We start from the raw sequence: 72,089 nt of genomic DNA on the forward strand, positions 1-72,089 counted from the left end.
GTACCTCTCCTAACCCAAACATTGACCCATCAGTTTGTAATAGGAACTCCTTGTTAAAGTCCAGCATCTTGAGAACGGGTTTGCTACAAAGGATGTTATTCAAGCCATTGAAACTTTCCTGATCTTCCTTACTATAAGTTTAGTTTTTGCTCTGCGCATTTTTTCCACTTGTCTGTCAGGTTGGTGGCAATACTTGAATAGTTAGGGATAAATCTCCTATAGTATCCTGTCAAATTCAGGAAGGTGCAAAGTTCTCTTCTTTTTGAGTTTAGGTGTTCTTTAGACTGCCTTTACCTTTTCAGTTTGTGGCTGAATTAAGCCATTCCCAACAAGAAAACCGGGGTCCTAATAAAATGAATAAAATTAGCAATTCTCCCCAGTTGCTCCAAGCACACTCTGAAACATTATTCTAGTACATCTTTAATATTAACCCATTGGGAGGGTGACCATCCCGGGATGATTAGCGTATTTTCCTGAGGGGAATATGTAATTAGGGCTGCCATAGTAAGGGTGGTATTTTCACTATGGTCCACTTTGCACTCTTTAAGCAGAATTGTATGATAGACCCGGGTTTTCTGCCATCTATCCAGTTGTGATATTAATTTTATTTTCAGAGGTAGGTTGGAGTACCAACACTGACTGTGCAAATGAAAAGGTTCAGGTGATGGTCCGTCTATTATAGACAGCCTGTTGTTGTTCCTGGGACGGTCCAAGATGTTTTTTTACAATTTCTCACACTGCCTTCATGCGCAGTTTAAATTTGTGTTCAGTTTGAGAAATTGTCAACAAGGTTTTTTCCCGTTCCTCCCATGTCTCCTTTAACATATCTAGGACATTGCAGGGTTCCCTTACATACATAAGGTCAAAGGGTGAATATCCTAGAGAAGCTTGAGGGGTTTTCCTGGTGGCAAAGAAGGCCTAGTGTATCATCACATCCCAGTTTGTTCCATCAATCTCCACTAGCATTCGCAATATCCTCTTCAAGGTTTAGCTGAAGTGTTCTACTAGACAGTTGGTCTGGGGATGATATACTGAGGTCCTGAGGTTTTAATATTTAGGATCTCTTTAACCTCCTGCATTAAATGGGACATAAACATTGTACGTAAGGATTTCTTTTGGGAACCCTACTCTGGAAAGGAATGGTAGAAGATGTTTCAAAATTTGTTGCATAGTATTACGCAGGGGAAAGGCCTCTGGATAGCGAGTGGCATAGTCAAAGATTACCAGGATAAAGCGATTTCCCAATTTGGAGGTTTGTAAGGAACCCACTATATCCATTGCAATTAGTGAAAATGGAACGTCGATTATGGATGAGGGCTACAAAGTAGCAGGTGGTACAGAAGTACTGGCCATCTTCTGACAAATGTCAGAAGTGGATATAAAATTCTTTACATCGTCGAAGACGCCTAGCTAATAGACCCTAGGTATTATTTGGTTCTGTGTTTTTCCTATTCTTTGGTGGGCGGCAGTTAGATGGGAGTGGGCTAGTTCTAATACAGTCTGCCTATGACTTTGTGGTACCACAAATTGCATTCGACGTACCCCTTCAGATGTTACTTCTCCACAATAAAGTAAGCCCTTCTTTAAAAAAAAAAAATGTTGGTGATTCGGTTTTTCGAAAGCGTTATACATAATATATTAAACAACCATACAATACTAGTAATCATTACATATATACATTTTTCAATCAGTGTATTAATCCAATATTTGCATAACACAACACTGTCTAACAATTAAAATCTCATCCATTCACAATTGCACATTATTCCACGTACTGCACCATAAAGATATGCTCCATTAAATCCCATATATAAAAAGGTTCCCCCAACATCACATAAATTGCTTTGATCAAATTAAATAATGCAATTATCATCGATTTACATGTACTCGTAAACAGCAGTTCCCACAATCGATCAGTGCGGTCCGTAATTTGATTCACAACAAATTGCATTAACCATCGTTATCTAGGCAGTTAAGCAAATAAACACTGCAAACTTAGATGTTTCCATGTTTCCATTGATTGTTGACATAATCGGCATACACTTTCTTTTTTCATAATCCCTCCCTATGTGAACCCATAATGTACAATGTGCATAACATATTGAACCTAAACCTGAGAAAGGCCATCTTATTTTTTCTATCCGAAACAGGCTCATATATGAAGGCAGAGTGTTAATTTTACGAGTTTGCCGGTCCGGATACAACAGTACTAGTAAGCTTGCTGGTACTCTTGTATCCGGACCGGCAGACTCCGAGTTGTGCTCGCGGGTGCCTTTCATTCTGGCAGGTCTGACATGGCGGAATGAAAGGCATCCGCGATCACAGCATGCCTGTTATGAACCGTTATGAACCGTGCCGGTACTACAGACATCCCCATTCCCATTGAGCCCTGTGGGGCTCAATGGGAATGGGGATCACCCAATACCAGCACCCGCGAAAGTGCAATGGTGGGTTTGGAATACCCTGGTAATTGCCCATTCGCGGGTGCCAGATTTTCTTGCAAGTTTGGAGGTAGCCTTGCCGGTTTTACCGGCAAGGCTACCTCCAACCTTGTAATGAGGCCCATTGTGTATTTATAGGGCCTCATTATGACCCTGGCGGTACGGGGTAAACGGCGCCGTAAAAGGTGCCGGCGCCGTTTACCCCGTACCGCCTCATTACGAGGTCCCCTCGCGGGACCCAGGAAGCAGCGCCTGGTCAAACCAGGCGTGCTTACTGGGTCCCGCGAGGGGAAGAGAGAGCAAACAACGAGCCAACTCGTAATGGCCCGTTGTTTGCTCCCTCTCCCATTCCCATTCAGCCATATGCGGGCTGAAATGGGAATGGGGAAGGACCGAGTCTGGGTCCTTGGAGGGAGGAATTACCGAGCCTTCCGAACTCAGAATTGCCCGGTAATTCCTCATTCTGAGGACCCAGACGCGATTTCGGCAGCAGCCATGCCGCCAATATCGGCATGGCTACCACCGAGGTTGTAATGAGTGATACTTTTGTATTTTTGTCATTCTTTTGGGACCAGTGCCATAATTTCACTTTTTCTTTCACCTTCTTTGGATTGAAAGTTAAATCTTCAAAATGTTAGCCAATGTTGTTTATCATCTTTGAGCTTTCCTTAAACATTTTGTTTAAATAGCTGCAACTCTATGGATTGTGTTATGGGACTTTTTTTTATAGATTGGGACAACATAGCCTTGTCTCCAAGTTATCGCAAACAACCACTTTCCCACTATCGCACCAAATCAGTCACTGAGGACCATCATTTAGGATTCCCCTTTAATGTTACCATGCTAAGTCCATCTAGTGCCATTGTTTTGGATAGTTTTGCTCTGTGAATAATGCGTTTGATTGCATTCAGTATAAAATTTTTGACACATCTTCCGAATTTAGGAGTCTGTGGATTGATAATTATATTTGACACTCTATTAACTTTATGCTGGTAAAACACACACCAAGTTTCTTCCGGGATTAGATTTAATTGGATTTCTTTTTGTGTGTGCCCTAACTCATTCACCAGTAACCACAAGTGTTTAGTATTGTTAATTCTCATAGTGTGCACCATTTCAGAGCCATCCCATAGATTATTTTGCATCCAATAAAATGGCATTCAGTTTTTAAGATTTATTTTTCATTTCTGTTTACCCTCAATACACATAGCATAAGACCTGCCCCCACACCCACTCCAGGCACTGCATTTCTTTGTCTAAACTTTAGCCTTTTTAGAAAGAATAACAGGCTCACCTGCCCCTATTCGGCTTCCTCAGAGATTACCTTATTAAAGGCTTCTGTGAAGATGGGGTCATTCCACTGAGCGGAGGCTGGGTAAGGGAGCAAACTCTACAAAATCTTTGGAGGGTTTTTTCTCACTAGTTATGTCTGCTTCCCCCAAAAAGCTGGTACCTCTCTCTGTCTCTTCTTGTTCAACTACTTATTGGGGAACTGGGAATATTGCATTTTCTAAATGCCTCGAGCAACCTTCTTGCCCCCTTTCACTGTATACCGGTTCTTCCTGTAATTATGTAAGGGGATTTTAACATTCCCTCAGAAATCCACATCGATAACCCCAGCATTGATATCTAGTTCATATCATCAGGCCAGAGCTGACTTGGAGGCTAGCCTAATATAAATTCCTTTCAGAGGAGTTAACATCAACTTTATGGGAATCGGGCATTTCTAACCTGGGGTATTTCAATCTCTTCAATACTTTGTAGGTCGAACCCTATGGACTCAGCTGTGGCAACTGTGGGGTATTTGACCTTGGCTCTTAGTTTCATAAATGTTATGGTTCACCAACTTCTATTAGCTGTTGATAATCCCACTAATAACACCATTTGTGGCAAATCAGAAGAAAGATGCAGACTCTTAGATGGCATTTTCAGGATGGTTTATTATAGTAAGAATCGTAAGGCCTAACCTTCCCTATCACTATGGGTATTCCCTACCTATCTTACTAACTTATGTGCTCATCAGTCTGTTGTGGAGGTCCAAATAAAGAAATCCCCTGTCCAAAAATACCCTAACTGACCCTACCACTATATAAACAAACCAAAGCTCAGAGAGTGACTCCCTTCACCATAGGATACTTCTAGTATCAGTATGTGAATTAGTATAGGATACTTAAAGAATGTCCATGTTATATCTCTTAAATGTAGATCTCAATACATTCTTGATTATATGTGTGGCTTGCCAATATTATCCCCCTTCGTATGTTACAGTTCAGTTCACTTTGGTCTTTCTGACCTTGTGTCTGTTGTACAACTGGGGACTATTCCCAGGGTATTATTATCACTGGCTTTTCTCTCTCATCATTCAACCTTTCATTAGTTTGTGCTTTTGGGTTTTCATACTTTGAATTGACTTTAGACTCATTTCTCTTTTCCGAGGGTATAGCACTCAGGGGTTCTTTTCTCTCATTATTCCGCTTTGCAATATCTTCCTCTTTCATGTTCTCACTCTTTAGATTATCTTGTTTCTAGATTAAATTTGTTTCATAATTAGTACAGAGACTAGTTGGCTCGACTAGATAATGATTCTCTCTTAGAGGCCACCCACGACTCCCATACTCCCGGTTACCTTCTTCTTCGAGGAACAAAGTAATCCGGAGTCAGGTTTGCTTAGAGTCTGACTAGATTTAACTCGACCGCCGGTATCTTTCTCTCATTGATGTTGGTTTTCTCTAGGTTTCTCGTCTCCTCTTAGTTTCTTGGTTCATATTGGTGCTCCGGTGTTTGAGTGGGGAACCATACACCTTCTGGCTTCTCCCATAAAATGGTATTGGCAAAGTTGCTTGGACTACCGGTTGTGAGACACCTAGGGGTATTCTCCCATTAAGACACTGAGAGCCGTTATTCAGGTTGCCAGGGGAGGGCCATCGTTCTTGGATCCCAATTTTGGGGGTGGCCGAGTGCGGGAGGATCACCTGGGTATCCGGGGTCGCCTTTATGGGAATACCCCAGGCGAGACACAGTATTCTGACTGGCCGACAAAAGAGGAGGAGGAAGTCCCAGACGCATTCATGGGATACGCTGATTCCCATCACTCTAATCCAGGTTTCATTTTCCCTAATTCCAATCCCGTCATCAATGACCCAAGGGGAGGAAGGAAAGAGTCAATTGTCCAAGGTGGGGAAGGAAGAAAAACCAACTAAAACAAAGCCAGGAGTCTAATGTTAATATCCATTCATCCTCTATCAATTTAAATCACTGGGAATACCATAAAAACTCCTGTTTGTATAATCAACCATCAGGAATATGGAGGGGGGCATCAATCCCCTTGAGGAAAAACTAGGCTACAGGATTTCCCTATGTCCATTGTGAATTCCCTGATAGTGTGGGAAATAGATCTATCCTCCAAAAACCTTCCATCACGCCCTCCCCATTTCTAACAAATACTGAGATGAGGAAGAGGCAACTGGGAGCAGTTAAGATTATCCATAGAAACAACATGGGGAAAGTAAGGAAAACCGACTATAGAAAGAACTTAAACTGTCCCACTGATAGAGTCAGGCATTTACTAATTATCAGTCACAGCTGACTCTACTTGACTGTTTTCACAACTATAAAACGTGTGGTCTTTTTCAAAAGAGTGAGCGAGCTGGGGATGCTGTCTGGACCAGAGGAGCGAAGAAGCAGAGACTGACAGGATGTGAGGGCTGGAGGAGAACGGTGTGCCAATACGCTGGCCCAGTGTCTGTGAGGGGCTGCAGTGTAGCAAGGGAGCCGTGTCTACAAGCAGCCGGAGTGAGGCTGCCTGCATCCTGCTGGTGGTATCCAGAAAAGTGCTTGTTCCCATGGGACCTGTGCCAGACCCAAGGGTGTCTGAGGAGCAGGTGATGAGACCCTGACCTCAACCCTGTGTATCCTGAAGGGGCCGCCAGTCAATGCGATGCTGCCCAGTGAGTTTCGTGTAAACAATGAGAAAGAAACTCAGGAGCGTGCGTTTGACTGTAGCGGAACGGGAGAAAGGCACTGAATATAAAGCGTCACAGAGTGAAAAGCAAGGGATAGAAGGTAAAAAAGTTTTAAAGCTGAAAGCGATTGGAAAAGAGTGTGAGAGAAACAAAAGTGAAAGGGAAAAGCGAAAAGTCTAGAAAAGTGCTGAGAGAGCAGAAAGAAACGGAAATGTGGAAAAGAGCATCAGGAGGACAGAAAGGTGTGGAAAAAAGGTGCAGTAACCTGCAACGAAAAGGAGGGTACAAGTGAGCACTGAAAAGGACAAGACAAGCAAGCAGGAGGCACGGGAAGGAAAAGGAAAGTGCCAGGGGCATGGAAAAGGTGAAAGCAAGTGAGAAGCAGCGCAAGTGTGCACGAGAAAGCAAGAAGGGTACAAGTGTGTACAAGAAAGTAAAGAAGGTGCAAGTGTGCACAAGAGAGAAAGAAAAAGACACAAAGGAGAACAAGAAGATGTACAGGAAGCACCTGAAGGTGAAAGGTTTAAGAAAGAGGAGCAAGGAATAAAGATTGGTGTTACAGATCGGAGTGGTCACGCCTAGGGGGAATAAAGAACCAGGAGGTTCCGAAAAAGTCTCTGATTGTGTCCCACAAGTGAAGAGTGTATGAAAGAACTGGGCCTCATTACGAGGCTGGAGGCAGCCTGGCTAGTAAAACCGGCAAGGCTATCTCCAAACTTGCGAAAAAATATGGCACCTGGCAATGAGTAATTACCGGGCTATTCCGACTTTGCCGGCCCCGGTAATTCCTCCATTGCCGGGTGCCAGTGCCTGTCAGTCCCCATTCCCATTTGAGCCCCATAGGACTCAATGGGAATGTCAGATGCACCGGCGCCATCTAACTTGCTGTGCTCTCGGGTGCCGCTCTGCCCACCAGTTCAGACCTGGCGGGCTGACAGGCACCCGCGAGCACAGCTCGTAGTATGGCGGTACGGTAGCAACGGTGCCGGTAGCGCTACCAGCACATTAGTTACCGTACTTCAATGAGGCCCGCTGTGTTTAAAAGGAAAGGTACATCATAACAAGTTGAACTTGTATTTGAAACCGAAAAAGGGGCCTAAGCTTGGGGAAGGGAACCCTGAGAGGTCTAACGAAGAAAGCAAAGTGCATCCTGACAAAACTGAGTTTGTGTTGGAAACTAAAGGGGCCTGAGCTTGGGGAAGGGAACCCTGAGAGCCCTAACCAAGTTGGAGATGTATTGTTTTGTAGCATTGAAAGGATTGGAACTTAGGGAAGGGAGCCCTGAGGAGCTTCTTAAGGAACTGTTATATTTCTGTTGTGGTGTTTGGAACTTGAACACGTTGAAACTTGAAGAAGGGAACCTCAAGGAACCCAAAGACATTGAATGTATTTCAGAGTATTTCTAGGGCTTTGTGGAGAAGGTTTAATGAACAGCCCTGTTTTGATTTAACTCAATTTTTGTGATAATTGCCAACCTACACCTAGTAAGAAGACCTCCTGAAACCAACCTTGGTTTCCTATTTTCTGTTGAACCACTATCTTTTTCTTTTAAGAGACTTCCTAACACATGTTGGGCCTCATTACACGGAAGGCGGTAAGGGTTAACGGTCACCGGTAAGGTACCGGTGACCGTTAACCCTTACCGCCTTAGTTCGAGGTCCCTTTGCGGGACCCAACCTTAACGGCTGGTGTAGACCAGCCGTTAAATATGGGATCCGCAAAGGGACCTTGGTGCTAATTACGGTACCGCAATTTGCGGTACCGTAATTAGCTCCTTCTCCATTCCCATTATGCCCTATGGGGCAAAAATGGAAATGGGCAAGTGCCATGGAGAAAGGGGGAATTACTGCCCCGCCAACCTTGGAATGGGGTGGTAATTCCCCTTTCCTCCATGGTGGTACCGGTATGGTACCGGCGGCAACCATGGTGCTAATAGCACCATGGTTTACTGCCTACCGTGTAATGAGGCCCGTTGTCAGAGAGGGCGGGTAAGCATAGGTTTAGACACAGATAGATTTTTCCTTCGGACCTTAAGACTTCAGTGGCCCTTAGAAACATCAGTTAAGGGAACCATCCTTTTAGTGTCAGGCCAAGTTAATCATTACACCAACCTAGGAACTTTAGTAAATAATGGTTTTGAAACTAACATCCTTGAGTCTGTATCTCTCTTGATACCATGCCTGTCTCACACGGTCCACCACAGATACTTCCCTGTGATCCCGCCACCATCCATTCTCTGGCATTTGCACTGCTAGATTCTTGCATTGCAGCTAAACCACAGCTCTCTCCTTCTGCTATGTGCAGTGAAGTGAGTTTGAAACTTGGGAGCTCTCTGATTCTTGCTTCCTGCAGGTGTCACGCAGCTCGGCTCAGAGTGTTCCCAGGCCAACGTATGCATTCCTCAATCCCTTCCTCTCACTCCTCGTTCCTTGAAGTGATGTTAATCAACATACTCATCTCAGTCAATTGGTTACTTTCATGTAATGAGACATACGGTCCGTGGTCCCTGAATGGGGAAATACCGGGCCGTTCCGACTTTGGAGGGCCCGGTATTTCCCCATTCAGGGAACCCGGACCATCCCCATTCCCATTTGAGCCCCCATAGTGCTCAATGGGAATGGGGAGCATGCTAACAACGGGCCCGTTAATGACAGGCCCGTTGTTAGCATGCTGGTCCCCTCGCGGGACCGGCAAAGGACGTCTGGTCTGACCAGACGTCCAGATCGGGTCACGCGAGGGAACCTCGTAATGAGGCGGTACGGGGATAACGGCACCAGCACCTTTACCAGTGCCGTTAACCCCTTACCGCCTCACCCGTAATGAGGCCCATAGTTCTTTTCCATAATATAACACCATCTCTGCAATGTTTCTTCATCACAGTTTTGATGTAAAGAGGTTTCTAGTATTTGAGAGCATCCCATGTAGGCCATTACACAAACAGCTTTAAGGAGTTCCTCACATAAACGGGGTTTCCTTGTGCCCAAGGCAGAGTTTCTCCAGGGGAGGCCCCACTTGCGTCTAACCTTCTAACCCTGGGTATGGTGTCGCAGAGCAGGCTCACATCCATACCATTACAGAAAGGGGCTCCCCCTTAGGGAGAAGGTACACATTCCCTCGATTTGTCAGTGTGTAAACAATTGCTGTCCTCGGGTCAATAAAGGCAAGGAATGCTGCATCCTGTAAGAAGAGACTCCTGCCTCTAATTACTATTAAGGCCTACGTGGATGATTTGAATTAAATGATCAGGAAGGGCTTTACCGATTGCTTTAGAGCTGTGGGTAACTCTCAGTTGGTAGAGGTATTTGTCTTTACACTTTCATAGGTCCATGAACACAATGGCTCAATATTTGTCTGCAGGTTTCATTATAAGGTCTTTGTTACTGGATACAGCATTCAGTACTACCTGCCCCTTTTCATAAGGCTTTAGTAGGGTTGATTGCCTTTCTGTTCTAGGAAATAGCAAATAGCTCCTAAGAGATATATGCAAGGTCTGAGTTAAGGTGCTGCAGAACTTGTATTACTAGCAAAGCTTTCTTCTATATTCTGGGCATTCTTTAGAAGTCCAGATACCTTGTTTTGGCTAAAGTGGCAAGTCCCTGCATACTTATGCAGGTGTTGGAAGGGGGTGACGCCCCACACCACTTCCAGGTCCTGAATCATAAAGTTGGGGCAGACCCAGCCCAAGTGGTCACCTTTGCCTACATATCTGCCTTTAGAAAGGGGTTATCACTTATATTCTGCACTTCATTTGGGAATTAAATGCTCTACAATGGCTGGTAGATGGGCCTCATGGTGTACCATGGTAAAGGTGAATGGCTGTAAGGTTAGGAATCATCCCATGGCCCTTGGGTTGGTGTTCATATTATGTGTGTGCCAAACCAGAGAGGCATGATCTGTGGTAAGTATGAATTTACATCCTGTGAGGTGATACTTGAGGTGCACGGAGAGCTGAGTCGGAGCCAGAGTGGCCTGTTGTGGTCATTGGAGATGGAGTCTTTTCACTCTGCTAACTACTGGAGACGGTGTATACATTTACTGCAGTCCCAGCGCGAATCGCTGTGCGGAGAGCTGAGTGGGAGCCAGAGTGGTCTGTTGTGGTCTTTTGGGGCCAGCAGGCCCGGTGGGTAATTACCATGCTCTAAGGTAAGTCACCCCATCTGCTCCCTTTCAAGTTGTTAAGAGAATCTCTTTATTGGGTTTCCTGCCTTAAAAGAGGCTGACATGTCAGTGGAGCCATGCTGGACAACGCCCCCATTAAACCTAGAAATTATAATCTGTGGAAACCAAAACCCTACGGAATAGCTTACGGATAAAAAGGTTGCTCACACTCAGAAACGGAGCAGCCTACGGCGCAAGGTGGAGATGTACAAAACGCCTCAAAAACATTGAATGGTTCCCTCCCTGGCAGAGACAATGGGAATGGGAAAATTACAACTTATTTTAAAGCAGGAACAAATGCTGACGTGAGGATGGTGGAAGAAGGGTCAATCATGCTGTAGAGACTGTTCCGCAAGTAGGCTAATGTGTATTACATCAGGATTTGCATACATCATTGGGTGACATAGATAACAACTCTCTTTTAGAGTTATGGTATTCTTTGCGTAAATGTGGGCTGCTCTGTTCCAACTAACCCCAGTTTGAACAATGAGAACACTGAGGGGTCACAGCCAGTGGTTGATCCGAATTGCTCTAAATGCAGTCGCGACACGTTACATCAGCGCCTTTCTGTTACTCCAGTCCTGTGCCCTGCTTCCCCCAGCCACTCCATTGTTGACCACACCACTTCTGAAATTGAAGCACATTCAATTAACAGCAGCTCCAACATTACGACTGGAACAGGGGTAGCGGTAAATAACCAAGTGCTTCACTTTGCTATTAAAATCTTGCTTAAACTTTGTAGCCGTATCCGTGAGGATCTGCTCAAACAAGGCGCAGTCATTGGTTCTTTGGGCTGTATTGAAAGAAATTAACCAAATGAACCCCGCCCAAGAAATGTTACCTGAACAGAGGCTTCTGCCGGACATAAATGACTTCATTACTGTGGTGGCCCACCTCCGGTCACCGGAGTGGGCTAAACCAGGTGTCGGGACCACCCGACACGGGTCCTTTGGGAACTGCGGTCACGCATCTCACCTACTGCAGGGGTGACCCTGCCCAGTCCGGATCGGCAGACAGATGCCTCAGCTGGGGGCTCCCAGCACCAACGGCCACAGCCTTGGGGGCACCCAGACCAGCACACACAGGCCACAATCACATGGCAGGCCCAGTCCCACAAATGACACAGCCATGAGTTGCCGCTTCCTGGGGCTCTGCTGCACTGCCTTGTGCATGCCAGCAGAGCCCCTTTTATGAGAGAGGCGTCATGACGATGTCATGACGCTCTCTCGCATCCAAACACTAGACCCACACACAACATCCCTCCTTTATTATAACAAAAGAAAAATCAACCCCCACTGCAAAACAGCGACCCTATACTGAGTCTAACTTGGTGCATTCTAGTCCACGCACCCATTGTAATCCTACATCATCACTGCAAACAGAGGGTGCATTCCAGTCCGAGCACCACCTAATAAATACTCAAAACCTTGAACTTTTAACACAGCAACCACACAGGTGTGTTCCAGTCCGCACACCACGGGGCCTGACGGTGGGCTGTTCCAACTCAGAAAATTCCAGGATCGAACTGGCCATTGGCGCTGCTGCAGGACAAAAAGAAGATATTTTCTTCATCTTCCTCCTCCCCCACATCATACCGCACTCTCCTTTGGTCTTCCGCCACTTGTACCGTAACCACTCTGAGGGTCTTTCTCTCCTTTGACTCACTCCCCCCGATGTCCCCACCATGCTGGCTGGTGTCGGGGCGAGGCACACCCATGCAAAGTGATCCACCTTCCTGCACCTCCCACAGATGTGTCCTTTAGCAGGGCAGTCCTGCGGGTGTGGAAGATCCCACCCGCACTGATGGCATATCATGGCACCAGGGTCTCTCATTGGCCAATCTCCCCTCCTCATCGGCTTTCCTCCTTGCCACTTGCCAACAGCTGACACCTCCTCCATCTTGATCCACTGCATGTGGGCCTCCATCTTGAGGTGTTGTCTGGATGTTCCTGGGCACGGCCAAGGTCTAGTATCTGGTTGAGGGTCAACGCTGGGTCCCTCAGGACTTGCTTGCGCAGTTTCGAAGAACTGCAGCCGTATATGATCTGCGCCCTGATTTCGTCCTCCTCGAAATTTCCCAGGGCAGAGAACTGTGCAATGCCGCGCAGCTTCTCGTGAAATGCATCGAGGCTCTTCCCTTCCTCCTGCCTCACACACCTCATCCTGCATCGTTTATAGTCCCTGTTGACCATGGGTCTGAAATATTAATTCAGGGCTGCGATGGCTGCATCATAGGACTGATTTGCAGGCCTTAGTGTCTTGAACAGCCTCTGGACGGCCAGTCTGGCGGTGTACAGGAGGGTTGGGCGTTTGGCCTTGTCCTTTATTTCCACTGCCTCAAAATATAGCTCCAGGTTCTCTACCTAGGCTGTCCAACGGGGTCCCAGACTGGCAGCTGCACACATCACGTCGAAGTGAGGTAGTGGTGCGAGCTGTCCTCCACATGCCCCCCTGTCGTCCGACATGATAGATCCTGGGCGGGATGCTGGAGGTAACCCCTGCCAGTGGTTCTTAAGGTGTGTTCACAGTCAGCGGGCCTCTGGTGGCCTGACCACTCGTATACGTCTTTGAGGGCACACAAGCACTCCTAGGGAGCCGCTACCCTGTTGGTGGCTGACTGACGAAGATGATTCGGGGTCCAGGAGAGACTGACGCCAGAACTCATACCCAAGATCTCTGGGACATGGGCCCATCAGCACTGACCCGGAGAGACCCCATTGCCCCCAGGCTAGGACCCTCCATTGTGCAAGGGGGTAGAGAAGAAAACAAGAAAAACTGCTCTCTGCTCCCCTCCCTCCCGTTGCTGTTGGCCCGTTATTCCTGTGCTTCCACCTGCTTGTTCATACCGAGGCCAATGGTGTGGGCCACACCTCCTTTGTCTGTAGGGAATGACGAGCCCTAGTCATTAGCGGCCGGGCTTCCACCTGCTTGTTCATCGCCTGGACCAATGGTGTGGGATACACCTCCTTTGTCAGTAGGGAATGGCGAGCACTAATCACTGGCAGCCACACCCCCTCCTCGGGCAGCTGCACAGGCAGAGGCCTCGAGGTTCACCTAAATTTATTTTCCTTCTGGAGCTGGCCCGTATCACAACGTGGCCACTCTCATTCTCTTTATCCTCCTGCTCTGGCCAAACCACACTGCATCACCGCTGCAGCACGATGGACCAGGCCACGGCCGTTTTCGGGCCACGCATGGCCCAGGGCCCAAAAAGAGTCTTACATTTCTTTTTCAACTCACGCCAGGCCCGGCAGGCTATGGGCTCTTCTCTGCTGTGGGGGGGACCTCCCTTAATGATGGGGGTGCGTGAGGATCAACCTCAGCTCCACCACCGCAATCCTACCCAGGCTCCGCCCCCTTCCTTTGTTCGTCGGGGCTCATTCGCTCCCCGGCTGAGAACGCAGCTTTTGCTGCACGGCCTTCACACACACGCGGCGGTGCTGCAGCAACTTTGTCCACGTGGCCACCATTCACCACACAGGCCCTGGACCACCGTCCTTGGCCGACGCCGCCTCCACCCACGTGGCTTCTACACGTGCCTCCTTAGAGAGGCACCTGCCGACCCGCACAACACAGGGTATACAGGCCCAGACCGCCTCGTCGCCAATGTGGTGGCCCACCTCCGGACACTGGGGCTGGCCACACCAGGTGTTGGGACCACGCGACACGGGTCCTTTGGGAGATGCGGTCACACAACACACCTACTGTAGGGGTCACCCTGCCCAGTCCGGATCGCCAGACAGATACCTCAGCTGGGGGCTCCCAGCACTCGACGGCCATGCTCTTGGGGGCACCCAGGCCATGCCAGCACACTCAGGCCATGATCACGTGGCAGGCCCAGGCCCACAAATGACACAGACACAAGTTGCTGCTTCCTGGGGCTCTGCTGCACTGCCTTGTGCGTGCCAGCAGAGCCCTTTTTATTAGAGAGGTGTCATGACGATGTCATGACGCTCTCTTGCATCCAAGCACTAGACCCACACCCAACAATTACTATAGAGTGCGCCCTGAGGCCTACGGGCATGGGTCACTCTATAAAAATTAAATAATAAGGTAAGTTATCTAACGCGGATGAGAAAGCGAAAACTCTGGTTTGCTGCAGGTGCTTCCGGGCAGCTGGATACTGGTTCGAGTGAACCGGTAAATAAGCCTGTGAATTCCACAATAACATCTGGGATTCAATTAAGCCAAAAAAACATGAAGACATTGAAGAAAAGAGAACTACGATGTAAAAAACGCCGGCAACAAACAGTGGGAACTCTGACTGCCTGGAAAGGAAAAAAGAAAAGGGCACTCCGCTCGCCCCCAATCGGAAAGACAACAGTCAAAAAAGGCCAGATTCTTTTTCAGAAGAAAGCACTGTAACCATAGCAAACTTGATGAACTTTTGCACATACGCAATCGAAGAGTCGGAATCAGAAGCTAATCATGAATTGGAACACAAAAGGAAAGCAGGCTCAACTGAAAATAACCTCTCAAATGTAGAACCCAAAAAATAGGTGTTCATAATCGAACCATCAATATCCAAAAAAGGAAGGGACCTTTTCAAATAAAGAAAAGCAAATACAACATCGTATAAGGAGCCCCAGAAAAATACCTGTGCTGCTACCGAGAACAACGAGAGAAATATCAGGCACACCCTCTCAGAAACATAAAAGCAACGATCGTCAAGAGGAAGTTAACACGAAAAGACGGACCAGGGAGGCAAAAAAATCAATGAGTAGATCACCATGCCGCCCCACAAGAGAAAAGAGAAAGGAAGAAACTGGGTCTTACTAATGAAAGGGGCTATCTTCTAGAAAAACAAACAGTAAGACGGGACCCGCGAGACAGAACAACAATTGACACCGCAAGGAAAATCCAAAGCAATTGCATCTTCAAGCTGAAGCGAATAAAAAAGTAGGACGACAACTTAACCCTGAATAGAACGACAATAATGAGGCTGTTTCGACAAATATCGAACCTACGGCAACTACAAAACAACGATATCTGGAAACTGGGACCATGCCATAGCGGCAGAAGAGACTCCTCCTATCTTCATACCAACTCAAAAATAATACGAAAATGACTAAAAGAGGAAGAAAAAAGCCTCAACATTCTGGGTTATGAGCTGATTGAAGAAAAGCAAGATGCTACAACCGAACAAAGAGATCATTCACAAAAACGATCAGAGCAAGAAAGGGGTTCAGACGGCCAAAAATGGAAGAGCGTGAAAAGTAACAAAAAATCCAGTCAGGAGAGCAAGGCCTTTTAAGACTCGATAAATGAAAGTATAGATGGTGAAGAAGGGAAAGAGGAGAAGCAGAAACCTTCAGGTCCTAAAAATCCTCAAAACTGAGCTTTGACATTAGCAATGCAAAAGGCAACTATTAAAACAAAAAACGGCAAAGAAATAGACTGAAGCTATCGGAAAAGGCAATCAAGTCAATTAAGTACTTAGAAACCACAGGTAACAAACACGGGATCAAAGGAGCAATGACGCCTCTCTTACAAATCTACACTATGAAAATGGGTAAATACCCAGAGGGGAAGAAGCAGCACCGCCATACATACAATATACAAATCGTAGCACGAAGGAAAATCTTGAGACAACTAATTCGAATTAATAAAAAATCCAGGAAGCAGTGTCAAGTACTTCAATTGTTATATTTGTTGTTATTTTCTCCCTATTTCTTCATACTGATCAGCATACAATATGTCTTCAGGACTGAAGCAAATCCGAGGCGTGGATTGGGAGCTTACTTACTTTGAACTTGCAGAGTCAATGTCTGCACTGTCCGGTCCTGTGGAGTGCGACTAAGATCACAATTTTATTTAAAAGATGGCTTAAATGTTCTGTATTTGCTGGATCTCGAAAAAACGTGACTGTGTCTGTTGTTCTTCCGACAAGAGTTGGACAGTCTTCGGTTAGGCGAATGAACAGTGCGTTGATAAGCTCATTTATTTCTTCCTGTGTTTGGGACATTTGGTTCTTTCTCACTGTACTCCGGAAGTAGGAGAAATTGTTCGGCGATGACAGTAAGCAGTTGTCTTATTGTCGTTTCCTTTTCAGGATCTTGAAGAAAGTCAGTGACATTGGTGAGCCTCCCTACCAATGACGGGTATGATTTTAGCACTAGATCAAAATAGGTTATTACCTCTTTTGTGATGTCTCTACTGTGGGATACCATAAGTGATTCCGAATAGGGTCTCGGTATGGAATGAATCGGGATACTGTATTTGCTTCCAATGTAAGTGTCCTTGATCAAAATTTGGCATGTTCTTTTCTCATCAAGGCTTAAATGTGCCTCAGTCCAAAGTTCAATAGTCAGCAGACTGAGTTGTGGCTTATATGTGCAATTTTTCTTCTTCACCCTGCAACTAGGATGCACAGAGTGCCCGTTTTTGTGTCCTTATCCCTTTTTTGCTTAGAGGAAGTGTCCAATTTAAGCCACAACTCACAAAAAGTTCTGTCTTTGTATGGCTGGTCATGCGTCCTTCTTCCTCGTCATGGATCTCGTCTGTAAGTGCTGTGGTTCTTCCCCGTCGCTTGTCGATTCCTCTTGTTGCGGTGCAGGCAGGGGGCCTTCTCTGATGTAGGGTTTGACATCGCCAAGAAAAATCCAAGCTCTCCTGCCTTTTAGTTTCACTGCAGATGGAATGCTGTCCTCCACGGTAAAGTGATTGTTGAATCTTGGTTCGTCCCACTTTTTCCTTGTATGGTTCCTTACAAGCACAGTGTCTCCAGGGAAGATGGGTGGTAGACAGAATCCTTGAGCTGGGTCTGTAGTAGCATCTCCTTCTGTGTTCCGTGCTGCCCTCCACCCCTTTCGTCGTCACTGCAGCTGGTCTGAAATTACAGTAAGGCAAGATGTCATACAGTTCAGATAGCTTTTCATTTCACACCCTAAAATTTCTCCTGTCGACTGGGCATCACATCTAGCTCTATCTCGGGGTGTCAAGGGAGTTCTCATTCTTCTTCTTGTGGCTATCTTGTGTGGCGTAAAATGATGGTCGGAACTGGGTTGGTTCAAAAGTGCATACAGTGCCAGAGGAAGGCAGTGCAACCATCCCTTCCTTAGAGTAAGCTTCAACTTAGCTATCCATTCTTTTAACAAGCCATTGAGCTTCTCACAGATCCCATTACCTTGCGGATGATACGCCGATGAGAACTTGTGCTTTATACCAAGCAGCAAGCTAATCTGTTCAAATGTCTCATTGACAAAATGAGCTCCATTATCTGATCTCATAACTTCACACAACCCCCACCTGGGGAACACGTCTCTCACTAAAAATTTGGCCGCAGAGGTAGAGTCTTGGTGTTACATGGACCTGCCTCAATCCATCTAGAGAATGGACACACCACAACGATTAAGTATCTGTACCTGTTACATACTTGAATCATGTAACAGGTACAGATACGATGTGTAATCGACATGCAAGTGCTGAAAAGGCCCATTTGGCCTGGGGATGACTCCTCTCATTACTTTTAATGTGTGTCCAGCCGTGAACTGCTGGCAGATTATACAGTTCTCTATAAAGAATTCAACGTGCTCAGCTAAATCCGGTATGAACCAATCTTCTGCGAGCGTTGCTGTTAGATTCTCTTTTGTCATATGTGCCGGATAATGTAACTGCTCCAGCGCTATTCTTAACAGGGCTACAGGCATCACTGGTTTACCACTGCTATCTTGTTGCCACAAGCAGTCAGAGGGGTTTAAACAACACCCTTGACGTTTCCACAGGTTCTTCTCTTCCTGTGGTGCCTCCCCTTGGAGTTTGATTAACTGTGTTTGTCCCAAATTACTGCAACTTTCAGGTGCAGTTCGTGTAACCGTCATTCGCTCGTTGGCATGGATAACTTCCACTGCCATGATCGTCTCGCTCTTAGATGCCATACTCTTGGCTTCTGTGTCTGCTGCGTGATTTCCACGTGAGATAAAATCTGTCGCTTTTGTGTGGGCGGCGCATTTCGCAAACACTATGCCCACTGGGAGCTGTAGTGCCTTAACCAGCCTGTCCAATAAGGCTGCGTGCTGCACTGGCGTGCCATCTGCTCAGAGGTAGCCCCTCCTTTTCCAGCGTGCTAAGCCTGCATGCACTGTGCATGTCACATAGGCAGAGTCACTGTACACCGTTACTTCCTGGTCTGCGTGATTCTCAATGGCGAGTATCAACGCCAATAATTCTGCAGCTTGTGCTGAGTAATTAGATGGTATTCGTGCACTAATAAGTACTCATAATTCTCCATTTGCTGTGTGCTTCATCATAGCAATGCCTGTATATCTTTGTCCGTCATTTTGATCGATCCTCGAAGACCCGTCAATGAAGATGATCTCTCCTTCTGCCAAGGCATTTCTTTTACCGTGGGAATTTCATCATAGAATTCTTCATAATTTGCACAGTCATGTATCGGCTCTCCTTCAGTGACTGGCTCTGCTATAAACATAGCTGGGTTCACTATTTTACATCGGACTACTTTAATCGATGGATTCGATATGATCACTTCATAAGCAGAAGCTCTCTGAGATGTCAATGTGCCCTTTGGTTTCTCTACAATGGAAAATAGTGAGTGCTCGACGTACAACGTCATTGAGCATCCCATCACAATGTTTGTAGCCTTCTCTATGGCGAACGCTGCGGCAGCTAAACTTTGTTCACTAGGAAAATGACCTCTCATTACTGGGTCCAAATTCCCACTGTAGTATGCCAGTGGCTTGTACCCCAACGTGGTACTCTGTGTAAGTTCTGCTGTCATAACGCTGCCATTCGTGTGTGAAAACAGGTAAAATTCCACTGCATAATTGGGAATCCCGAGAACTGGAGCTGTGCAAATAGCTCTTCTGAGTTCAGCAAACCCTTTCTCCATGGTCTCAGACCATTCAGTCTTTTCTTTCGTTACTTGGGCTATCTTTAGGGCCTGAAGTAAAGGCTTAGTGTATGAGCTGTAGTCGAAGACCCATGCCCTAACATAGTTGCATAGGCCTAAAAAGCTCTGCATCTGTTTTATCGTGTGTAGCTTAGCCATGTTCAGTATGGCTTCAGCCCTTTGTGGGGTCACTCTCTTTCCTTCATGTGAGATCAGCTGGCCTATGTACAGCACTTCTTGTTGACAATAGTGTAACTTTTCCTTGTCAACTTTATATCCTTTCTCAGTCAGTATAGTCTATAGCTGAATAGAATCTCATCTGCATTGCTCTTCTGTTGTGCTGCAAATTAAGATGTCATCCACGTATTGCAGGACAGCACTTTTTAATGCAATATTGCTTAGGTCCATCTGCAGGACTCTGTTAAAAATAGATGGAGACTCACAATACCCCTGGGGTAGTCTCGTGCTTTTCAGACGTATCTGTCTGAATGTGAATGACGTCAGATCTTGTGAGTCACAGGGCTACGGGATTGAGAAAAATGCATTTTTCAAGTCAATCGGCGTGAAATATTTTGCCTCAATGGGTATATTGTAGCCAGGTTAGGAACTAAAGGGAACTGGGCCTCAACAATATCGTTTAATGGGCATAAATCCTGAATTAAACACCAAGACCCTCCTTTAGATTTTTTGATCGGATAAACCGTGGTATTGCATGACGACTCTAACGTCACTAAGATGCCTTGTTCCATCATAGCTGAAATTGGCTTAAAAATCCCCTCATCTGCCTCTCTGGACATGTGATATTGTCGGGCTCTTGGTAGAATTGCTCCTGGTTTCAATTTGATCTTCATTTCTCCAACCCCCTTCAAGAGGCCTACGTCATGGGGGCCTGTAGTCCATACTGAGACAGGCGACTGGGCCATATCTTCATCAAAATATTCAGGAAGGTTTTGTGCCAACATCATTCTCTGAGGTACTTCTCTCTTAATCATTTTCACCCAAAAGGTGAGGTTCACTTCCACCATGTTCTCTCCCATATCTGCTTGTTCTTCAAACAGATCGTCATCAGTGACGGCAGTCACTTGATATCCTTCTTCAATTGCAATTATTGCGCACCAGTGTCGGCCCACGTGATCGTAACCGTCAATCAAGGCCACCCACCCTTGTATTGCAGCTGTGTGTATTATCAAGGGAAATACTTGTCCTTTTTCCTCGTGCATCGGTATTCTTGGCCTAAATAAGAACTCATCAGGGATTCTCATGATTTTGTCTGCAAGGCCCGGCAATCCTGCCATAAGCACACGCATACCATATGCGAATATTCCTGGCTCTAATAGTATAGCCCTCATGGCTTTGTGTCCTGCATATGCTCTGATCATTTCGCATACATTTGAATAGTGCATTCCTGGAGTTGAACATAACATATCCTCCTCCGTGAACGAGATTGTCATGTTTAACTTTGTCATTAAATCTCGACCCAAAATGTTTACTGGGGTCTGACGTGAATATAGTAAAGGCACATTCATTTCACATTCTCCTATGGAGACTAGAAGTGCATTTGTGAAGGGAACACGACTTGTAGCTCCTGTAAAACTCTGAGTATTTATGGCCTCACCGGACAAGGAAAACTTGTCCTCACGTATGCACGAGCCTGTTGCACCCGTGTCAACTAGGAAGGAATATTCTGTATCCCCTATAACGTCTTCCACCCTAGGTTCCCTGTGAGGGTCTGGTGTCACTGATAGGATAGAACACATCAGGGTTCCCATGGAGCTGTCCTAGTCCATGTACAGATTTGGCCCACTGTGTGCTGATGGATGTCCTCCATTCCCATTGTTACCTCCCATTCCAGGGTTCGTGATCTTCCCTGTGTTCATCGTCTGCGATAATTGCAACGGTGCCTGTTGGGATTGACCTTGTGGAAAATGTACCATGCTCTGAGGTTGCACGCCTTGTTGCACTACTGCCGCTTGTTGTTGCACTGTGTGATTCTGTGCAACACCCTGCTGTAAAACTGCAGGTGGATTCGCCATGCCTGCTCCTGTTCATTGGCCGTTCTGCATCATGCCTTGATTTCTGCATGTGCGAGCTAAGTGCCCCATCATTCCACACAACCAACATACTGGTGGTGGTCGGATCATTTGCCCATTTGACATATCTTGATTACCATTTTGCATATTTTGAAAACATCCTGGATTATTTTGGATACCTCCCTGATTACTCTGCCATCCTCTTCCCCTAAATCCTCTTCCCCTGGGATAAAACCCAGTACTGTTCTGATTATTCTGCTGTGGATTAGTCACCTGCTGCATGCTCGATTCAGCTGCGCTAGTTATCATGGCTCCCTCAAGAGCATATTTTGACAATTTCTTTTGCACCAATTTCACTTCCTCACCCTTACGTGTAGCTTCCTTTTTGCGATTCTTTTATTGCAGCAGTCTACAATAGTGTGCGATGGTCAACTGTATTTCAGCCCAAGGCTTGGCCTCAATTCCCACCAATTTCTTGAGTTGTTTCTGCTCCGGCTCTGGTAGCCCTTCGCACAATATATGGTAAAACACAGGTATAGATTTCATCCAAGATTCATGAATCTCGAGCACCCAAGCGTATTGGAAATTCTGTATATAAATTAACGGATTCTCCGACTAATTCATTTTCCGCGTCATTATAGCTCCCATATTGGAAGTGTCTGGGTATAGCACTTGTAGCGCTTTCCATACTGCGGCTCTACAATTGTTAGATGGAGCTCTGTCATGCAAGGTATTAATTGTGGCTACCCCAGGGTAGCCTGCTCGTGCCCACACATCGTCTGCTCTCTCACCAAGTATGGCAATTAGGAGACCTTTGATGTCACCTATCGCTAGCGTGTTTCCTCCTGTCATTTTTTTGAACTCATGTATCCACTTTTCGGCTCCCGATGTCAGCATTGGAAGCTTGTTTTTCAAATGTTCTCGATCCATGTGTGGCCATGGGATATATTGCGGTCTTACTCCCCCTTTCTCGAGCAACGGAAACTGGGATGTATGGCTCTCTTTCTCTCTTCCCTCATGGTTCTTCTATCTATGGCAGGGGTAATATTCCCGCATCGTCGCCTGACTGGTAGGGACCTAAGTCTATCCACATAGGGCGGTGAAGACACCCTCCTCTGACCGCGTGATACTTTTTCATGCCGGTCCGACTGCGTAGCTGATCCTGATGCTCTTGGTGCAGACTCACTAGTGTCTGACCATCTTATTCCTTTTTCCCTTGGGAGTCGTCTTTCGCTTCGCCTCCCTTCTTCATTTTCCTCCCTCTCCTCCCTTTCTGAGTCGGACATTGTCCCCAATTCGCGCAGCTTCTTGTATCTTTATTGTTTCTACTGATTTCTAATTTATCCAGGGATAGTTCCCTATTCCCACTACTTCGGGTGACATCCTCAGTGTCGTAGAGCTGGATGCTCTCCAGGTGCTCGTCTTCCCTCACCCCTTAAGGTGTTTGTTCCAGCCCCATTTCATCATATATTTTATCGATCGTTTCTCTGATGCGTCGGGTGTCGAAGTCATCTTCCATATTTGCCCTAGACGTGCCTGGTATCGAGTCATACGCAGGAAAGTATCCTTCAATGTCTTCCCACTCTACTACTGGAGCGGGTTTTCTAACCTCTCTCCCCAGATATTCAAGATCATGTGCTCTCTGTCTCCACTTACTTTCTATTTCGTCATTGAATCATTTACGCTTCCTCGCCTCTTCCCTGACTCTTTCTTCTTCCTTTTTCTTTTCATTTCTACATTCATCTGCCCTTCAAATTTCCTCATCTCTTCGTCTTTATTCTTTTCTCTCGTATTCTTTGCTTTTCCTCTAACCTTTGCTGTCTCTGTCTGTCTTGATCATTGGCTGCTCTTGGGTTGCGATCAAGCTGTCTTTCTTGCTCTTCGCGATATAGCTGTTCTTGCCTTCGTCTATCTTTCTTTCTTATTCTCTCGTCTCTCAATTCCTTCTCTTTTCCCTTTCTATGTACATCCTCTATCCTTTCTTTTTTGTTTCGTGTCATCAATAACTTTGGCATCAAGTTTCAATAAGATTTGTCCTCCCATCCATTCGTTTTTTGCGAATGCTATCTCATCAGTTCTGTCATCGTTTTCCTTCCATCTTTTCCCTTCTCTCTCTTTGTCGAGAGATGCACTTGTTTGTGCCTGATCTCTTCTTTCATCATCACGTCTCTCCTTGTCCCTTGGGACTGTGGAGGTGATATCCTTATCTTTCCCCTTATTTTCGTCACTACTGTGCATTGGTGACTCATATGCCAGGTTACTGTACCCCGTGGCTGCTTTAAGTTCTCTCAGCGGGTATAATCCCTCGTCCTTACTTTCTTCAACCTTCGTTTTGGATGGGGCGGGTGGCGCGGTAGGCGTCTCACCCCCCTCTGAGCATATATTAAGTATCCAATCTACTGGCGGCTCCTCTCTCTTCTCTTGTTCGTACATTTCCAGAGCTCTAGAATAGCTAGGCGTTTTTCTAGCTTCTTGCCTGTGTATGTGACATGCAAATATGTTGTCATGTGTTTCAAGACGGCTTTAGATAAGGACACACCTTGTGGCTATGGCATAAACATTTTGTGGGAAGTCCCTTTAACCCACTCTGTACTGTATTTCTTCAGTTTGGGTGCGTGTTTCGGCAACTGTTTGCATAAGTGTGTCAATTGAGTGATGTCCTCCATGCTCAAATCTGTTCCATTTCCTCTTATATAATACTTGTCAACACTTCCGTGTGGCTTTAACAGATCCAACAATATGAGCGAGCACCAAACACTGCAAGCTCCAATCCCAAATTTTCACAAAATGTTATACCTCTATTTTACTCAAAAAACATCAATTTGTATGCGATTGTATCTCAGCTATTCAATCACATAAAATGTATCAGTTTTCTCAATTAAATTTTGTCGATGTATGACGTGACAACAAAAAACATGTAAGACAGACGCTTAACAGACTAGACGTACACCAGCTGGTCACAGGTATCTCTGCCTCTTATCATTACCCCTTCATTGAGTCTAAACGTACCCCTTTCACGACGTCTTTAATCGTCGTGGCAGCCTAATCGTTCCCCCTTTAGCTGGGACTCTGGGTACAAGTTTCTTCTAGCCGCTTGTATTAAAAGCGTAGGAATAAGGCGAAGCCTCTCACTTCTCGGGTGTCTTCCCCGGTACCCTCTCTCTTCTCGGGTGTCCTCCCTGGTAACCTTTATTTACTTAATTATCCTAGAGTCATTATTCCCTTATATATAAATACAGTCTTCTCTACTTCTAACTATATTTTGTTTTCCCGCCTCCCTTTGTTATCTTTTCCATTTACTTGTTCTAAGGTATCCTATAGGTGAAGTTTTGCCAAAACATTCAATTTCTGTTACTCACCGTTCGCATGGTTCTTCTCTGGACCCTTGGGATCACCGCCTTTGTTACCGCCTTCTTCAGCTTTTCACCCGCTCAGCTGCCCGTAGGAATGGGAAGGGATGGCTTGGGGAATAAGGTTCCCTTCAGGACCTATCTGCAGTTTTTCTTACACTATCACTGTCTACGGGGAGCTTCACGGTCTACTCAGCCGAATGGTAAAGGACTCGTGATATTGCCGAAGACCTAGAGTTACTTTATGTCGACGGTCAATGGGTGTCTTACTGTAATCAATAATCGATCATCGATAATCGATAACCATCAATTTCTGCTACCAAGTTTACTCCGGAGACCCCCGGCGGCCCATAGAGCCGAGGTTTGCTCTGAAGTACTTTAAGATGAGATAGCTGCACCCTTGAGCTGGATGGGGGTGCAGATTTATTACTCCAACACCAATCAATAAGGACAACTCAATGGTTTGGCAAAGGGAGTCCATTTAATGACAAGTACAAAAAACGGGAGTCATGGAAATCAGCAGTGATGCGATAGCCCTTCTCGCTTCAACTCCAATGAACTTCATACAAGTTGTAACGTTTATACTCCAAACTCGTCATACCTGACATGTAACACTCAAAAGTTAATATGCATTTCTATTGGTTAGGAAAAGGTAACTTTTTAATATAGGTGCTATATCTGTATATGGTAACGGAGTGAGGGGATTGGATTAAACACTGTCAGGTGGGCGTCTAAGCCCTTCCTTCAAAAATGACTATTTTAGAGGTCACTAGAAGCACGACGTCCTATTGTTTCTACTATCTATAGGACCCTAGATTATTTGGTCCATCGTGATTCGATTGGCACCTGAAATAATGGTACCTCTGTACACATTGATGTCTTCTTAACACATACTTTATTGCTAGTTACAACAAGCTAACAGATGGAGAACTATAAGGAAGCACTGGATCCTATCACCCAGGCTTAACTGAAACTAGGTGGAACCTTCATACAGCATTCATCACCAAACATTCCACATGACATCACCAGTTCTCACATACAGGGACAAGCACAATACACCACATCTCCTTCCTTTCCAAGGATTAGAAAAGCAAACACAGACTGAGCGCAATGCACAGTACACTGGTTTGTAAACTAAATATGAGGGTCAAAAAAAGTTAAACTGTCTATTATGCAATGTAGTACATTTTCAAAAAATGCAAAGACTAATGTACCTTTTTTTTTTATCACAGAAATGGAAAAAAGGGATACATCCGCCAAGTACGATAGACGTTTAAAAATTGTATGTGGATTCTGAACAAAGTAAGGAGTAAATGTATTGGCAGTCATTTTCTACACATGCAAATCTACACGTCTAATCTATGGTAGTAATATGCTGCAGTGCCAGTAGGCTGGCCCTTGCAACTTCAGTGTGTAACCTACCACCTACGCCTTACGACCAAGGTACAAGGAGTATAGTTCATAGCCACAACCATCGCTGAATATCAAAACCATGGTCCTTGTAAATTAGCTACTGTAGGGGAGGATTGGTCCAAAAGACCCCCCTTGCCTACATCCCCTCCCCCAGTAAGGGCCATGGCTCATCAGGCGTCCCCTCCTTACCACCAGGGCCCAGGTGGTGGATGGCTCACCTGCTGAAGACATTGCCCAAACATATTGAATTTAGCTAGGCCTCAGGAACCATCGTGTCTAATAAAGATGGTGTGAGCTCGGCGCACTGCAGCGTGGCCCCCACCTCTGGAGAGTTTCAATTATCCCTGTGGCCACAGCTCCCTGGCAGATCCGCTGTGAGCCCGTTCCCACGAACAAGACGGACATGAGCTAGTGTAAGATACCAACACTGTAACATTTCACCTTCCGCAGTGTATCACTGCTCCCAACATGACCCGGCCAGCAGAGCCTGGGTGGAAAAAGAACTGTAAAATGGCCCTCGGATAAAAGCAAAAGTTCCCAAATACTAATGCCAAAACTACCTGCGATGGGCGCATTTTCTCCACAAACCTCTTTGATTAGAAAACCTGTAAAATGTATAGATATGGCAGAATGCATGTTCACATGGCATTAGCAATGAAGCACCCACACCACTGCAGTTATGTACAAATAGTAGAAGCGTCCCGGGGGGTTATTTGTTATGCGTATCATTGAAAAGTTTACACCCCACAGTCCCGCGCCATAACCAAACTAATGCTGCTAGAGTGCAAAAGAAGACAAATACAACCATACTGAGGGCTCATGTGAAGGACGCGCGAGAATGCACCCTTCATGTGTGTATGTCCAAGCCCTTTATGTGCCACTACCGTCACGTACGGTGGCGAGTCATTTTTTATGTGCTCCACCAACCTCACTACTACCTCACTTACTGAAAATGTATATGCATATAACAAAATGTTGTAGTTGTTAAAACATAGTGTACAAATAATGTGCTCGGACTGGCTATATTTGAGAGGCATTTAGCAAAGTTAAAATGTAAGCTTTGGAATGATTCAATGAGTATTGTATAGTATTCGAATGTTTATGATGCTTTCACCTAAAATCGGCAACACACGAGGAAGATACCTTTGTGAATATGTGCAAGGCCATTCCCCCTCCCTCCCTGCGAAGCCTGCCAGACGAGAAAGCAGTGGCTTACGCCGCGCTGCTCCACCTCCCCCAACTAGGCTGGAGCCGCTTGAAAGATTTGTAGTTCCCTCTGCAGCACCCAAGGCCATGGCCCGCCACCTGCATTATTTACAGCCCAGCAGTAAACCTCCGCCTGAATACGCAAATCCAGAGGCGCCCTCTCTTAAACCCCACAACCCACCGGATCACCTTAGGTTAATGGCCCCTGTAAAATTAGGACACCCAATATTATGGCAACATTACAGCAACACATTCATAACTACTTCTAACAAGACAGGAGGACATGTACCGTCTGTCCCATGCCCTGAGACCCAGCCTCACGACCTATGGTACCCGGTCAACAGGACACTGGTAACCATGTACTGATGAATCGCCATCAAACCCCTCTCAAGGTGCATTCCTCCTGTGTTGCATTAACCTGTAGCATAACCTATTGCGTGATTTACTAAAGAGGATAATATTGCAAATGACTGAATGACTGCGGTGTGCATGGCTTAGGGCAAAGAAGTCAGGAAAAGACATTCATCTCTGACACTGGCCACAATGGCACAACAACACCGCCCAGATGGACCCAGCTGACCCGCCAGGCCCAGCCAAACCCACAAGGCTGACCAGTGACGTCCTCCAGCCAAGACCAACCACATCACAGCAGCACCTATAGCTAGTCGTTGCCACCCAATCCCATTGAACTTGTGCCCCCTATAGTGTGTAGGTTTTTGATGACGTTTTTTGTAAATATATACGCCTGTCTTTGCTATTGTCAGACAGAGCGCTCTCGGAGTTTGCAGAGTTCTTTGCATGCCCTATTCTGATTGATAAACTCCCATTTACGCTCACCTGCACTTTGTCTTGGCCTTATTCCCATTCTGGGAGCGTCCATCATTCTCTCTCATTACGGGGAGGATCGTGCTGGTTGGGGACGCTTGCTTTCAGTGGTGACCCCGAAAGCGTGATTATTATTTTCTCCCAACATATCCCTACCGTCCCCTTTGGCACGAAACTCTCCGGTCGAAAAGGGATACGCACGGTGTGCCGGCTCCGGGAGGCTGCCCGCCAACGGCGACCGGTACGCTCAGAAGTGCGCACTCAACAGAGAGAGGGTACGGGATCCCAGTTGAAAAATCCCCTTTGAGTACCGCTCGCCGGAGCCGGGGCTGACTGTTGAGCGTACGGCAGCACTGCCTGGACGGACCCAGTTTCGGAGACTCTCGGTTCAAGACGGGCACGTGAGTATTGAGTGCGAGCGATCATAAAGGGAGTAGAGGAGGAAATTTAGGACAGGGAATGTGGCGGGGTAAAAAGGGGCACGTTGGGTCTACTAAAGACCATCTTAAACTTTCCTTGCTTTTTCTTTGCATATGGCCATTAGGATTAAGAGGTGATTAAGAGATAAAAGTGACGGGAACCTAGCTCGGAGAGGGGGTGGAAGGCGGCGCCGCATAGTGCTATTTTGACTAGTACTGGGAATATATGAAGAAGTGGAAAATAAGATAAAGGTGTCTGGCAAAGGGAGACACGGAGAATATATTAGTGACTGCTATTCTTTCTATTCTTTTCTTTAGGGTTACGGGAAAAATAAAAGTGGGTTAGTACAAAACCAAAGAGATAAAGTAAAGAGACAGAGAGTTTGACTCTAAAATTGAAGATCAAACCTATATAGATATACATATATCTGAATAAAACGGACAGGGACAGCCGGCCAGGGAGGAAAGGGAGGACAAATTGAACTGTGAATAGAGTGCTGCATAGGGGTGTGTGAACATCGTATGTGTCAGGAGATAATTTGGTATAATGGTTGTGTAAAATGGTCAGAAATGTATAGCCGTTGAGTGGTCATGGTAAGTGTGACCAGACGAAGTATCATAAAGACAAGAGTAATGTGGTGAAGTGAGTGTGTACCTTTCTGATTTTTGAATTAACATTGTTGAGATTACTGACGGTTTGCTCTTGTACGTGCCCCCCAAAGAGAATAGAATAGAGGCTGTGCGCAGCCAATCTTATGGTGTGCAGGCGGAGGGAGGAACACAAAGGTCCCCACGATTCAGTAAGACATAAAATACGCAGACTCACATGGTGATACGTTTATATTGAGATATCGAGATACATAGAGATACATAAGTACCAGGTGGGCACGAAGTATGGGTGCAGAAACACCCTTATCACATATTTGCAAAAACCTACCTGGGTACGCAGAGCGGATTAAGAAATATCATGACCAATGGATCACAGAGTTGAAGGGGGAGGGGTTGCCTTAGATATTGCCCGAAGGCGGTTTATTTGACAAGAGTGTCCTAGATATGGTAGCCACATGCATTTGTTTGAAATACAAGGGGAAGCAGTTGCATAATAGGAGAGAAATATTAGACCTCTGGAGGCTGTTTGAAGAGATACCGCCGCCTAAGGCAAGGGAATTAGATCCTGATCTACCGTCTACCACTGATAATCCACTAATGATACAAAAAGATGATAATGTATTGCCAGAGGAAGAGCCACCCATAGAAGTAACCAGGTTGTACCCAATACTAAACAAGCCAGTGCCCGCAGAGGGATACAGTGACCCTACGTATGTGCCCCCACCGACAACTATCACAACCCAAGGGCCAACAGCACCCCCTCCATACGAGAGTCATAGGGAGCGAGCTCAGGTGAGCACACCAAGGGTGGACATAGAAAAACTAACAGACGATCTAGAATCAAGGCTCTCCATAGCCAAAGATGAGCCCTCGAGGATAAAAAGCATATGTGAGCGGACCGCTCTTAATGCAGCTAGATCAGAGCATGCGTCTAGAGCGCAGAGCGAGAGTAGAACACTTGAAGAAGGGTGGAAAAAAGGCGAGGGACTGTTCAGAATACAGGAAGAACCAACCCGAATAATTGAACTAGAGGCAAGAGAGGGATGTACTGACAATGAAGAGAGGCCTATAGGAGACAGGGAGGAGCTACTATGTGATATAAGGGATGATTTGGAAGAAAGCGACAGGTTGAGTATGGCAATGGGAGGGGGAAGCAAAGGGTTGGATGGTGCATGCTCAATGAGGACACTGGATGATGAGTGGACGGGGCGATTAAGGAACCGGGTGGGGAAAATGGCATCATTAGGAAAATCAGGAGTGAAGGCGGGTACAGATACGACAACGAAGGGAAAGTTGCAGCTTCCGCTAATACATAGGGGAGGAGGGAGGCCGAATTACATACCCTGGGCTCAGATGGATAAGGCCAACTTACTAAAGTTATTGCCCCCGTTATCCGGAGGGGCGAGCAAGTGGATATATGCCTTTGAGAAACACACAGCCGGGGTACCCCTAGCAATAGGGGATGTGAAGAGCTTGCTTGTATCAGCAGTGGGGGATCAGGCCGACAGAGTATGAGTCAAGGCTGGTTTCCCAGGAGTAACATTAGACTGCGATCGCCATGATGGGGCCTCCTTTAACACGGTGCGTGCAAGGGCGTGGGATGCTTTGCGGGAAACGTTTCCAGATACCCCAGACTTGCAGTCAGTAATGCAGTGTACAATGAATGACGGGGAAGATGCTATGGATTACATTTTCCGGGTCCAAGAGATGTGGAGAGCAGAAACGGGCACGCCCTGGTATCAATCGACACCGTTATTTTACTTCATTATAAAGAGGGGGCTCCCAAAAGAGGTGCAAAAGGCGCTCAACAAGATAGCAGGTATTGAAGCGAAAGGATGGCCTGAGATTCAGAGCATAATAGTGCACCACTGTAAGCGAATAAAAGACGAATAAAAGCGAATAAAAGACGAAGCGAAACTAGTGCAAACAAAGTTGGTGAAGGTCGCAGCAGCAGTAGCCGCACTCCCACACAGCAGGGAGGGAGATGAGGAAGAGGAGGGGCTGGTAGCAATACAAGGAAGGATGGCAACTAATTGGGCAGGACAGCAGCAGTGGAACGAGCAGGAGCAGGGCGGAGGTCCGCAGTGGCAAGAGTGGGCCCCTCGAGGTGGACGAGGTGGGTACAGGGGCCGAAGAGGAGGTGGACCGGGGTACGGGGGAATGGGAGGAAATGGATGGCAGGGTCCCAGAGGTGCGCAAGGGAGTTGTTGGAACTGCGGGAGGTGGGGACATTACTCTAGGGAGTGCAGAAGCAGACCAAACAACGGATTTCCAGAGGCAGAACATTATGGCCATCCCCATCCGGGGGGGGGGGCCATATGGTCTCCCAATGGGACAACAACAAAGAAACCCAGGCCAGGGGTACAATGAGCAACAACAGGGACACCAATACAGAACACAGAATCACCCACAAAACAATGACACTATGAACTACACGCCAGGCAACCCTTTCGCTACAACAGCAAACGGAGCCCCAGCACCAGCCCCCTATAGTGGCGTGTCAGTGGTTTCAGGGAGCGTGTTCAACCAAGGGGGGGCAATGAGACACCCCGCATAGGACAGCCCACAGAGAACACTTGCGTGTCCAGTTCTATCTACCACCTACGATGCAGCAGAGGAACCATTGGTAGGGTCGCAGATAGGAGACAAGCAGTTCATATTCATGGTGGATTCGGGAGCGGAGAAATCATGTATTAGGGAGGGTCGGTTCCCGTTATCTAACCGGAAGTTAGAGACGCAGGGGTTCTCTGGGGCTGTAATTGAAGTTCCTTACACAGAAGCATTGGATGTGACGGTAGGGGGTAAAACTGTAAAAACACCCTTACTGTATTATGAACATTCACCAATAAATTTACTAGGGAGGGATCTTCTTAGCAAACTCAATATGACGATATAATTCACTGAGAGAGGTATAGTGTGTTCAACACCAGGAATATGCCCACTACGTGTAATGCTGGTAGTACAGGCTCACACAACCACACCAGAAATACGTGGTTTGCCAGTGGACGAGAGAATGTTTATTGAAGGACTAAAGACACTGGCCCTCATAGTTCCTGAGTTAAAAAGAATGGATTGGAGAATTCCGGCGGAGTTCCTCTTCCGCCCGATAGTGTACCCTGACACAGCACCAGGATCGGTGGTATCATTAGACTTGCACGCTGTACAGGTATCTGCGAAAAGGATCTCTGTGATTGGAATGGATATAGAAGGATGTGAGTGGCGTACAGCACTGTGTACCAATGCCAATATTGCCCTGAGAGACTTAACCGATGAGGATCTCTTTTCAGATTCGGAAGGGGATGGTGAAATAGTAATGGAAATTGCGATGCCCTGTGACATTCTGATTCAGGCTAGAGAAATTCCTGTCCAGCTGAAGGCAGTGGTGGGAGCACCACCGTCATTCTTCGATGATGACATGAGGCTAGTACCAAATAATGTGTGGACAACAGGCCCCCATGACATAGGGTTGTTGCATGGAGTACAACCAGTGATAATAAAGCTCAAACAAGGAGCGATTCTACCCCGAGTGAAACAATATCCATTGTCCCGTGAGGCTGAAGAAGGGATAAAAGAGACAATAAATGCACTACTAGCACAAGGGATAATAGTGCCTTCAAACTCCCCATGTAACACATGCATCTACCCAATTAAAAAAGCAAAGAGAGGGTCTTGGAGGATGATTCAGGATTTACGCCCCTTAAATGATGTAATACAGAAAGAGTTCGCTTTGACCCGAATCCTGCATCAATATTATGCAGCATCCCAAAAACGGCATCACATTTCACGGTGGTCGATTTGAAAAACGCATTTTTCTCCATCCCGTTGGCTGAAGAGAGCAGATACCTGACAGCATTTACGCTAGGGGGGAAGAGATATGAACATTGTAGATTACCACAGGGATACTGTGAGAGCCCGAGCATATTCAACCGCATTCTACATGAAGACTTAGGAAACTTCAGTTGAGAGCACAATTATTCAGTACGTAGACGATTTACTCGGCTGTGCACAGGATGAAGAAACATGCCGAAAAGATTCACAGGCCGATTCATGGAATAAATGTGCGCCGAAAATTCCGGCGCAGAGGGGCCCATACGTGCGCTGCGCCGAAAAATAGCGAAAAGCGCAGGGAAACCAGCGCACGTCGATTCATGGAAGTCCGTGCGTAAGAAAAGCATAGGACGTGCGCTGAAAAAGTGCGCGCCGCACGCCGGCGCACAGGTCAACCAACGGCGTGCGCCACGGCCACTGCGCTATCACTCCGAGCGCAGCGCACAGCTCTAAAGTAGGCGGAACACAGGGCGGGACACTCGGAATGGGGAATAAAATGGGGCACAACACTCGGAATGGGGAAGAATGTGGGCGGCACGGGGAAGTACAGGAGGCAAGTGCGCGGAACGCCCACACGCTCTCCGGCAACACGTATTCATGGATTCGAACAGGGCAAAACAGCGCTCGATCAAACCAGCGCACAGGCCCAAAAACGTACGCCACAAGTAAGCAGGCGGTAGCGTCCCGACGCACTCAACGGAAGTGCGCCAAAACCTGCGCCAACAAATACCACCCACATACAGCAATGGGCCATACCGTGACCCCAAAGGACTAATGATGTGCAAAGGTGTACGCCATTTACACGGACACCCACTGTTCAAAAATTCGCGCGTGTGTGTACAACGGGTTGCGCGAGAAGTCACTCGCGCGATTGCCCTGGGTACGTGTATCCCGGGGTGCGGGGAAGTCCCACACGCGATTGCCCTGGCCACGTCGATACCAGGGGTGCGTGTGAAGTTCCACACGCGAAAAGCCAGGGTACGTCATTTACAGGGGTGCGCGGGAAGTTTCACACGCGAAAAGCTAGGCTACGGGAATTCCAGGGGTGCGCGTGAAATCCTACACGCGAAAAACTAGGGTACGTCATTTACAGGGGTGCGCGGGAAGTTTCACACGCGAAAAGCTAGGCTACGGGAATTCCAGGGGTGCGCGTGAAATCCTACATGCGAAAAACTAGGGTACGTCATTTACAGGGGTGCGCGGGAAGTCCCACACGCGATTACAGCAGGGTACGTGTATTTCAGGGGTGCGCGGGAAGTTCCACACGCGAATAGCCTGGCCGCATGTATTTCAGGGGTGCGCGGGAAGTTCCACACGCGAATAGCCTGGGCGCGTGTATTTCAGGGGTGCGCGGGAATTTCCACACGCGAATAGGCTGGGCGCGTGTATTACAGGGGTGCGCGGGAAGTCCCACACGCGATTACAGCAGGGTACGTGTATTTCAGGGGTGCGCGGGAATTTCCACACGCGAATAGCCTGTCCGCGTGTATTTCAGGGGTGCGCGGGAATTTCCACACGCGAATAGGCTGGGCGCGTGTATTTCAGGGGTGCGCGGGAAGTTCCACACGCGAATAGCCTGGGCGCGTGTATTTCAGGGGTGCGCGGGAAGTTCCACACGCGAATAGCCTGGGCGCGTGTATTTCAGGGGTGCGCGGGAATTTCCACACGCGAATAGGCTGGGCGCGTGTATTACAGGGGTGCGCGGGAAGTCCCACACGCGATTACAGCAGGGTACGTGTATTTCAGGGGTGCGCGGGAATTTCCACACGCTATTGGACTGGGAACTGGATTCCAGGGGTGCGCGGGTCACACGCTGTATCCCGTGGTGCGTGTGAATTTCCACACGCTATTGGACTGGGAACTGGATTCCAGGGATGCGCGGGTCACACGCTGTATCCCGTGGTGCGTGTGAATTTCCACACGCTATTGGACTGGGAACTGGATTCCAGGGGTGCGCGGGTCACACGCTCGCCTAGAACACGCGCAAAGCATAAAATTGCGGACTTATACAATAACAAGCTCAGACACCAGGATGAACATACCGTTCCTAGCAGCAGTGGCAGTGGGCTACCAAAGGAGGAGGAGGAGGATAGTCAGGGCCAGAATATTCACACCCAGAACCAGCCTTTTCGGGATGCCTGATGACCAGGTGTATGGGAGGTACAGGTTTCCACCACACATCATACTGGACCTGGTGACTGAGTGGGAGGATGACCTCACATCACCCACCCTGTGCTCCCAAGCACTCAGCCCCCTGGAGAAGGTCCTCAATGTACTGCACTTCTTAGCCACTGGATCATTTCAGCGGACAAGTGCCATAGTGGGTGGGGTGTCACAGGCCACCCAGTCACGCTGCCTACACCAGGTCTTGAACATCATGACTGCACGCCCATCAGTCCGCAGGCACATATACCTGCCCAGAACACCTGCAGAAAGGCATGCTGCCGCCCTGGATTTTTACGGAGTGGCACGATTCCCCAAAGTGCTAGGTGCCATCGACTGCACCCATGTGGCTCTACGTCCCCCCAGGGCATCAGAGCACATCTATAGGAACCGCAAGCACTGGCATTCCATCAACGTGCAGGTAGTATGTAATGCCAAGGGAATCATCACCTCAGTATATGCCAACTATCCCGGGTCCACCCACGACAGCTTCATTTACCGAATGTCCACCCTATGCCGGGACATAGATGCTGGGCGGCATGGCGATACATGGCTGCTTGGTGAGTATGTATGCCACTGCACATGCATGCATGTTGGATACTGAGCAAGGTCACAACCCCACCAATGATACCAATCACCACCTCCACAGGGGACAGTGCCTACCCTCTCAGCCCCCACATGATGACGCCAATTCGGAACCCCACCACGCCACCCCAGGTAAGATATAACACAGCCCACATTACAACCAGGGGCATAGTGGAGCGCACATTCGGAGTGCTAAAGTCACGCTTTCGCTCCCTTGACCGTTCTGGCGGGCAGCTGTTATACGCTCCCCCAGTAGTGTGCAGGATCATAGTGGCAGCATGTGTCCTGCACAACGTTGCAACACGCCGGGGCCTGGCCGTGGACATGGTGGTGGCCCCACATCCCCAACCACATGCACAGCCGCTGCGCATGGGAGGGGAAAGGGCACGGGGGGAGGCAGCCCGTACACAGCTAGTGGCTAATTACTTCACATAGAAATCACACCCCTGTGGAGTGCACACTGCCCTGGCACATTCCATCTGACAATCAATGATGACTCAACCTGACACTGATCCTGAATGTCTGGAGAATGAACCGGGAATACCATGTCAGCCTGAGATTGTTCACCTGGAAGTGTCACAATGTGTGCATCCCTACCCACACAGACACCACCAATGCAGTTTTGTGAAGTTACACATTGAAGCAGCTAAAATGAATACCCACTTGCAAAATGCAACAAGAGGACAGTGCCATGTCAGCCAACCCAACCCCAGCACCGCCACACGACACACCGTGCCATGTCATGCTAATTGCAGGTAAACAAAGTAATCCCCACAACATGACATCAGTCTCACTATGTACAGTGGCACTATTAGAAACCTGCAACACCTGAAATGCTCACAGCAATGCCGGACCAACAACATACTTGAGCACGTAGTACCATTAACATGACATCACAAATGTTACATATTAGTAGTCTCACCACCTGGAAATGCCTGCACTCCCACCACTACCAACTGTGCAGTGTTGTCGCCATGTAGAGTTGTAGGTGCACTGCTGCCAACATGGTCCCCATCTCCAGACTAGAGGTCCTTGTGTGGACATGAGGAAGGGACCTGCAAATTGGGAGGTAGACACAGAAGAAGAGTTACACATCAATGCAACATGCAGTGTACAACACAACAGCAATATGCACTATGAATGTATACACAGTATTGACTACAGACTGGCCACACAGCTCATGGGAGTCCAACGTCACTGTGTAATTCACTGTCACTTGGGCACACCCTTTGCAAGCCCATGGAAACGGGAAGCAGGAGGGGTGTGTGTGACTCAAACCCAAGCATCTGAACCAAATACATTACAAGCCTGCATGTGCCCAGCCACAATGCAGCGTATGCCCACAGGAACCACGGAAGCCAACAGATCGAAGCCAACAGATCGAAGCCAACAGATCGAAGCCAACAGATCGAAGCCAACAGATCGAAGCCAACAGATTGTCCCAAAAAAATTGGGAATAAAAGAAATCAAAATAAAAATAAAAATAAGAAACAATCAAAAATGGCCATTGATGGGCCCGGGGGGGTTGGGGAGGCCACCCAGGAGGTCCGAGGACAGGATGCACACCAGAACCCACCTGCGTGGATCCTGGGAAGATAAAACACCTCCATGGGCTCATGGCCCACACGGCTACCCTATTGTGGGAGTATCACTGCTGTCGCTATTATCACCCTGTGCAGCTGCATCCGGAGGTGGTTGCACTATGGGAGGCAGCCCACGCAAGGCCCTAGTCTGCTCCTCCATGGCTGCAAGCATGCGGGTGTGGTAGGTCTGGTTCTGGAGGATGAGTGTGCGGAGGTCCCCATGCAACAACTCACGGGATGGCCGGACCTCCGCCCTCGTTGCCTGCATCTCAGCTGAGAGCGCACGGGTGAGACGCTCCAGCTGCTGTTCTGTCCTTTGGTGTGTTGAAGCCTCAAGCTCAACAAGAGTCGTCCTGAGGTGAAGGAGCTCCTGCCTCAGGGCTTCCCTGTGGCCCTGGGACTCAATGGAGATGGCCTCCTGCAGAGTCGCCAGTGCCGCCCGCCTGTCCCTGTTGGACCCCAACATGTCCTCCCTGTGTGACTGGCAGATGGAGTCGGTTGCCTGCTCTAGTCGCTCCATCAGCCTTTCTGGGGGGACAATGGAAGTGGCCACCCTATCTATGGCCTGAGCCATCATCTCGGATGATGCAGCCTGTTGGGTAGCCATACCGTAAATGGATTGCTCCCATGCGGTATTGCCGGGTGGCGTACGGCCACCACGTCGGCGGGCACCACACCTGTCTGGGGCAAGGCGAACTGCGCCTTGCTGTGCCGGCAATGCCTGAGGCTGCAGGACTGCATTCCCCCTCTGATCTGCTGGCCCAGGAACAGGATCAGATGTCGCGGAGTGTGACCCTGCATCCGTAACCACCGAAGGCGTAGCTGCCAACACTGACATCCCCATGGAGGGTACTGACCCTGGTGCAGGTGGGTGAGACAGAACAGAATCCCTCCCTGGAACACTCACCTGCGACGGCACGTAGGTCTCATCCGAATCAACACCTGAGTACAGCTCGGGGGAGGTGCAGCCAGAGACACCCCTTGAGAGCACGACCTGCAGCACTTGTGGGTTCTCCCCCACCACCACACCACGTCCCTCACTGGTGGTTGGTCGGCCCTGGGACACCTCCTGGGTCTGCACCATCTCCACAACCCCAGCAGTATCAGGTGCGTCTTCCCCTGCAAAGACATGAAAACAAAGAAATGGAAACAGGCATTAGCACCATGGCACACATTGAGGGCTGAGAAGCAAGAGAACCAGTACTTGATTGACACATGTCCCACATGACTAAAACCCTCCCATGCATGCACCCTCACTGCGTATGAAGTGCAGGCAAATGGCACACACTGATGACACCAAGATGGAAGATGAACAAATTTTCTGCATGCTGCCTGGCAGTGGCATCACACATTGGCCTGTGATTGGCAGGTGAAACACACATGCCATCACACAGATGGCATGTACCATTGCTATTGAGTGAAGATGGAGAGGAGGGCAGCACCTATTCATTCAGTCCAGTTCCCGCATGTAATAGCTTTTCTGATTCTAACAGGTCAGATTTTTCACCTGGAGCTGCCAGTCTGAAATGGTCCAATTGCACAGGGACATGTGTGTACAAATGATATCCAGGTAACAAAGTCACTCCACTTTACCATACCCATGTCAGACATGTGACTAGTGGACAGCGACATGCCTAGTGAAAGTGGTGGAATGCAAACAAACTGACTGAATGAACAGTGAAAAAGAAGCAAATATGTTGTGTCAAGGTGACACTTCAAGGGCAACTGGGGTGCAGTTGTGCTAGATGTCTACTGTTGGCAGAAGGGATACTGCTATGGCCAAATGCAGCTGCGCAAGAAGGATTGCATGAAGCACATGGCTGACCCATACGACTCAGGCGCACACACTCTCACCTGGCACCCGAACAGAAGCCCTCACACACACACCATGCACATGGATGACACACACATGCATGTGCACTCACCGGACAATGCCTCGTAATCAGCCAGATCTCCCACGCCTTGGATCTGTTCCTCCGTGACGTAGGTCCCAGCGACTGACTCATGTGGAGTGAGTTCCATGTCTACTACTGGAGACCCACCTCCAGTCACTGGAGTTGCGGCATGACTTGATTCCAGCTTACTCTTTGCCCTGCGCTTTAGGTCATTCCAGCGCTTATAGCAATCATTGGCTGTGCGCCTCACGATTCCAAGGGCACTTACGATGTCCGCAACGGTCTGCCAGTGTGCCTGGCGTTGTGCAGGTGTGGTCTTGGATCCTGCAACAATGACCATCTCGTTGTCATGTCCGGACACATACTCGACAAGTGCATTCAGTTCGTCATCCGTGAAGCTGGGCTTCCTGGACGGGCCGGACTGTGTAGCCGTGTCTGGGGCATCAGCCTGTGCCGGACGAGCACTCTTCCTCTTCCGCTTGGAAGGTGGTGGTGATCCTGAGTGTCCTGCGCCGCTCTGGACACTAGGGGCAGGAGCCCTGGTGGACTCTGTATCAGGAGTGTGGGATTGCACACTCAGCATGGGAGTTGGTGCAGGCATTGGCTCTAGTGTGATGGTGTCAGGGGGAATGTCAGCAGCATGGACTAGGACCGACACTGTCCTGGCTGGGTGTGTGAGGGCTGGGGTGGATGGAGCCGCAGCTGCCCCTGCAGCCTCTCCGCCCTGCCTCCTTGGTGCAGCAGATGACCTTGCTGCCCCAGATCCACGTGGCATGATGGCATCAACGTGCACCAGCGCACGTGTCGTAGCCCTGCTGACCTGGAAGTCAGCCATGGAGTCAGCCAGGTCTGGTGCCACAATGGGCTGGTCCAACAAGGGCTGAGCATGGATGGTGTCAGCCACTTCAGCCTCAACGGGAGGGGGGGGAGGGGGGGAGGGGGGGGATGATGGGTGCCCTTGACTGGTCCTCCACACATGGGGGGACAGGCTCACCCTGCAAGTTACGACCACGTCCCCTACCGGATCCACCACGGCCACCACTTGTGGCTCTTCCACCTTTGCCACCCTTACGGAATCCTCGCCTCCCAGCCATGGCACTGATATTAATGTGCGTATGGGAGTGGCTGTAGACAATTGTCCTGGCCAATTGGGGGTCAAAGGGGTTGGGTACCAGATGGTAATTGTACCCTAGTGCTCTAGCACGGCTGATTGTAACCCCTGGGGAAAGATGACGGGTCACGCAACGCACAGGAGGCCCAAAAAAGGGAGATGACGTGCACGCAACCCCTCCTAGACCACGTGTGCAGAAAGAAAAACCTGCACTACGCTGTGGCACCCAGTAACACAAGAATGAACGTATGCGTGTCACACGCAGCCTAGAATGACCTCTGAAGGGGTAGGCTACACACGGGGCAAGCACAGAAGTTGGATACGTGCGTGACTCACCGTCTGCCAGGTAAAAGAGCGTGAAAAATGAGCGCGTTTGGCTGGCTAAACCCCCGCCAAAAGAAGATGTGTACGCTGTCTGAGAAGACAGGACAACAGTAGAAGGGGACACTGTTTGAGGGAACAGGCCCAGGTAAACCAGTAAAAGAGAAAAAAGAGAAAAAGCTGTCAGAGGTAACAGGGAATACGAACTGGAAACGCCGTGAAGTAAATCGCGTGTGAAACGACAAGAAGTACAGAATTCACCCACTCGCTCTCCACGAAAAGCACGTACAAGGAAATGGTGTTCTACATGTACCTTATATACAGGCCCACACGTTCAGCGTCACTTACGCGGCGTGTACGTTCACCAATCACACGCTTTGTCACTCCTGCGTGTAGATCCATTTTCACCAATCACACGCTTTGTCACTTCTGCGTGTAGATCTATTTTCACCAATCACACGCTTTGTCACTTCTACGTGTAGATCCATTTTCACCAATCACACGCTTTGACACTGGGACGTGTCACACAACAATTTCCTGCACGTGCAGGTGACTATAGGCGCGCATATGCTGTTGACGGGTTTACGCGCTAAGGGCCTTTGCTGACGTGTGGGATTTCACTCCCTATCAGGCTGTCCACGCGTTCACACACGAGAGACCACGCTCCTGGCCAGGAGGCCAAATTACTGCCCCCCAGAGCCCTGAGCACGCTCCCACCTGCCATCTGCTGCTGCCTGACTGCCTGCTGGCCACGTGCCCCACAGTGCTGGTGGGTGGGGGTGTTGGGAGACATGGGTGGGGGCCTGGTGGAGGGTGCCCCTGCACTGGTGGGGGTGGTGGGAGACATGGGTGGGGGCCTGGTGGAGGGTGCCCCTGCACTGGTGGGGGTGGTGGGAGACATGGGTGGGGGCCTGGTGGAGGGTGCCCCTGGTGGCGGGGGGGTGGGGGTGGTGGGAGACATGGGTGGGGGCCTGGTGGAGGGTGCCCCTGGTGGCGGGGGGGTGGGGGTGGTGGGAGACATGGGTGGGGGCCTGGTGGAGGCTGCCCATGCACTGCTGGGGGTTGGGGGTGGTGGGAGACATGGGTGGGGGCCTGGTGGAGGGTGCCCCTGGTGGCGGGGGGGTGGGGGTGGTGGGAGAAATGGGTGGGGGCCTGGTGGAGGCTGCCCCTGCACTGCTGGGGGTTGGGGGTGGTGGGAGGCATGGGTGGGGGCCTGGTGGAGGCTGCCCCTGCACTGCTGGGGGTTGGGGGTGGTGGGAGGCATGGGTGGGGGCCTGGTGGAGGCTGCCCCTGGTGGCGGGAGGGTGGGGGTGGTGGGAGACATGGGTGGGGGCCTGGTGGAGGCTGCCCCTGGTGGCGGGGGGGTGGGGGTGGTGGGAGACATGGGTGGGGGCCTGGTGGAGGCTGCCCGTGCACTGCTGGGGGTTGGGGGTGGTGGGAGACATGGGTGGGGGCCTGGTGGAGGGTGCCCCTGGTGGCGGGGGGGTGGGGGTGGTGGGAGAAATGGGTGGGGGCCTGGTGGAGGGTGCCCCTGGTGGCGGGGGGGTGGGGGTGGTGGGAGAAATGGGTGGGGGCCTGGTGGAGGCTGCCCCTGCACTGCTGGGGGTTGGGGGTGGTGGGAGACATGGGTGGGGGCCTGGTGGAGGCTGCCCGTGCACTGCTGGGGGTTGGGGGTGGTGGGAGACATGGGTGGGGGCCTGGTGGAGGGTGCCCCTGGTGGCGGGGGGGTGGGGGTGGTGGGAGAAATGGGTGGGGGCCTGGTGGAGGGTGCCCCTGGTGGCGGGGGGGTGGGGGTGGTGGGAGAAATGGGTGGGGGCCTGGTGGAGGCTGCCCGTGCACTGCTGGGGGTTGGGGGTGGTGGGAGACATGGGTGGGGGCCTGGTGGAGGGTGCCCCTGGTGGCGGGGGGTTGGGGGTGGTGGGAGACATGGGTGGGGGCCTGGTGGAGGGTGCCCCTGGTGGCGGGGGGGTGGGGGTGGTGGGAGAAATGGGTGGGGGCCTGGTGGAGGCTGCCCCTGCACTGCTGGGGGTTGGGGGTGGTGGGAGGCATGGGTGGGGGCCTGGTGGAGGCTGCCCCTGCACTGCTGGGGGTTGGGGGTGGTGGGAGGCATGGGTGGGGGCCTGGTGGAGGCTGCCCCTGCACTGCTGGGGGTTGGGGGTGGTGGGAGGCATGGGTGGGGGCCTGGTGGAGGCTGCCCCTGCACTGCTGGGGGTTGGGGTGGTGGGAGGCATGGGTGGGGGCCTGGTGGAGGCTGCCCCTGGTGGCGGGAGGGTGGGGGTGGTGGGAGACATGGGTGGGGGCCTGGTGGAGGCTGCCCCTGGTGGCGGGGGGGTGGGGGTGGTGGGAGGCATGGGTGGGGGCCTGGTGGAGGCTGCCCCTGCACTGCTGGGGGTTGGGGGTGGTGGGAGGCATGGGTGGGGGCCTGGTGGAGGCTGCCCCTGCACTGCTGGGGGTTGGGGGTGGTGGGAGGCATGGGTGGGGGCCTGGTGGAGGCTGCCCCTGGTGGCGGGAGGGTGGGGGTGGTGGGAGACATGGGTGGGGGCCTGGTGGAGGCTGCCCCTGGTGGCGGGGGGGTGGGGGTGGTGGGAGACATGGGTGGGGGCCTGGTGGAGGCTGCCCGTGCACTGCTGGGGGTTGGGGGTGGTGGGAGACATGGGTGGGGGCCTGGTGGAGGGTGCCCCTGGTGGCGGGGGGGTGGGGGTGGTGGGAGAAATGGGTGGGGGCCTGGTGGAGGCTGCCCCTGCACTGCTGGGGGTTGGGGGTGGTAGGAGGCATGGGTGGGGGCCTGGTGGAGGCTGCCCCTGCACTGCTGGGGGTTGGGGGTGGTGGGAGACATGGGTGGGGGCCTGGTGGAGGCTGCCCCTGGTGGCGGGGGGGTGGGGGTGGTGGGAGACATGGGTGGGGGCCTGGTGGAGGCTGCCCCTGCACTGCTGGGGGTTGGGGGTGGTGGGAGACATGGGTGGGGGCCTGGTGGAGGCTGCCCCTGCACTGCTGGGGGTTGGGGGTGGTGGGAGGCATGGGTGGGGGCCTGGTGGAGGCTGCCCCTGCACTGCTGGGGGTTGGGGGTGGTGGGAGGCATGGGTGGGGGCCTGGTGGAGGCTGCCCCTGGTGGCGGGAGGGTGGGGGTGGTGGGAGACATAAGTGGGGGCCTGGTGGAGGGTGCCCCTGGATGGTGGGGGCTGGGGGTGGTGGGAGACATGAGTGGGGGCCTGGTGGAGGCTGCCCCTGGTGGCGGGGGGGGTGGGGGTGGTGGGAGACATGGGTGGGGTCCTGGTGGAGGGTGCCCCTGGTGGCGGGGGGTGGGGGTGGTGGGAGAAATGGGTGGGGGCCTGGTGGAGGCTGCCCCTGCACTGCTGGGGGTTGGGGGTGGTGGGAGGCATGGGTGGTGGCCTGGTGGAGGCTGCCCCTTCACTGCTGGGGGTTGGGGGTGGTGGGAGGCATGGGTGGGGGCCTGGTGGAGGCTGCCCCTGCACTGCTGGGGGGTGGGGGTGCAGGGGGACATGAGCAGGTGTGCAGGGTAGTCCCCTGTTTTGTAGGCTGCCTGCAGGGGCCGTGGAGGGTGTACAGGGAACACCTGTGAGGACCCACCCAGCCTAATCGCGTGTGACTTCCCACGCACCCCTGTAATACACGTACCCAGCCAAATCGCGTGTGATGATTCCCACGCACCCCTGTAATACACGTACCCAGCCAAATCGCGTGTGATAATTCCTGCGCACCCCTGTAATACACGTACCCTGGCTAATCGCGTGTTAAACTTCCCGCATACCCCTGTAATACACGTACCCTGGCCAATCGCATGTTAAACTTCCCGCGTACCCCTGTAATACATGTACCCTGGCTAATCGCGTGTTAAACTTCCCGCGTACCCCTGTAATACACGTACCCTGGCTAATCGCATGTTAAACTTCCCGCATACCCCTGTAATACACGTACCCTGGCTAATCGCGTGTTAAACTTCCCGCGTACCCCTGTAATACACGTACCCTGGCTAATCGCGTGTTAAACTTCCCGCGTACCCCTGTAATACACGTACCCAGCCAAATCGCGTGTGATGATTCCCACGCACCCCTGTAATACACGTACCCAGCCAAATCGCGTGTGATAATTCCTGCGCACCCCTGTAATACACGTACCCTGGCTAATCGCGTGCTAAACTTCCCGCATACCCCTGTAATACACGTACCCTGGCCAATCGCGTGTTAAACTTCCCGCGTACCCCTGTAATACACGTACCCTGGCTAATCGCGTGTTTAACTTCCCGCGTACCCCTGTAATACACGTACCCTGGCTAATCGCATGTTAAACTTACCGCATACCCCTGTAATACACGTACCCTGGCTAATCGCATGTTAAACTTCCCGCATACCCCTGTAATACACGTACCCTGGCTAATCGCGTGTATAACTTCACGCGTACCCCTGATATGCACGTTACCCGCTTTGCGTTCCTTGTTTGGCAGCCCTGTAAACTGGTCCAGGGTTAGCGCAGCCCTTTGCGATGATTTAGCGATTTTGATGGCTTTTCCTTGCGCGAGGGCGTTCTTGGGGGCGTTACTGGCGCTGCTGCAGGGTCGCTGCGATACTCTCGCCACGGCTGGTTTGGGAGCCTAAAATCCATGAATACGCTGTGCGCCGGATTCGGTTTTGGCGCACGCGGCTGGCGCAGACTATCGCACGCGCACGCTGTGCGCCAGCCGCGTGCGCTACTTGTGCGCTGAATTCTATGAATTACCCTGTCAATAACACTCCTGACCCTGTTGGCTAATAAGGGGTACAAAGTAGACAAGGAAAAGCTACAATATTGTCTGACAGAAGTTCTATACTTGGGACAGCTAATATCAAAAGATAGAAAAAGAATAATCCCCGACAGGGTAGAAGCAATAAGATCAGTAAGAGAACCCACAACAGTGAAGGAGATGCAGAAATTCTTGGGAATGTGCAACTATTGCCGAGCATGGATATTAGATTATGCAGCATACACCAGACCCTTACTGCAAGCGCTCAAGGAGACCCAACAGGAGAACAAGAAAATAGAATGGTCAGAAGAAATGAGCGCCTCCTTCAAATCATTAAAAGAGTTGATTTCAAGCGCTCCAGTGCTCGCAAATCCTGATTATGGGCGCGAATTTTACCTGTTCTCACACTGCAAGGGGACACTCATGACAGCTGTACTGACACAAAAGACGTCCCTAGGACACAAACCATTGGCTTACTATAGTGGCACTTTAGATGCTGTGATGCAAGGACATTTCGCGTGCGAGCAATCGCTCGCTGCAGCCGCGTTCGCAATTGAGAAAAGTGCCACAATAGTAATGGGATGCCCTGTGACATTGTTTGTGGAGCATTCATTATTTGCAATACTGGAAAGGTCAAAGAGTACACTGACTACACAGCGGGCAACCGCCTATGAAATAATATTGTCCAGCGCCAATATCCATGTGGTGCGATGCAGGACAGTGAATCCGGCAACATTCATTACAGAAGCATGCACACTAGAGGACATGCAGGAACACGATTGTGCAACTTACACAGGAGAAAGAGGGGAGGACACAGTGGTGTGCGAGAATGCCCTGACCGAGGGGGAAGTGTACTTTGTAGACGGGTCAGCATCAATTAACGTGGACACAGGAGAAAAACATGTGGGTACGGCGGTGGTGAGATTAGAAGACAGTGAGTATGAGACACTAGTGCAGTACCGCCTTCCATCACATTTCTCAGCACAAGCAGCAGAACTCATTGCCCTAATAGAAGCATTGCACGCAGCTAAAGGGTGCGCGGTGACAATTTACACAGATTCAGCTTATATGACGACAACAGTACATGGAGGTCTGGCAAGATGGGGACGGAGGGGGTTTCGACGAGCAGATGGGACTCCAGTGCAACATGCAGAATTACTGAAGGAGTTAATTGAAGCACTACGAGATCCCACCATGGTAGCAATAGTGAAGTGCCAAGCACATACGTCCAACACAGACGTTGTGCCTTTGGGAAACGCGGCAGCGGACGTGGCCGCCAAAGAAGCCTCATACTTTGAGAAATGTGAAGCAGGTGAGTACATGCTACAGCAAAAGACAAACGAGGAGCTTCCAGAGGGGTACAACACAATGCCTATATCACAAATACTAGAGTTGCAGGAAGGAGCAAGTGCAGATGAAAAGGCGATGTGGGTGAAACGAGGGTGCAGCCAATCAGCAACAGACTTACTGTGGCGACAAAATAACTCAGGAAAAGTGGTAATGCCAGTAAAATTATTAGAAATGGCGTTTCAACAACTACACTTCCCAGCACACAACACAAAACAACACATTGCAGCAGATATACAGGAAGAGTGGTTCGTGCCCTGTCTTCAGGAGCACTTATCTAGATTGACATTGGAGTGCACAACATGCCAGATATACAGTTCAGGAATGACATTACGTACACTAAGGGGAGCAATTCCAAAACCAATTGGGCCATTCAGAGAGCTACATATTGACTACGCGGACATGGGAGAGAGGTGTAATGGGGCACGTTACATGATTGTGGTTGTGTGCCCATTTTCAAGATGGGTGGAAACAGGTCCATGTGCATGACCTGATGCTAAAAGCGCTGCGAAATTCCTAGTGAGAGAAGTATTTCCGCGCTGGGGAATTTGTGACGTGATTCGCTCAGACAACGGCACTCACTTTGTAAACGAACTCTTCAAAGAAGTAACGACGCTATAGGGAATAAAGCATAAGTTGTGCTATATTTATCATCCTCAAAGTAATGGCGTGGCAGAAAAGATGAACGGCCTGAAGAAAGATTATTGACACTATGCTTTTCATTAAAAAAGAACTGGATTTACTGTTTACCCCTTGCACTGTTTGAGCTGAGAAATCAGCCAAGCAAGGACCACCATTTGTCCCCGCACGAAATCATGACAGGGAGACGAATGCACACAGCACACTCCCCACTGTGCGAACACTCAGATGCACACAGAAGCGCTGCGATACTGGGAGATGAGTTCACGGACTACTTGAAAAAATTAACAAGGGCAGCGCGCGCACTATCAAAGCAACTTTTACCACCATTCATGAGAGAAGAGGGGAACACAACAGGGTCAGTTACAGAGCCTGAAGCACAGGTACAACTGACGCCGGGTGAATTCATTTATGTCCGGAGCTTTGTGCGCTGGTGGAATGCACCACGGTTCCATGGCCCATACGAAGTGGTGTTTTGCACCCCTACAGCTGTAAAAGTGAAGGGCCTCAAGTATTGGATACATTTGACGGATGTACGAAGAGCATATAATAATGTGCAGGAAGAGGTGGATGAGGAGGCACAGACAACAGCAAACAATGCAAATGAACAGAATGTGTGAATATGAACTTGTGTGTGTGACAGAAATGCACCTGATTGAGAAAGTTGCTGACAAGTATAATTACATTTAAGGGTATTTAAAAAAAAAAAAAATGTTATGAACTTATATGTAAATAATGATGTGATAAAACGACGTAGTGTTCACTCCCTTGTCTGTGCATCCCCAACCCTACTGCCCTACCCGCTTCCATTCCCTTTCAATATATACTGGCACTGGTAGTGCCAACAAAATGTTTACATTCATGCACTTAATGCACTTTTATATCTCAAACAGGAGCTACCATGGCATCTAACGGGCAGCCTGCAACGGATAGATTTATTAGATATAGAGAATTGTTAGCTGAGAGATGCAGATATTCGTATGAGTGTGGATTGTCTGTGTGCATTACATTGTTTTTTACAATCATGTTTGGCCTGGTTACATACTGGTTCATAGCGTTCATCTCTATCGAGATGAACGAGGGGGGAGGGATTAACAGCACTAATGTGACCAACGCAACAGCAAGTGTAAATACTAAAGAAGGTGTCTTTTTGGTATGGGACGGAACTAAACTTGTATGGGGATATTATACCACACCATCCAATGTTGTCATCTCGAAAAATGAAGGGCCACAGGAAGAAATGCAAAATAACACAGTGTCTCCACCAAACATATCTAATTACAATGCCCGCAGTTTAAATGATCGAAACCCCTCCGCCATATCCTGGTTGTATAACACCCCCACCAGCCAGCCTGCCCCCATAGCCAAAGACACACTGTCAGATAACATAAAGGTAGAAAATGAAAGAAGGACGGCAACACATGAGATATTATATGATGATTCGGCAAAGGGGGGCGGGAAGGAGAAAGGGGGGCCCACTTTGTCCATCGCCCATGAAGCCGGGAAGTACATCAGGAACAAAAATAACAGACGAAAAAGGGAGGCGGGAAGGAGGAAGTATGATGAGTATTATGGGTTAGGACTAGATAAAATGGAAGACCCGCGACACCCCCACCAGACAAATAAATGGTATGCGGACATGAGTGCAACAGCTAAACAAACAACAAATGAAAGCTGTTATGTCTGCTCCCTCATTCCCCATGCTTCAGGCACGCCCAAAGTATTGTTACCCAAAGAGTTGCCTATTGTAGATGCCCAATGTCTCCTTCATCTCACGTTGTACAGAATTAAGAACACCTTCCAGGCACATGAAGTTACTTTTAGAATGTTGAGGAACAAGAAAACTTGCTATCCAAAGACAGTAGGAGTAGTATGTCTGGAAGAACCATTTTTTATAATACAAGGGACACTTTTTTCAGACAACAAGTGGAAGGACGAAGAAGTAATGTGTAAGGCTGAAGCGCTGAGGGGTGTGGCACCAGAGAAATTGCAATGGATAGAAGAAACGTGCACACCAGTATGGAAGGAACACATTTCAAAACTAACTTGGGTAACAGCCATTGAAAAACCCTTCAAGCTGCAGAAGGAAATAGACTATGAACTGTGTTTTAAAGGAGAGGGGAAAGCCTCCATGGGGACAAACAAGAACTGTAACAAGACCCTCACCATCCCAGATTTAAGAAAAGGGACAGCGGCCCTGATGGACACCTACTGGGTATGTGGCAACCAGGCATACCTGCACCTCCCACAATCATGGAGTGGCACCTGCTCGATGGCCACTCTGCACTCAGCACTAATGGTAATACCAGAAAGCCACATTGATGGGAGCAAAAGGACGCGAGAAAACACCCAACAGAGTGCGGCCCAGCCAACTGCAGAGTCACAAGTCTATGTCCTGTCTTCCGGGAACAAGGCAGAGGTGCTGTCCCGAAACAGACGATCATCGAACTACATATCAAAGGCATCGTCAGAATTGCTAGCGCAGATCCCAGACAGGTATCGATTGTTCAGCTCTGCAGAAACATTCTTCGCCTCACTCATCCCAAGTATCCAGGCGCGAGCAAATGCAAAATGGCTCCAAATAACACGCTGGGAGCTGATCCAGCTGGCGAATGACACTAAAGAAGGGTTCAATGTAATAAAAGTGGAACTAAGAGCATTACGGCTGATGACCATGCAAAACAGGTATGTCTTGGACCTGTTGACAGCGATGGACGGAGGTGTTTGCCGAAAAATCGGAAGTGCCTGCTGCACTTTTGTACCTTCCGAAGACGCAGACAACAGCTCCCTGTCCCATGTGATCGAAGCATTACATAACCTAGGAGAAAGAATGAGAATGGAAGGTGGAGCGGAAGAAAGCACTTGGTTCGACAATATTTTTTCCTGGGTTCCATCATGGTTGGGAATGACTGTGAAATGTTTGATGCCGGCTGTGGTGTTCCTCCTCTTTATTTTTTGCCTGTGCCAGGTGGGTCTTCGATGTTGTGCTAACCCAGTACCGAATGGTGCAATGATGATGGTGACAATGGGCAACACCCGTGGTACAATACAAGCTGTGCAGGAAGTGCAGGTACAAACAGGAACAGATGACACACCAAGATATCAGCTAGTGCCTAGGTATCCCGACAAGGATATAGTAGATAAATTGTGGCATACTACCATTAGAGAGCCCCGTATACTAGAATGGTACAAGGAGGTATGGGTAGACTTGGAAGGAGAGAGCGGATGTATATACCTAACTTGTACCCCAGATGAGTATGCTAGGAGAGGTGAGAGCTTGAGGGGGGTGTGCAGAGCATGGATGCCCATAAAAGGCACACCTGCATGGGATGACGCAATAATTGACAGGGAAGAGGGCAGGAGATTGGAGGATTTAAAGAATTTGTTACTTAAGTAACGAAAAGGGGGAAATGTAGGGGAGGATTGGTCCAAAAGACCCCCCTTGCCTACATCCCCTCCCCCGGTGAGGGCCATGGCTCATCAGGCATCCCCTCCTTACCAGCAGGGCCCAGGTGGTGGATGGCTCACCTGCTGAAGACATTGCCCAAACATATTGAATTTAGCTAGGCCTCAGGAACCATCGTGCCTAATAAAGATGGTGTGAGCTCGGTGCACTGCAGCGCGGCCCCCACCTCTGGAGAGTTTCAATTATCCCTGTGGCCACAGCTCCCTGGCAGATCCGCTGTGAGCCCGTTCCCACAAACAAGACGGACATGAGCTAGTGTAAGATACCAACACTGTAACATTTCACCTTCCGCAGTATATCACTGCTCACAACATGACCCGGCCAGCAGAGCCTGGGTGGAAAAAGAACTGTAAAATGGCCCTCGGATAAAAGCAAAAGTTCCCAAATACTAATGCCAAAACTACCTGCGATGGGCGCATTTTCTCCACAAACCTCTTTGATTAGAAAACCTGTAAGATGTATAGATATGGCAGAATGCATGTTCACATGGCATTAGCAATGAAGCACCCACACCACTGCAGTTATGTACAAATAGTAGAAGCATCCCGGGGGATTATTTGTTATGCGTATCATTGAAAAGTTTACACCCCACGGTCCCGCGCCATAACCGAACTAATGCTGCTAGAGTGCAAAAGAAGACAAATGCAACCATACTGAGGGCTCATGTGAAGGACGCGCGAGAATGCACCCTTCATGTGTGTATGTCCAAGCCCTTTATGTGCCACTACCGTCACGTACGGTGGCGAGTCGTTTTTTATGTGCTCCACCAACCTCACTACTACCTCACTTACTGCAAATGTATATGCATATAACAAAATGTTGTAGTTGTTAAAACATAGTGTACAAATAATGTGCTCGGACTGGCTATATTTGAGAGGCATTTAGCAAAGTTAAAATGTAAGCTTTGGAATGATTCAATGAGTATTGTATAGTATTCAAATGTTTATGATGCTTTCACCTAAAATCGGCAACACACGAGGAAGATACCTTTGTGAATATATGTAAGGCCATTCCCCCTCCCTCCCTGCCAAGCCTGCCAGACGAGAGAGCAGAGGCCCGCGCCGCGCTGCTCCACCTCCCCCAACTATGCTGGAGCCTCTTCAAAGATTTGTAGTTCCCTCTGCAGCACCCAAGGCCACGGCCCGCCACCTGCATTATTTACAGCCCAGCAGTAAACCTCCGCCTGAATACACAAATCCAGAGGCACCCTCTCTTAAACCCCACAACCCACCGGATCACCTTAGGTTAATGGCCCCTGTAAAATTAGGACACCCAATATTATGGCAACATTACAGCAACACATTCATAACGACTTCTAACAAGACAGGAGGACATTGTAAAGACTGGTAGGGGGGTCTGTACTTCCGCTCTCTATATGGTAGAGGGGAGGCACAGAGGACCCCAGCCAAGATTCTCTAATATGGTAACGATGGACGAGCAATCAAGGCCTAGCTTCTCAGGAGGTGATGCAGGCTGGTTCTTAAGTACAGTGTATCCCCAAGCCCCCACAAAGGAATGTCCACACACTGTATTACTGAAAACACAGTCTTTATATAATTAATATTCAAGGGTTATGTACACTTATCACAATAACGCACTTTGTGCTCAGGAAAATCAGCAATGGTAAATATCTACAATTCTAAAGTGGTACCACTAATATTAGACCTCATTAAAGTGCATTCACAATACTGTTAAAATGGCACACAGATCAATAAGAAGGAAACCAGCAATAGAGAGAGGAGAGATAACAGAGGGTTGAAACAATAGGCAGAATACTGGCCCCTACCACTGGACACAGTTCTGTGTGGAGATCCCCCCACCTGGGCAACCTGTAAAATAAAGAGATATAACACCAGCCCAGTCCATATATTGTTCAATAGTCTATTTCTCTCCTATAATGTTTTTACCCCCCCAATGTACCTGGTGGAGTCGAGTTCTTCGAAGAGGCGTCGACAGATCCTTCTTGAATGACCCCCTTTAAAGCAGGAGTCACGGATCGTCGAGAGGCGTCGAGAAGCGTTGAGGAACTCGGTGTTCGGTGTCGGGGAATCGACGGCCCTTCTTGAATGCCTTCCCTTTCAAGCGAGAGACACGGGGCGTCGAACGTCCGACAACAAACAAGGTAGAACGGCGTCGATGAGGCGGCAGGCTTCGATCCGAGCGGTGCTCGTCGGCGTCGAGACGTCGGCGTCCTGCGAGGAAGAGGCGTGCGGGGCACCTCGGCGACACTAGTTCTGGACCGCAAAGATTGTGGGTGACGGTGGCCCAGCAAGGGCGTCGAGTCGCTCGAGTCTTTGGGGTCGTGAGGTGGCGGGAAACCCACCGGCGGATTCTCCTCGGCGCGTTGGTCGTCCTTGACTTTCTCCGGCGGGACAAAGCGGCCGACGATGCGGACGAGGGAGTCCTTCAAGGCAAATGTTCTTAGGCAAGGAGCGGACGGCTCCGGTCGTCGGCGGCACGGCGTCAAGTGGTTCCCACGGCGGGGCAACACAACTTCGACGGGCCTCCAGCGGTCACACAGACCTGCGAACCCTGGTCGACGGCAATGGACTTCGACAGCGTCGATGTCCGGGTGCTTCACTTCGATCTCCTCGGCGGTCCCGTCTCGGGTCGGCAGCCTTTCGAGGGTCTGACTTCCAGGGCGCTTCGGCGAAAATTCAGCGGTGCTCGATGGTCCCTCGGAGCACGGGAAGAGGGCGCCTAGCCAGGTCCTCTCTCGGGTCAGTCCTCGACGATTTCGACAACCTTCAGTTCCGTCGAAGCAAATGCCACAGCAAGTCTTCTTCTTCCAGCTGGACGTCGAGGATCAGCAAATCCAGTTACTCTTGAGTGGAGACTCAGCTTCTGAATGCTTCTGAACAATTTCCAGTGGTGAGAGGTCCCCAGATATACTATCCTGTCTCTCATCCACACTGCTGGCACACACACAGCAGCCAATCACACAGAAGGGCATTCATGCAGTCAGTCAGCCAATCAGGCACACAGTGCATTCAGGCCACACTCCTCCCTTTCAGACACTCACAACAAGGAATGTGGATTGGGACAAGTACCCAGCCATTCAACACTACACACTGCATTCAGGCCAGTTTCGGGCAGGGCTGTCTCAGTCTTTGTCTCACATGCCAGAAACCAGACAACCACAACAAGAAGTGTATATTGGTCACACACTCCATTCACCCAGGTCCCACCCACAGGAGGTACCCACAACATACAGTCAAAGGGAAGGCTCCAGTCAGTCTAGCTGGGCCTTCACAACAACACCATATGGAACTTCCACCCAACAGCCAGTCAGGGGGAAGGGACAGAGTCAGGGCTTCCCAGGACTTTGGGAAAAACAAGACAACAGGCAATAGAAATCAAGAGGCCACAGGGGCCATCTTGTTTTCTATCAGGAATCAACTGATCCCAATGGCAGGGCCTGGGTATCCCAAAATGGAGGACGCCCAGAGCACCTGTCTAATTCAGCATGGAGCTGCCACCAGCCCATACCCTGCTCTGTGGGCCACCCACAGGTGCCCAAAAACATACACTAGGGGCACAGGGTTGTACCCCTACCCATGGGTGCCATAAGGGTATCCCATGGGTCTGTTCACCAAACCAAAAGAGAGAGCTGCACTGCCAGGAGTCCCAACTGGACTCCTGGGCAGAAAACATAACAGAACACACGATAAAAGGCAGAAAAGGACAAGGATTCAGAGGCCCTGTCCCTCTGATGCATTTCCAGCATCACAGTCGCCCCCCCCAGACTGAGGTGGAGGGTGTCTAATCTCCCACGGGATAGACACCCTCATCCAGACGGTCAACATACCTTCTGGAAAGGCCATCCGCATTATCGTGACTCTTCCCTGGTCTGTGCTCTATGGTGAAGTCTAGCCCTTGCAGGCTAATGGACCACCTGAGCAATTTCGGGTTCTCACCCTTCATCTGCATAAGCCACTTCAGGGGCTTATGATCTGTTTGGACCTTGAAGGTAGACCCCGTAAGGTAGGGCCTAAAACGCCTAAGGCTCCAAACTATGCTAAAACACTCCTTTTCAACAGTAGCCCACCTAAGTTCTCTACCGTTGAGTTGTCTACTGATGAATATGATAGGGTGTTCTCTCCCTTTGTCATCTAACTGGGACAAGACAGCTCCAATTCCGGTGTCGCAGGCATCCGTCTGGACGATAAAGGGTCGGCTGTAGTCAGGCGCACACAACACAGGTGCCCTACACAGACTTTCTTTCAAGCCATCAAAGGCCCTCTGACAGTCTTCAGTCCAATTAACCTTCCTAGGTTGTTTGGGCGAAGTTAGAGCTGTCAGGGGTGCAGCTATGGTTCCATAGTCTGCCATGAAATTGCGATAGTACCCAGTGAGGCCCAAAAAGGCTCTCACCTGGGTTTGAGTAGTGGGAGTCTCCCAGTTCTGTACGTCCTGTACTTTACTGGAGAGAGGTTGGATTTGACCCCCTCCTACCTCATGACCAAGATAGGTAACTTTCCCCTGAGCTATCTGGCACTTGGTGGCCTTGATAGTGAGGTTAGCCCTTTTCAAGGCCTGCAACACCCTATCCAGATGTGTCAAATGCTCTTCCCAGGTGGAACTGTAGACGGCAATGTCGTCTAAGTAAGCCACACAAAAGGCTTCCAGCCCACTGAGCGCATGGTTGACCAATCTCTGGAAGGTGGCAGGGGCATTCTTCAACCCAAAGGGCATGACCCTAAACTGGTAGAGTCCCTCAGGTGTTGAGAAGGCCGTCTTTTCCTTGGCATGGTCCGTCAGAGCTATTTGCCAATAGCCTGAGGTAAGGTCAAAGGTGCTCACAAATTTGGCAGCACCTATGGTGTCCACGAGCTCATCAGCCCTGGGCAATGGGTGCGCGTCAGTTTTGGTGACGGCATTGACTCCTCGGTAGTCCACACAGAACCTCCAATCCTTGGTACCCGCCTGGGAACTTGCCTTGGGGACAAGGACCACTGGACTGGACCAGGGACTGGTTGAGGGTTCAATAACACCCAGATCCAACATCTTGGCGACCTCAGCCTGGATGTGGTTTTTGACGGTATCTGACATACGATAGCTCCTGCTCTTGACAGGCACGCTGTCACCAGTGTCAATTTCGTGCTTACACCACGGTGTAAGGCCCGGTGTCAGTGAAAACAGAGAGGCATACTGCTGGAGCAAAGCCCTGCAGGCCCTCTGCTGCTCCGTTGTCAAATCGGGAGAGAGTTGTACTCCCTCCACTGAGCCATCCTGAGGGTTGCTATGCAGCAAATCAGGAAGGGGCTCACTCTCATCCTCTTCTTGCCCTGAAGCTAGCAAGAGACATGAGACCTCCGCTCGTCTGTGGAAAGGCTTGAGCCTGTTGACATGGAATACCTGGGGGGCTACCCCAGAGGCTCCCATGTCAACCAGATAATTGACTTCGCCCATCTTGGAGATGATCCTGAAGGGTCCAGTCCACTTGTCTGCCAAAGCTCTAGGCTTGGTAGGCTCCATCACAAGGATTTCCTGTCCCGGAGTCCAATCCACTTGCGAAGCTTTAAGGTCATGCCAGTACTTGTTCAATTCCTGGCTGGCCTTGAGATTTGCTGTTGCCTGACCCATCATTTGTGTCATCCTCCGCCTGAGGCCTAACACATAGTCCCCCACTTGCTTGGCGGGACCTGGAGGGGTGGCTTCCAAGCCTTCTCGGATCAAGGCGAGGGGCCCCCTCACGGGATGTCCAAAGAGTAACTCAAAGGGGCTGAAACCAACACCCTCTTGAGGTACCTCCCTGTAAGCAAACAGCAGGCATGGCAGGAGGAGATCCCATTTCCTCCTTAGGGGCTCTTCCAAAGCACCTAGCATGCCCTTGAGAGTTTTGTTAAATCTCTCAACCAGACCATTGGTCTGGGGGTGGTAAGAGGTGGAGAACTTGTAGGTTACCCCGCACTCTTTCCACATGGTTTTCATGTAACTAGACATGAAGTTGGATCCTCTGTCAGAGACAACCTCCTTGGGGAATCCAACACGGGTGAAAATGCCCAGGAGAGCCCTGGCAACCACCTTGGCAGTAACAGTCCGAAGGGGTATTGCCTCAGGGTACCTGGTGGCATGATCTACCAAGACCAGGATGAACCGATGTCCACCTGAAGTGGGAGGGTCAAGGGGACCGACGATGTCGATGCCCACCCTCTCAAATGGTGTGCCAACCACTGGTAATGGCTGCAGTGGGGCAATGATCCTGCCTCCAGTCTTGCCAGACAACTGACAAGTGGGGCAGGTCCTGCAGTGGGACTCCACTTCTACCCCCATCCTTGGCCAGTAGAAATGGGCAGAGAGCCTCTGCTTAGTCTTCTTAGTCCCAAGATGACCAGCCAAGGGCACCTCATGCGCCAACTGCAGTAGGAAGGGCCTGTAAACCTGGGGTACCACCAACCTCTTGCGGGCACCAGGTTCAGGCTTAGTGGGCTCACTAACAAGGAGCTCACCCTCCCAATAAACCTTGAATGTCCTAGGCACTTCACCTTGTGCCTGGGACAGGGCCTGTTTCCTCAGACCCTCGAGAGAGTGGCACTCTCTCTGTCCTTTACAGAAGTCTGCCCGGGAGGGTCCCCCTTCAGCTAACAAGCATTGAAGGTCGGGGTGCTCCTCTGGGTTGAGAACCTCTCCCACAGGAGAGTCTTCTGTCTCTTCTCCCACAGGAGTTGAGTTTGGGTTTTCCACTGGACCCAGCCCGTCCGGAGTATGGATCCCAATGGGTGCTGTCGGAACAGCAGGAAGAGAAGGTGTTCCCTCCACAGAGGTGGCCTTCTTGGTCTTCCTTCTTCTTGCCTTAGGCCTCGCCTTTGGCTCGGGTACCTGACTCACAGCCAGACCCGGTGTCACCTGTGACCTAGTGACCGCAGCAGCAGTCAGGGGAAGACCATCCGAGATCAACCCCAACTCCACTAGATCATTACCTAACAGAACGTTAGCAGGGACATTGTCCTGAACCAGGACAGGAAGCTTTGCTGTCTTGTCTCCAATCATGAGTGTGACTAAGGCTACAGGTGATAATTTGGGAGGCCCACCAGCTAATCTGGTGGTTTGCAGAGGAGCACCTTCATAGTCCTCTGGCTTGAGCAGGGTCCTGTCCACCACTGTCATGCTTGCCCCAGTGTCTCTCAAACCAGTAGAAGGCTGGCCATTCAAGAGGCCACTTCTCAAAAACCTACGGGTGTTCTGTGGGATAGTCGCCAGTACTTCTGCGTACTGGTCCCAGGCCCCAAGGGACACTAAGGAAATCTCTACCGGAGCACCAAAGGTGATTCCGGTAGAGGAGGGGAGGACAGTGGCCTCCACCTCAGACACGCGGTAAGGGTAGGTCAGGCCGACAGCCTGTACTCCAAGTGCCTTACCTTTACACTTGGGGTCACCCCTTTTGTGATCCAGAGCCCCACAATCCCAACAAGTGCCAGGAGTGCGGGGTACGGTACTGGAACCACTGGGAACCTGCTTTGCAGCAGGTGGACCACTACTCTTATTCCCACCCACAGAGGACTTATCCCCACTAGATTTTTGGGTCTTAGGAGAGGAAGGTTTTGGTTTACCCGACTGTGACTGCTTTTGGGACTCCTCAGCTTTCTGAGAGGCCCCCTTTTCTTTGTCCTTGTCCTTCCCACTGGGGTCCTTAGGGGACACCCGATGGGAGACCCACTTGTCAGCCAACCTAGCCAGCTTAAAGGGGTCCAAAATGTTCTGGTCAGCCACATACTGACGCAGCTCTGGTGAACAGGCTTCAGAAAAATGCTCAAAAAACAAGAGGTGGGACAACTCAACAAAAGTTTTCACCTTGTATCCATCAATCCACCCCATCATGTTCATGTGCGCAGTACTCACCCAGTCAACCCAAGACACATTCTCTCTTTTCTTAAATTCCCTGAACCTTTTAAGGTATTGGGCAGGTGTCTTGCCAAACTTGGCAATCAAAGCAGACTTCATACACTCATACTGACCCCTTTCTTCCACACTCAGCTTCAGAATACAGTCATATCCAGTTTGAGGCACTCTGCTTAACAAACACTTAGCCCAATCTCTTTTATCTACATCATGAATTGCACAAGCCATTTCAAACGCTTCAATCCATTGGAGGATATCTGAACCCTCCACAAACACACCAACCAAATCTTTCATAAACTTGGTGGCTGGGGACCTGCCACTCTCAATTGGTCTAGCTGAAGTCTCCACTCGAGCTTTCTCTAACTGGATTCTCTGACATTCAGTGTCCTTTTCTTTGAGCGCAAGATCCCTATTCTTGAGTTCCACTTGCTGTGCCAGCTCCTCTTTCTTAAGCTCAGCTTCTATTTCCAACTTGCGATATTCAAAGGCTAACTTCATCCTTAATAACTCAAGTTCCATGGAATTGCTGGGGTTTGGAACAGAGGCAGCAGGAATGGTGGCATTCCCAGAAACAGATTCAGCGACAACCCCAGGGGCAGAGTCCTCACTGGTTGCATCCCCCCCCTTCCTCAAGAGTTTCACCATCAGTCTGGTAATCCACCAGGGCAGCTATCAGCTCAGCCCTAGACTTATCCACAAAGTCTAACTCCCTGGCTTCACAAGCACTCTGGAGAGCCTCTAAGCTCATCCGAGTCAATTTACCATTTGCAATGGACTCCATTGCTTGTAATGCAGTTATTTGGAACACACCCGAACCTTAATCTAACAAAAGTGCGGATATTTTGTAAGTGGCACGGTTATACACTGAGTCTTAAAACCATAAGCATCCCACCGCTGCCACCAGCTGTAAAGACTGGTAGGGGGGTCTGTACTTCCGCTCTCTATATGGTAGAGGGGAGGCACAGAGGACCCCAGCCAAGATTCTCTAATATGGTAACGATGGACGAGCAATCAAGGCCTAGCTTCTCAGGAGGTGATGCAGGCTGGTTCTTAAGTACAGTGTATCCCCAAGCCCCCACAAAGGAATGTCCACACACTGTATTACTGAAAACACAGTCTTTATATAATTAATATTCAAGGGTTATGTACACTTATCACAATAACGCACTTTGTGCTCAGGAAAATCAGCAATGGTAAATATCTACAATTCTAAAGTGGTACCACTAATATTAGACCTCATTAAAGTGCATTCACAATACTGTTAAAATGGCACACAGATCAATAAGAAGGAAACCAGCAATAGAGAGAGGAGAGATAACAGAGGGTTGAAACAATAGGCAGAATACTGGCCCCTACCACTGGACACAGTTCTGTGTGGAGATCCCCCCACCTGGGCAACCTGTAAAATAAAGAGATATAACACCAGCCCAGTCCATATATTGTTCAATAGTCTATTTCTCTCCTATAATGTTTTTACCCCCCCAATGTACCTGGTGGAGTCGAGTTCTTCGAAGAGGCGTCGACAGATCCTTCTTGAATGACCCCCTTTAAAGCAGGAGTCACGGATCGTCGAGAGGCGTCGAGAAGCGTTGAGGAACTCGGTGTTCGGTGTCGGGGAATCGACGGCCCTTCTTGAATGCCTTCCCTTTCAAGCGAGAGACACGGGGCGTCGAACGTCCGACAACAAACAAGGTAGAACGGCGTCGATGAGGCGGCAGGCTTCGATCCGAGCGGTGCTCGTCGGCGTCGAGACGTCGGCGTCCTGCGAGGAAGAGGCGTGCGGGGCACCTCGGCGACACTAGTTCTGGACCGCAAAGATTGTGGGTGACGGTGGCCCAGCAAGGGCGTCGAGTCGCTCGAGTCTTTGGGGTCGTGAGGTGGCGGGAAACCCACCGGCGGATTCTCCTCGGCGCGTTGGTCGTCCTTGACTTTCTCCGGCGGGACAAAGCGGCCGACGATGCGGACGAGGGAGTCCTTCAAGGCAAATGTTCTTAGGCAAGGAGCGGACGGCTCCGGTCGTCGGCGGCACGGCGTCAAGTGGTTCCCACGGCGGGGCAACACAACTTCGACGGGCCTCCAGCGGTCACACAGACCTGCGAACCCTGGTCGACGGCAATGGACTTCGACAGCGTCGATGTCCGGGTGCTTCACTTCGATCTCCTCGGCGGTCCCGTCTCGGGTCGGCAGCCTTTCGAGGGTCTGACTTCCAGGGCGCTTCGGCGAAGATTCAGCGGTGCTCGATGGTCCCTCGGAGCACGGGAAGAGGGCGCCTAGCCAGGTCCTCTCTCGGGTCAGTCCTCGACGATTTCGACAACCTTCAGTTCCGTCGAAGCAAATGCCACAGCAAGTCTTCTTCTTCCAGCTGGACGTCGAGGATCAGCAAATCCAGTTACTCTTGAGTGGAGACTCAGCTTCTGAATGCTTCTGAACAATTTCCAGTGGTGAGAGGTCCCCAGATATACTATCCTGTCTCTCATCCACACTGCTGGCACACACACAGCAGCCAATCACACAGAAGGGCATTCATGCAGTCAGTCAGCCAATCAGGCACACAGTGCATTCAGGCCACACTCCTCCTTTTCAGACACTCACAACAAGGAATGTGGATTGGGACAAGTACCCAGCCATTCAACACTACACACTGTATTCAGGCCAGTTTCGGGCAGGGCTGTCTCAGTCTTTGTCTCACATGCCAGAAACCAGACAACCACAACAAGAAGTGTATATTGGTCACACACTCCATTCACCCAGGTCCCACCCACAGGAGGTACCCACAACATACAGTCAAAGGGAAGGCTCCAGTCAGTCTAGCTGGGCCTTCACAACAACACCATATGGAACTTCCACCCAACAGCCAGTCAGGGGGAAGGGACAGAGTCAGGGCTTCCCAGGACTTTGGGAAAAACAAGACAACAGGCAATAGAAAGCAAGAGGCCACAGGGGCCATCTTGTTTTCTATCAGGAATCAACTGATCCCAATGGCAGGGCCTGGGTATCCCAAAATGGAGGACGCCCAGAGCACCTGTCTAATTCAGCATGGAGCTGCCACCAGCCCATACCCTGCTCTGTGGGCCACCCACAGGTGCCCAAAAACATACACTAGGGGCACAGGGTTGTACCCCTACCCATGGGTGCCATAAGGGTATCCCATGGGTCTGTTCACCAAACCAAAAGAGAGAGCTGCACTGCCAGGAGTCCCAACTGGACTCCTGGGCAGAAAACATAACAGAACACACGATAAAAGGCAGAAAAGGACAAGGATTCAGAGGCCCTGTCCCTCTGATGCATTTCCAGCATCACAGACATGTACCGTCTGTCCCATGCCCTGAGACCCAGCCTCACGACCTATGGTACCCGGTCAACAGGACACTGGTAACCATGTACTGATGAATCGCCATCAAACCCCTCTCAAGGTGCATTCCTCCTGTGTTGCATTAACCTGTAGTATAACCTATTGCGAGATTTACTAAAGAGGATAATATTTCAAATGACTGAATGACTGCGGTGTGCATGGCCTAGGGAAAGAAGTCAGGAAAAGACATTCATCTCTGACACTGGCAACAATGGCACAACAACACCGCCCAGATGGACCCAGCTGACCCGCCAGGCCCAGCCTAACCCACGAGGCTGACCAGTGACGTCCGCCAGCCAAGCAGCAGCACCTATAGCTAGTCGTCGCCACCCAATCCCATTGAACTTGTGCCCCCTATAGTGTGTAGGTTTTTGATGACGTTTTTTGTAAATATATACGCCTGTCTTTGCTATTGTCAGACAGAGCGCTCTCGGAGTTTGCAGAGTTCTTTGCATGCCCCATTCTGATTGATAAACTCCCATTTACGCTGACCCGCACTTTGTCTTGGCCTTATTCCCATTCTGGGAGAGTCCATCATTGTCTCTCATTACGGGGAGGATCGTGCTGGTTGGGGACGCTTGCTTTCACTACTTATAAATTTACTTTTCGGACCATCGTCTGTAGCCATGCAGCCAAGACACTAGGGCGTCCACACAACTAATGCATTGCACCACACCCATATTGACTTGTAACTCAACTGCTTATGACTTCAGTCTTGGGTGCATGGCCTTTGGGCATGCAGTCAAGAGTCTGGGTCCTGGCCAGAAACACCACAGCATATCAGAACCATTGTGCCTTGTCATTTTAATATGTACAAACTTGGTTTTGGGAGCATGGCCTTTGGCCATGCTCCCAAAATGCTACGCCCTCCCCACAACCATCTTAATGTTGCATTGTACAAGTGTACCAATAGCTGTGATATGGTGCAGTAGTTTGTAGCCACAGGCTACAGAGGTGAGTTTGAGGCCATAGCATTATGATTGTATGGGTATACAGTATTTAAAATGCATAGTTACTTACAACTGCAGTGCTTATTACTTTGTTCAAATACTCTGCATCCTGGCCACCACTACCACACCATATGACATCCATTGTGGCATATAACTACACTACGAACAAATGTACTTTTGGAGGCATGACCTTTGGCCATGCACCCATGATTTTAGCCCCTCCCCACAGCCACCAGAGTGATGCGCTACCACACCATATCGTACCCATTGTGCCTTGTAAGTACACTACATATAACTGTGCTGTTGGGTGCATGGCATGCGGCCATGCACTCATGACTACAGACTCTCCCCACAGCCACCTGACTGATGTTCAATGCTAGGGGTGTCTCTGTAGCTCTGAAAATGCTGCACTGTTTGTGGGCAGGGCCTAAAATGTTAGCTGCATGGCCATACATTTCAATATATGGTTGTGAAGTGGCTTATAACTCCAGTGCTTACAAGTTTCCTGTTGGGTGCATGCTTGGGAGTAATGCATACAGCTTGAAACCATGCACCCAAAAGTACATATCTTGTCCACAACCACCGCACTACATGAAACCCATGTAGCCTTGTAAGTGAAGAGGTTATAGCTTTGTTGTTGGGGGCATGGCCTTCAGCCTTGCACCCAAGAGTGCACACACTCCCCACAACTAGGCAATCGATACGCATTAGTAAGGGGGTATCCATGGGTGTGACATGCTGAAGTGTTTGTGGCCAGGGCCTAGAGTTTTGGAAGTAAGGCCTTCGGCCTTCGGCTGATGGCCATACATCCAAGACTATAGGCCCTGGCCACAACCACCGTAGCATGTGCCACCCATGGCGGCGTACTGATGAATACAATAACCATAGGAAAAAGTATTGCAATTACGGCATGGTGTCAATTTCAATGTTCCCTGACACCACACGTGTCCTTACAACTGTTGCAAGTTCCCCGTGCACTGCACGGACTGAAATACTCCCCTTATTGGACCCCTCATTTTCCTTGCATACAAGGAGGCCATAGAAAATACATTATGAAGAAGGTATAAGTGTGTTATACCCAAGAGTTCAGGGTTTCCCCACAACCACCTCAGTGATGTGTGGTAGTGGGGTTTTTTCTATAGGTGTGGTATCCTTCAGTGCCTCTGGCCAGAGACTTCACTCCTAGCTGTATGTCCATAGATATTACATGGGATGGGTGTGCAGTGGCTTCCACGTCTAGTACTTATAACTTTGTTCTTGGGTGCATGGCCTTTGGCCAATCACCCAAGACTGCACACACTCCCTACAACTTGCCAATCTAAACACAATTCTACGGGTGTATCCATGGGTGTGACATGCTGCGGTGGTTGTGGCCAGGGCCTACAGTCTTAGAAGTAAGGCCTTCGGCTGACGGCCATGCAGTCAAGACTCTGGGCCCTGGCCACAACCACTGTAGCCTGTGACCCCCATGGCGGCGTACTAATTAATGTAATAATAGCCATAGGAAAAAGTAATGCAATCACGGCATGAAGTCAATTCTAATGTTTGCTGCCACTACACGTGTCCTTACAGCAGTTACAAGTTCCCTGTGCACTGGATGGACTGAAATACTGCCCTTATTGGACCCCTCATTTTCTGTGCATACAAGGTGACCATAGGAAATACATCATGAAGAGATTATAACTGTGTTATTGGGTGCATGGCCTTCGGCCATGCATCCAAGAGTGCAGGGTCTCTCCACAACCACCTCAGTGATGTGTGGTAGTGGGGGTTTTTCTATAGGTGTGGTATCCTTCAGTGCTTCTGGCCAGAGGCTTCACTCCTAGCTGAATGTCCAGAGATCTTACATGGGATGGGTGTGCAGTGGCTTCCACATCTAGTACTTATAACTTTGTTCTTGGGTGCATGGCGTTCGGCCATGCACCCAAGACTGCACGCACTCCCCACAACTTGCCAATAGAAACGCAATACTATGGGTGTATCCATGGGTGTGACATGCTGCAGTGGTTGTGGCCAGGGCCTACAGTCTTGGAAGTAAGATCTTTGGCCTTCGGCCGACCGCCATGCATCCAAGACTCTAGGCCCTGGCCACAACCACTGTAGCATGTTACACCCATGGCGGCGTACTAATGAATATAATAATAGCCATCGGAAAAAGTAATGCAATCACGGCATGTTGTCAATTTCAATGTTGGCTACCACTACACGTGTGCTTTCAACAGTTAGAAGTTTCCTGTCCACTGCATGGACTGAAGTGCTATCATTATTACACCCCACATTTACTGTGCGTACAAGATGTCCATAGAAATTACATCATAACGACCGACCCCAGAACAAATGCATTGCTCACCCATGTCTTACTGTCTGAACCTTTCCCAACGCTCTGTGACACAGCAAAAGAGTTGTATAAATAGAGCATGTGTACGCTGGTTGTCGCTCTGCTTTCGGCAGATCCAAGATGTCGGGCGCATCCAAACAATCTGATGCAGAACACGTCTCGCAGCAGCCAATGGGCAGGGACGTTGCGTGTCCGCGGTCATGACGCCAGCACCTTAGCCAATCGGTATCTTGTCCGTGGACTGAACAGGGAAGTGTGACCGCGAAGCAGAGATAGATATCACTAATTTTTTTAGACCTACTTTTTTGATAATTTTAAAGAAAAGTACTGCACGGAAGGTCGCCAAATTTACAAAAGCACGCTTTCTGGACCAAGCCCCTGTACCCGCCGCATATTTCGTGAAAATCCGTCCAGCGGTTTTTCCCCCATTCAGTCTATGGGAAAAAAAGACATTTTGGGACCCCCCCTATAACTTTTGCCCCCCTGGATGAAACATCTCCAAATTTTGCAAAGAAATTCACCCAGGGCGAGCAAAGTTATAAGCCGCCCAAAAAGTCCTCTTCCTATGGAAACAGCAACTTAACCATAACTACACGGCCACTAACGTGGCTGTGTAATATATATTACAATGCCACGGTAGTGGCCATGTAGTTATGGCTAAGTTGCTGTTTCCATAGGAAGAGCACTTTTTGGGGGGTTTATAACTTCGCTCCCCCTGGACGAATCCACAACAAACTTTGCAAAAAAAGTATATGGCCCACTCTGAATTTATTTGCAACATTTGGTGAGGTTTGGTCCAGGGGGGGGCAAAGTTATAAGGGGGGTCCCAACATTTTTTTTTTCCCATAGACTGAATGGGAAAAAAAATGTGCTCACGCCTACAGCTCAAACCGCTGGACGGATTTTCTACAAATTTGGACCAGGAGCAGCGGCTTGGTCCCGAAAGCGTGCTATTGTAAATTTGGTGAAAATAGGTCCAGTAGTTTTTAAAAAAAATGACAAAAAAGTAGGTCAGAAAAAATTAGTGATATCTGTGTCCGCTTCGCGGACACACTTCCCTGTTCGCTCCACGGACAGGACAGGGATTGGGCAAGCGGCTTGCGTTGTGTCCACGGATATGTTACGTGCTTTCCCATTGGCTGCAGTGGAACGTGCAGAGCGTCTATTTTGAAAGACGCCTGCCATTTTTGTTTATCCCGAGGAGCGGGATCTGCCGCCTGCTAGTAAGGTCATGCCCGTGTCTTCCTCCCGTTCACCCCACCCCTGCTCATGCCCGTGTCTTCCTCCCATTCCCCCATCCCCCGCTCATGCCCCGTGTCTCCTTCTTGTCCCCCCCACCCCCGCTCATGCCCCGTGTCTCCCCTGTTCCTCCAGCCCCCGCTCACGCCATCGGCACACGGTGGCCTGCGGAGGGCCGAGGAACGGGATCTGCCGCCTGCACACTAAGCTTATGTCTGTGTTTTCCTCCCATTCTCCCCCACCCCCCGCTCATGCCTGTGTCTTCCCTGTTCCCACCCACCCCCTGCTCATGCCCCGTATCTCCCTCACGATCCCCCCACCCCCCACTCATCCCCGTGTCTCCCTCACGATCCCGCCACCCCTGCTCACCCCCCGTATCTCCCTCACTATCCCCCCACCCCCACTCATCCCCCGTGTCTCCCCTGTTCCCCCCACCCCCCGCTCATGACCCGTGTCTCCCTTGTTTCCCCCCAGCCCCCGCTCATTCCCCGTGTCTCCGTTCACGATCCCCCCACCAAGCGCTCATGCCCCGTGTCTCCCTCATGTCCCCTCCACCCCCCGCTCATTCCCCATGTCTCCCTCATGAGCCCCCCACCCCCCACTCATGCCCCGTGTCTCCCGTGTTCCCCCCAACCCCCGCTCATGCCCCGTGTCTCCCCTGTTCCCCCCAAACCCCGGTCATGCCCCGTGTCTCCCTCCTGTTGCCCCCCACCCCCGCTCATGCCCCATGTCTGCCCTGTTCCCCCCACCCCCCGCTCATGCCCCGTGTCTCCCTCTTGTCCCCCCGACCCCCTGCTCATGCCCCGTGTCTCCCTACTGTACCCCCCACCCCCGCTCATCCCCCGTCTCTCCCTCACGATCCCCCCAACCCCCACTCATGCCCCGTGTCTCCCCTGTTCCCCCCAACCCCCGCTCATGCCCCGTGTCTCCCCTGTTCCCCCCAGCCCCCCCGGTCATGCCGAGTGTCTCCCTCGTGTTGCCCCCACCCCCCGCTCATGCCCCGTGTGTCCCTCGTGTTAACCCCCACTCATGCCCCGTATCTCCCTCATGTTGCCCCCCGCTCATGCCCTGTGTCTCCCTCGTGTTATCCCCCACTCATGCCCCGTGTCTCCCTCCTGTACCCCCCACCCACTGCTCATCATGCCCTGTTCCCCCACCCCCCGCTCATGCCACATGTCTCCCCTGTTCCCCCCAACCCCCACTCATGCCCCGTGTCTCCCCTGTTCCCCCCCACCCCCCCGGTCATGCCCGGTGTGTCCCTCGTGTTACCCCACACCCCCCACTCATGCCCCGTGTAGCCTCATGTTGCCCCCCACCCCCCGCTCATGCCCCATGTCTCCCTCGTGTTACCACCCACTCATGCCCATGTCTCCCTCCTGTGCCCCCCACCCCGTGCTCATGCCCTGTTCCCCCACCCCCCTCATGCCCCGTGTCTCCCCTGTTCCCCCCCACCCCCCACTCATTCCCCGTTTCTCCCCTGTTCCCCCCACCCCCTGCTCATGCCCTGTGTCTCCCTCGTGTTGCCCCCACCCCCCGCTCATGACCTGTGTCTCCCTCGTGTTGCCCCTCACCCCCCGCTCATGACCCGTGTCTCCCTCATGTTGCCCCCCACACCCACTCATGCCCCGTGTCTCGCACGGGTTGCCCCCAACCCCCCGCACATGCCTGGTGTCTCCCGCCTGTACCACTACACCACGCTCATGACCCGCATCTCCCTCCTGTACCCCCCACTCCCCGCTCATGTCCCATGTCTCCCTCCTGTACCCCCCACCCCCGCTCATGCCCCGTGTCTCCCCTGTTCCCCTCCACCCCCACTCATTTCCTGTTTCTCCCCTGTTCGCCCCCACCCCACGCTCATGACCCGTAACTCCCTCCTGTATCCCCCACTCCCCGCTCATGTCCCATGTCTCCCTCCTGTACCCCCCACCCCCGCTCATGCCCCGTGTCTGCCCTGTTTCCCCCACCCCCCCGCTCATGCCCCATGTCTCCTTCCTGTTACCCCCCACCCCTCTAATGCCCCATGTCTCCCTCCTGTTCCCCCCACCCCCTGCTCATGCCCCATGTCTCCCTCCAGTTCCCCCCACCCCGGCTCATTCCCCGTGTTTCCCCTATTCCCCTCACCCCCCGGTCATGCCCTGTGTCTCCGTCCTGTTGCCCCCACCCCATGCTCATGCCCCGTGTCTGCCTACTGTACCCCCCACCCCCACTCTTTCCCCGTCTCTCCCTCACGATCCCCACACCCCCCGCTCATGCCCCGTGTCTCCCCTGTTCCCCCCACCCCCGCTCATGCCCCGTATCTCCCTTGTTCCCCACACCCCCCTGGTCATGCCCTGTGTCTCCCTCCTGTTCCCACCACCCCTGCTCATACCCCGTGTCTCCCTCGTGTTGCCCCCACCCCCCGCTCATGCCCCGTGTGTCCCTCGTGTTACCCCCCACCCCCCGCTCATGCCCCGTGTCTCCCTCATGTTGCCTCCCACCCCCGCTCATGCCCCGTGTTACCCCCCACTCATGCCCTGTGTCTCCCTCCTATACCCCCCACCCCTGCTCATGCCCTGTCCCCCCAACCCCCGCTCATGCCCCGTGTCTCCCCTGTTCCCCCCACACCCCACCCATTCCCCGTGTCTCCCCTGTTCCCCCCACCCCCTGCTCATGCCCTGTCTCCCTCGTGTTACCCCCGCTCATGCCCTGTGTCTCCCTCCTGTTCCCCCCACCCCCGGCTCATGCCCCGTGTCTCCCTCGTGTTGCCCCCACCACCGCTCATGACCCATGTCTCCCTCGTGTTGCCCCCCACCCCCCGCTCATGACCCGTGTCTCCCTGCCCCCCAGCCCCGCTCATGCCCGTGTCTCCCACGTGTTGCCCCCCACCCCCCGCTCATGCCCCATGTCTCCCTCCTGTACCCCCACCCCGCGATCATGACCCATATCTCCCTCCTGTACCCCCCACCCCCCGCTCATGTCCCATGTCTCCCTCCTGTATCCGCACCCGCCGCTCATGCCCCGTGTCTCCCTCGTGTTACCCCCCCGCTCATGCCCCGTGTCTCCCTCCTGTTACCCCCCACCCCCTGCTCATGCCCCATGTCTCCCTCCTGTTCTCCCCACCCCCCGCTCATGCCCCATGTCTCCCTCCTGTTCCCCCCACCGCCGCTCATGCCCCGTGTCTCCCCTGTTCCCCTCACCCCCCGGTCATGCCCTGTGTCTCCGCCCTGTTGCCCGCTACCCCCCACTCATGCCCCGTGTCTGCCCTGTTCCCCCCACCCCAGCTCATGCCCCGTGTCTCCCTCGTGTTGCCCCCACCCCCCGCTCATGCCCCGTGTCTCCCTCGTGTTGCCCCCCACCCCCCGCTCATGCCCCGTGTCTCCCTCCTGTTACTCCCCACCCCCTGCTCATGCCCCGTGTCTCCCTCCTGTTCCCCCCACCCCCTCATGCCCCCTGTCTCCCTCCTGTTCCCCCGAACCCCCGCTCATACCCTGTGTCTCCACTGTTCCCCACACCCCCTGGTCATGCCCCGTGTCTCCCTCGTGTTGCTCCCAACCCCCGCTCATGCCCCGTGTCTCCATAGTGTTGCCCCCCACCGCCCGCTCATGCCCCGTGTCTCCCTCATGTTGCCCCCAGCCCCCGCTCATGCCCTGTGTCTCCCTTATGTTGCCCCCCACCCCCCGCTCATGCCCCGTGTCTCCCTCATGTTGCTCCCAGCCCCCCACTTATGCCTCATGTCTCCCTCGTGTTACCCCCCCACCCCCCGCTCATGCCCCGTGTCTCCCTCATGTTGCCCCCAGCCCCCGCTCATGCCTCATGTCTCCCTCGTGTTACCACCCACCCCCCGCTCATGCCCTGTGTCTGCCCTGTTCCCCCCACCCCCCACTCATGCCCTGTGTCTCCCTCATGTTACCCCCCACCCCCGCTCATGCCCCATGTCTCCCTCCTGTTACCCCCCACCCCCGCTCATGCCCCATGTCTCCCTCCTGTTCCCCCCACCCCCCGCTCATGCCCCGAGTCTCCCTCCTTTTCCCCCCATGGCCCACTCATGCCCGTGTCTCCCCCGTGTTGCCCCCAACCCCTGCTCATGCCTCGTGTCTCCCTTGTGTTACCCCCCCACCCCCCGCTTATGCCCCGTGTCTGCCCTGTTCCGCCTACCCCCTGCTCATGCCCCATGTCCCCCTTGTGTTGCCCCCACCCCCGCTCATGCCTGTGTCTCCCTTGTGTTATCCCCCACCCCCCACTCATGCCTTGTGTCTCCCTCCTGTACCCCCCCAACCCCCTGCTCATGCCCCGTGTCTCCCCTGTCCCCCTACCCCCCGCTCATGCCCCGTGTTTCCCTCGTGTTCCCCCCACCTCCCGCTCATGACCCGTGTCTCCCTCGTGTTACCCCCCACCCCCTGCTCATGACCCGTGTCTCCCTCGTGTTGCTCCCCACCCCCCGCTCATGCCCCGTGTCTCCCTCATGTTGCCCCCCACTCATGCCCCATGTCTCCCTTGTGTTACCCCCACCCCCGCTCATGCCCCGTGTCTTCCTCCTGTACCCCCACCCCCCGCTCATGCCCCGTGTCTCCCTCCTGTACCCCCCACCCACCGCTCATGCCCCCCTGTCTGCCCTGTTCCCCCCACCCCCAGCTCATGCCCCGTGTCTACCTCGTGTTACCCCCAACCCCCGTCATGCCCCTTGTCTCCCTCCTGTTGCTCCCGCTCATGCCCTGTGTCTCCCCTGTTCCCCCCACCCCCGCTCATGCCCCGTGTCTCCCCTGTTCCTCCCTACACCCCGCTCATGCCCCGTGTCTCCCACCTTTTCCCCGGCCCCCTGTTCCTGCCCCATGTCTCCCCTGTTCCCCCCCAGCCCCCGCTCATGCCCCGTGTCTCCCCTGTTCCCCCCACCCCCGGTCATGCCCCGTGTCTCCCTCCTTTTCCCCCCCATCCCCCGCTCATGCCCCTTGTCTCCCCTGTTCCCCCCACCCCCTGCTCATGCCCCGTTTCTCGCCTGTTCCCCCCACCCCCCGCTCATGCCCCGTGCCTCCCTCGTGTTGCCCCCCACCCCCGCTCATGCCCCATGTCTCCCTCTTGTTGCCCCCCATCCCCGCTCATGCCCCGTGTCTCCCTCGTGTTGCCCCCACCCCCCGCTCATGTCCCGTGTCTGCCCTGTTACCCCCCACCCCCGCTCATGCCCTGTGTCTCCCTCGTGTAACCCCCACCCCCATGTCTCCCTAGTGTTACCCCCACCCCCCGCTCATGCCCCATGTCTCCCTCCTGTTCCCCCACCCACCGCTCATTCCCAGTGTCGCCCTCCTGTTCCCCCACCCCCCAGTCATGCCCCGTTTCTCCCCTGTTCCCCCCACCCCCGCTCATGCCCCGTGTCTCCCTCGTGTTGCCCCCACCCCCCGCTCAAGCCCCCATATCTCCCTCGTGTTGCCCCCCACCCCCGTTCATACCCCGTGTCTCC

Source organism: Ambystoma mexicanum, chromosome 3p, assembly GCF_040938575.1.
Source record: "Ambystoma mexicanum isolate Mex_15411 chromosome 3p, UKY_AmexF1_1, whole genome shotgun sequence".
Lineage (NCBI taxonomy): Eukaryota > Metazoa > Chordata > Amphibia > Caudata > Ambystomatidae > Ambystoma > Ambystoma mexicanum.